This window comes from Dermacentor variabilis, chromosome 5 (assembly GCF_050947875.1).
Source record: "Dermacentor variabilis isolate Ectoservices chromosome 5, ASM5094787v1, whole genome shotgun sequence".
In the NCBI taxonomy this organism is placed as follows: Eukaryota; Metazoa; Arthropoda; class Arachnida; order Ixodida; family Ixodidae; genus Dermacentor; species Dermacentor variabilis.
In genome coordinates, this window is record NC_134572.1 from 75,715,923 (window position 1) to 75,776,870 (window position 60,948).

Consider the following 60,948-nt stretch of genomic DNA (forward strand, 5'->3'; position numbering starts at 1 on the left):
TGACATTGGGAGACAGGAAACATAAACATTCCTGTAACTTCCTGCCGCCCGCTTTGTAGCGTTCTGTAGACGAGGATCTATGCAGCTTGCTGCAGCATATGGTTCAGAGTATGTGGTTACGATTTCCGCTCGCGAGTTAAACAAGACGAGAGCGCGGCGCTAGGTCACAATTTTTTAATCTGTACAATCATTGACAGGTGAGGGCTGAATTTGCGATTACCTTTCCGTTGTTACAACGGGCAGTGGAAGCGAAAGTCAAACAAGAAAATAACTAACTCCCTGCCAGTGCGAGCCAACCCTACAACTTATACGCAAATACATGCGTTGCTCTACTAGTTAAGCTAAAGCAGTGACGGTCCCTCCGTCCACTTTCTAGGCTATATAGATATCAGTACTTATTCGTAACGTAGCCTTGGGGGTGTTAGCCAGTGCCACCCTCAGCATTGGTGGTGGATATGGACGATTCATTAAACCACATGCATAATTTAGTACATGAACTTATAGGAACGGGAAACTTGCCAATAAACACTCGTATGATACCTCAAAGCAGCAAGGTTGGTGGAATCGAGACACTCGCTGTAGAAAAAAACCAGACGAATCCGGTGAACAGTGGACTTCAACCTTCAGAAGCAACCATGTAAAACCAACGTACGATGTGTACATGTTTATTCGCTGTTTTGTTTGCTTGGTGTCAGCGTCGGCTGCAAGCTTTATGTGATTGTTACGTGGCGAAAAGACGTGCACTCTTGGTTTGATTTCATTGCTCCTAATACCCGTTCCTCTGTATAGGTCTACGAGCAGGCCACCCTTTCTTCTAATATGAGCTTTCTGTTCATATTTGAGATATCTTAACATTCAATTAAGTAGCCAATATTTAATTATTAGGAAACAGAATCAACCACCGCATCATATCGAAGCTTCAGGGTAGGAGAAATTGTTCGTCTAAAGCAGAGTTCTTCGGATTTTTCCAACATGGGCATTCTTCCGGTGCGTAATGGGAAACTGCTTTTTCCAATAGCGGTTGTAACTCTCTTTCGATTACTGCTTCCAGCAAACACCGCTCGGGTCCAGCCTATTCAAGGACGTATGAAATGCGCTTTATTCAGCCAGGAAGGTAGCAATATAGAGTTCAGCGAAAATTTTCGTAGATGTACGAAGAAAACCTTCAGTCCCCTGTTATGCGTAGTAGATGAAGTTATTACCCGCCTAGGTTTTTTTTTTATTGAAATGAATATTCGGGGAGGTTGGCGGCTTTGTGGTGGCACCGGCTACTCCTTGTCACTTGGCAAAAGAAACAAATTTGCGTAAAAAGGGAGAATAGCGACACAAAGTACGGCACTCAGTAGAACACTGGATGAATAAAAAATATACAGTCCAACAGTAGATGAGTCCCAAAGTTCTGTGCATTAGTTCAGTCCACGTACACATATATAAAGTCAGATATTTTGAACAGCCAAAACACACAACACATGTAACGCACTGCAAGTACAGGACAGAATTATACATATTGTGTAAAAGTTGCGATCACCAGATAAACCAATTATGAACCACGAACAGCGTCTATGTTACTCATTTAGCGTATTCGGATCATCTGATGCTTAATATTTTCCCAAAATGTAGGTGTCCTCTAAAAACTTTTTCACAGCAAGAAGCGCTCTTTTTTGAAGGCCCGCTGTTGGCCATGGACCAAGTATCTTTTTAGAGTGAATGGTCTTCTGTCTAATATCAACAAATTTGCTTGCAGTACCCTTCTTTGTGGATCGCATTTCGTGCACTCGAGGAGAAGATGATGCACATCTTTTTCTGGATGGCCACGAGAACACTGCAGACTAGTGACACGTTTTATCCTGTACAAGAAGTGTTTCGTAAATGCAGTACCAATACGCAGGCGGCGTACCAATGTTTCAAATTTTCTGTTGTCTCTAAGATTTTCCGGCATTGATAAGTTCATACATGGGTCTATAAAGTATAACTCCGAGTGTTTAGTTTGCTGATCAAACCACGTAGTTTTGCTGAGGCGACACGAAATCTGTCTCAGGAGCAGACGGACTTCACTACGCAATAGAGGAATATTGGTTGTATTGGCATTATCTTGCGCCCGATTCTCAGCTGCGTCCGCTGCAGTATTACCAGGAATATTGAAGTGCCCAGGTATCCACTGGAATGCAATTACGCGGTTCATTGCACTTGCTTTTGTAAGTTCTTTGAGTGACTCATACAATAGTAAAGTGTTCAAAGAATTTTGCTTATGGCTCTGTAGTAATGTGAGAGTGGCTTGCGAATCGCTAAAGATAACCCATTTTTGCGAATGTTTTTCTGGTGTTATGAAACGCAAAGCACACAGGATTGAAAGCAGTTCTGCCATGGTGGAAGATGTCTCTCGGGATAATTTATATGTTTGCTCTAGCGCTAAATCTGGAATGGCGAATGCTGAAGTCGAGGAATTTTTATGATACGAACCATCTGTATAAACGTGGATGTACTGGGGATATCAGGAGTAAATTTGGAAGAGTGCCAGTAGTTGTGCGGCTACTACGAACATGTCTCTCTTAGATATAATCTCGTCAACCGATTATTCTATTTAAGGGCTTGTTAAAATCCAGGGAGGGTAACAAACATCCACTTTGCATAATTCAAATCTTGGTAATAATGCTTTATGTTCTTGAACAATATCGCGAATTTCGCTTTTGTTTCTTTCGGTAAGCGCGAGGTTTCATAGATGCTTCTCGTGTTGGGTTAAGATGCGATAGATATGTCGGCATTTTTCAACCGTTCGTATGACTGGAAATGGTGGGTGACGAGTTTCAGCAATTACTGAAAAACTCGAGGTAGCCTGCGGAACCCCAAGACACACTCGCAGCCTTCTTGCCAGTAAACGTTGAAGACGTTCCTCAGAAGTTTGCGATAAACCATGGAGAATAGGTGCCGGGTAAGAAAATTTTGTTTTATGAGTGCGTTATGAACTTGTAGTAGTGAAGAGACTGATCCCCCCCACGTTGTTCCAGCGAGTCGGCAAAGTACGTTTATTACAGCATTGGTCTGCTTTTCAATTGCGCGGATGTGTGAAGGCCATGTTAGCTAGCGGTCGAGAATAACTCTAAATAATTTATCATCATCATCATCATCATCATCATCATCATCATCATCATCAGCCTGGTTACGCCCACTGCAGGGCAAAAGCCTCTCCCATACTTCAACTACCCCGGTCATGTACTAATTGTGGCCATGTTGTCCCTGCAAGCTTGATCTCATCCGCCCACCTAACTTTCTGTGTGTGTGTGTGTGTGAAGTGATTTTTGGAAAGGAAACGGAAGAGATGAGTGCAGCGCCGTAACTGTCTCTCACAGGAGGACACCTCAACAGCACTGCACGGGGAAGGGGGAATGGGAAGAAAAGGATGAAGGAGAGAAAGACTGGACGAACGTGGGAAGGGGGAAAAAAAGAATGTGAGTGCGGGGCGCACAGCCGCGCTCTCAAGTGCGTCGCATTGCAGTAGTCTAGCAGTGCTGAGAGAGCATGCTTCACGATGGACGAGTGGGCTGCAGGGAATAGCAGCGCGGTCGCCGTATCGTAAGTCAGTCCCAGTCGCCGATAGACTGTACACAAGTCCGTGCGCTCCGCATCGAAGGCAGGGCAGCGAAGTAGCAAGTGGTCGAGCGTCTCCGTATCGGCGCAGTTGCTGCACGCGGGGTCGCCAATTCCCTGCAGCCTGTGCGTTCTAGCAGCCGTCCTGTAGCAGCCGACGCGCAGGCGAAGCAGGAAAGAGCGGTCCGCCCGGGAGAAGCCCACGCGGGGGAGGAGCCGAAGTGACGCACCCGCGGCGACGCGCTGGTCCGGGTGCTGCGCACGGAGCGTTCGCAGAATGGTTGCTTTGGCCACGTCGAAGCCGCTGACCGAGGTAGCGAGGGGGAAGCGCAGGGAGTGAGCCTGCTTTGCGAGAGCGTCCGCGGCTTCGTTCCCTTGCAGGCCGATGTGCGCTGGAACCCATTGCAACGCCAAATCGCAGCCCTGGCTGACGAGATGGCGGAGCTTTGAGCCGACGCGCTGCACCAATGGAGGTCCAAGGTAATCCTTCTCCAGCATACACAGTGCCGCGCGCGAGTCCGAAAGGATCGCGGCAGAAACAACACTGCGCTGTTGAAGCAGGAGATCAGCTGCTAGGTCGATCGCAGCAAGCTCGGCCACCGTCGACGACCACACAGCACGAAGGCGGCACTGCCGTGTAGCGCAAATATCCGGCGCCGTGCACGCTGCAGCACCAGAACCATCACTCGCCACGGAGCCGTCGGTGTAAACGAGCAGCCGGCCCCCTAGGCGCTCGTGTAGCAGTGCGGCCGTTTCCTGCTGCATAGCACAAACAGCTGTTTGACGCTTGGACTTGACGCCTGGCACCGTGGTGTTTACATCGAGTAGCGCGGAGGCGTGCGGCGATACCGGCAGTGGTAGGAGTTGCGGCGTCGACGCGACGAGTGCGCTGAACTCGGTGGCACGCTGGCCCATGCCCGAGCCCTCGAGGGTGTGGAGGCGACAAACGAGGCGTTGTCCCTGTGGCGAACGTTGAAGGCGCTCGATGTGGTTCATCGCTTGCTTCCGTGCGCGAAGTGAGGGCGGCCAGTCTCCCGCTTCGGCGAGAGTTGCTCCTACTTGCGAGTTGCGAGGAAGCCCGTAAAGTTGGCGAATTACGGTGCGGTGCTCCATGTCGATGGCGTTCCAGTTGGTGGCTCTGGCGTTCGTGAGGGGAAGCGCATAGAGTGCTCGCGTTGTTGCGACAGAGTTGTAAACTCGAAGCGCAAGTTGCGGTGTACAGCCACGACCACGGGCGAGCAGGGAGCGTGCGGCGCCAGCCACCTTCTTAGAATTCTTGCAGAGCTGGGAGACGGCGGCGTTAAAGTTGACCCGGCAGTCGATGTCAAGTCCGAGATAGCGCACTTTTCTCTGCCACGGGAGGGGGCTTCCGCGCAGCGTGAGACAAGGCATTTCGAAGCGCGCACGAGCACGGGGGTGTACCAACAACGCCTCAGTTTTTGACGCCGAGAGCTGGAGCCCTATGCTGGCGAGATATTCATCGACGGCATTGATCGCCGACTGCAGAGATTCTCGCACTTGGAAGCCGAGGGACGTGGGCCCGCACGCGAAGAGTGCAATGTCATCGGCGTAGATCGCCACGCGGACTTCGTGGGATGTCATCTTGGGGATGTAGTCAGGTAGTCTTGCCAGAGCCAAGTTAAAAAGAAATGGGCTGATCACGCTGCCCTGGGGAACCCCGGAGGTCACGCTGCGAGGGGCACTGAGCGTGTCACCAACTCGCACTCTGAGCGTGCGGTCACTGAGGAAGGCCGCGATGTAGGCAAAGAGGCGGCCGGTGACACGTAGCTCACGGAGGGCTTGAATGATGGTGGTGTGAGGGAGACCATCAAATGCGCGTTGCACATCGAGCAGCACGAGATATCCGGCTTCTTGGCGACTTGCTGCGTGCTCGAGCGTAGCTACGACGTCCGCGAGCGAGTCAGCTGCTGAGCGCAGTCGCCGGAAACCACTCTGTTCAGGGGCGAAAGCGTCGAGGGCGGAGGCAATCCACTCAAGGCGGCGCAAAGCCATGGCCTCCAGAGTTTTGCCGGCTACCGAAGTAAGCGACACTGGGCGATAGGAGCTGACGCTCGTGGCAGCTTTGCCGCGCTTGAGAATAGGGACGACGATCGCCTCTTTCCAGTCAGCAGGAATAATGCCACTGCGCCAGACGGCATTGAAGGCCTCGAGTAGGGAAGGGAGCTGCGCTGCGTCGACGTTCCTGAGGACCTGATGAGTTAGTCCGTCGGCACCAGGCGCTGAGCGTCGTTTACGCGTGTTCAAAACAATGCGCAACTCACTAAGGGTAAACTCGGCCGAGCAAAGCACCTCAACGTGCCCCAAGATTGCCCTCGTAGGAAAGTAGCGCAGGGGAGCGAGGAGTTCAGCCTTGTTGTGCGGCGGTAGTTCGCAGGATGCACTGACGGGGCGCACAGACGGTGGCGGTGGGGCGAAGGCATCGGCGAAGAGTTCGGCCAGTTGCTCTGTGCTCAAGCCCGTAGCCACCGCGATGGAGAGTGCAGGATGGCGAGGGATCTTGGGACGGAGGAGGGAAGCGAGAATGCGCCAAGGGCGCGACTTGTCGCGAGTGTCCTCCAATGACACGCAGAGACTTTGCCAGCTCTGATTGCGGCGCTGCCTGGCGTGACGGCGACACGCAGCGTCCAGGCGGTTGTATAAAGTCCAAAGCTCCACCTTGTCGCTCTTGATGGCACGGCGTTCGGCGCGACGACGGACAGCGCGCAGATTGAGAAGCTTGATATCGGGGACCGGCGTTCCAGCAGGCACCGCGCACGATTTTGTAGCGGCATCCAAACACCTCGTAAGATGCGTAAGAAAGTTTGTATTTGCCGGAGGGGATATTGCGCAGAGGGACCGAAAATGGGACCAGTCCGTGACACGGTACGTACATGTCCTCGTGCGGTTCAGGCCGAGCGGGTCGAGAGAGATCGGATAGTGATCCGACCCCTGCGTGTCAGGGCTGCGAACCCACTCGTAGTGGCATCGCTCACTCGCGAGCGACAAGTCAATCGCACTCCCGTGTACTCTCCGACGCACAAATGTGGGACTTCCGGTGTTGATGATTAGCAGGCCCGAAGCATGGATGGAACTCAGCAGGTCCCTGCCGTTAGGCTCACTGTGGGCGCTTCCCCACGCCGTGTGGTGGGAGTTGAAATCACCGCACACGACACAGTCACCACCGATGCGCGCGGTGAGGCTCTCGATGAAGGTCGTATCCCACCGTCGTACGGGTTGCACGTACACGCTGGCGACACAAGTGTCGACCCCCCCAACGCGTACAGTCACAGCCACACACTCTACGGAGGTGGGCACAATGTCGGCCACACGAACGACGGCTTGGGCAAGGCGCGCACGGACGTAAATAGACGCGCGGGAGCGACCGGGTTGATGGAGCGGATCACAGCACTGCACGTTGGCGCAAGTCCGTAACTCGCAGGTGGTCGCACTGTGGTAGCCCACAAATCCCGGAAAGTTGCACTCCCCGTCGCGCGTGTATGTCTCTTGCAACGCGAGCACGTCGTACTCGTGCAGAAGTAGGTGTTCGGAAAGTTCGGCGTGTCGTCGGCGCAGCGAGCGCACGTTCCACTGCAGGATGCGCGGCCGCCGTTTTGCTGTGCGACTAGCCATGGTGATTGTGTTGCTGTTGACATGCCACTGCCTGCAGGCAGATGGCCCGGAGCGGATGGTCAGCTGGCAGCAAGGTGCTGACTGCTTGCATGGTGAGCAGCAGGTTTTCTACCAGCTGACCCATAGTAGTTTGGGCGGGTGGAGCAGCAGTATCCTGTGTCTGCTGGCGTTGAGAGGCACGAGGGGCTGGTACCGGATGCCTGGGTGCAGGACTGGGGCCCTTCAGCACGCTCGCATAGGACCGCGCCGAAAATGAGGACTGCTGTGGCTGCTTCTCCTCCCGGACTGCTGCCCTGACAGCACGCCTCGACAATGCCGAGGTGGAGGAAGCCATGATGGTGGCCACCTCCCGTTCTTCCTGCCATTTGGGGCAGGCGGGAGTGTCGGCCCTATGGGGGCCCCCGCAGTTCCGGCAGCGGACTTTCTCGCAGGAGGCGCTCTCCGCGTGGCTTTTGCCGCAGGAGATGCAGTCGGTCGGCCACCTGCAGGACTCCAGCACGTGCCCGAAGCGGCCGCACTGCCGACATTGCACAGGACGGGGCCGGGCAGGTCGCACCCTGAACCCGAGCTTGAAAAGGCGCACGTGTTCAGGGGGGACCGGTCCCGCGAATCGGATGGTGATGGTGCTCTCCTCCCTCGTTGCCGACAGCACGGGAACGCTCGACTCGATGGCTCCCAGCAGGTCTGCGTCCGCGGGTAACCCGACCACCCCGTGCAGGAAGCCGGTGCTCTTGCCGCGCTCGGCTGGCAGTCGGGCAGTCACTGGAATTCCGTGCAGCTCAGTGACTGCCAGCAGCTCTTCCAGGCAATCCCGGGTGGTAGTATCGGCGGCCACGATGTTGCGCTTATGGTTAACGCGAACCACTGCAACACCGGGCCGCGAAGAGAGGGTTGCAGCGAGTGAGAGGCGCGGTGCTCCTCGGAAGGTTCCGCCGGGCGCCGAGGGACGGAAGAGCACCGTACCGACGACCGCGGGGTCAACCGGAAGTGCAGCAGTCGCCAGGGCTCGTGCACGGCGCCGGTCCCTCTTTGACTGCACCAGCGTGAAGTCGGACGTGGTGGACTCGCGGGCGGATGGTGTCACTCTCTGTGCTGCGGCTGTAGGCACACTGGGGGTGACCAGGGTAGCGGGCGGGCGCCGCGAGTCGTCCGTTGCCCCGGGAGACGAACGGGAAACATGGGCAGGCCCCTTCCTCTTCTTCTGCCTCTTCTGCCCCTTTGGCTTCGGCCGCGAAGCAGGCTGGCATGGTGCGTCCTTCAGGAACCGCGCCGCGGGGTGATCAGGGCCCTGATGTGACGAAACAGTGGGTGTTGCGTCCGTCAGCTCCATCTCGTCGGCAGCGCTTTCGTTTGTAGATGGTTCGCTAGCAGACGCTGCAGGGGACGCGCCGCCATCAGGAGCAGACGGCGCGTCGAGGATGGTTCCGGGTGCGCCCTTGCTCTGAGGGGGCGCGGAGGCGGCGGCTGTAGACTCGGCGGGATGTCGAGAGGTGGTGCTCGCCCTTCTTGGAGGGCCTCCGTCTTGGGCGGCAGGCAGAGAGGAGTTAGCGGCTGTTTCGCCCGAGTGTGGGGAAATGGCGCTGCCGTGGTCCGGTTGCTGCACGTGGCAGCTGGCTGCCGTGTGCTGCTCCGGGCTGGGGGGAGAGCTCGACGGCTGCTTACGTCGCCCGGTTGGCTCCTCGTCCTCGCTCTCCGTCTCGCGGGCGCGTTTCCGGGAACTGGACATATCCATGTCCTCGTCGTCGGAGGGGGGGAGCGGGACCGAAGCATGGGGCTCTTGTACTGGGTGGCCGTCGTGGAGAGGCTTCGAAGCGGTAGTAGGCAGGGGGGGATCCACAGGGAGATCGAGGGTGGCGGCCCGTTGACTGAGCCACTGGCCCAGCATGCGAGTGGCACGAAGTTCCAGGTCCTCCCTTGCCCGGAGTTCGTCGAGGGATGCAGGGCCGAGTGTCACCAGGCTCAAACTGGCATGGCGACGGTGGCGAACGCGTGGTGGGCGCTCTCCGGGCGAAGCGAAAACCATCTTGGCCCGAGACTTCAGAGCGACACGCAGCCTATCATATCTTCCGCGAAACGACCCTCGGGCGTTGGATGCGTCGGCTTCGGCTCACAGTGCACGTGAGACGCTTGTTGCTCGTGCGGTATCGAGCGCTGTCGGACTCCTTTCACGCGCCGTGTGCCTGCTGCGCGTGCGACAGGTGTTCTCCCCGGCGGACCGCCGTGGTCTCGAGGGGCGTTAGGCGTAGCAAGGCGCGGGGCGGTCGGCGAAGATGAAGCTCGATATCTTGACCAAAACGCACTCACATGTAATGTAGGTGGTATCCGCCGGTTCCTTGGATCTTGCCGATTCTAACGGTGCAAAATGAAAGGGGTGAGTGGCCTTTCTGTAGAGATGAGCGCAGGACGCAGGAGCCCATGTGAGGCACGTCAGTACTCCACGGCCCCCTGGCGGCGAATGTTTCTAACTTTCTGCCGCCCTCTGCTACGCTTCCCTTTCCTTGGAATCCATTCCGTAACTCTTAATGACCATCGCTTATCCTTCCTAATCATTACGTGTCCTGCCCATGCCCATTTCTTTTTCTTGATTTCAACTAAGATATCATTAACTCGCGTTTGCTCCTTCACCCAATCTGCTCTTTTCTTATCCCTTAACGTTACACCTATCATTCTTCTTTCCATAGCTCGTTGCGTCGTCCTCAATTTAAGTAGAACCCTTTTCGTAAGCCTCCAGGTTTCTGCCCCGTACGTGAGTACTGGTAAGACACAACTGTTATAAACTTTTCTATTGAGGAATAATGGCAACCTGCTCTTCGTGATCTGAGAATGCCTGCCAAACGCACTGCAGCCCATTCTTATTCTTCTGATTATTTCCGTCTCATGATCCGGATCCGCAGTCACTAACAGTCCTAAGTAGATGTATTCTCTTACCACTTCCAGTGCCTCACTACCTATCGTAAACTGCTGTTCTCTTCCGAGACTGTTAAACATTACTTTAGTTTTCTGCAGATTAATTTTTAGACCCACCCTTCGGCTTTGCGTCTCCAGATCAGCGAGCGTGCATTGCAGTTGGTCCGCTGAGTTACTAAGCAAGGCAATATCATCAGCGAATCGCAAGTTACTAAGGTATTCTCCATTAACTCTTATCCCTAATTCTTCCCAATCCAGGTCTCTGAATACCTCCTGTAAACACGCTGTGAATAGCATTGGAGAGATCGTATCTCCCTGCCTGACGCCTTTCTTTATTGGGATTTTGTTGTTTCTTTATGGAGGACTACGGTGGCTGTGGAGCCGCTATAGATATCTTCCAGTATTTTTACATACGGCTCGTCTACACCCTGATTCTGCAATGCCTCCATGACTGCTGAGGTTTCGACCGAATCAAACGCTTTCTCGTAATCAATGAAAGCTATATATAAAGGTTGGTTATATTCCGCACATTTTTCTATCACCTGATTCACAGTGTGAATATGGTCTATTGTTGAGTAGCCTTTACGGAATCCTGCCTGGTCCTTTGGTTGACGGAAGTCTAAGGCGTCCCCTTTCTTATGGATTAGGATTATGTTAGCGTTTTTCCAAGATTCTGGTACGCTCGAAGTCATGAAGCATTGCGTATATAGGGTGGCCAGTTTCTCTAGAACACTCTGCCCACCATCCTTCAACAAATCTGCTGTTACCTGATCCTCCCCAGCTGTCTTCCCCCTTTGCATAGCTCCCAAGGCTTTCTTTACTTCTTCCGGCGTTACCTGTGGGATTTCGAATTCCTCTAGACTATTCTCTCTTCCATTATCGTCGTGGGTGCCACTGGTACTGTATAAATCTCTATAGAACTCCTCCTCAGCCACTTGAACTACCTCATCCATATTAGTAATGATATTGCCGGCTTTGTCTCTTAGCGCATACATCTGATTCTTGCCAATTCCTAGTTTCTTCCTCACTGCTTTTAGGCTTCCTCCGTTCCTGAGAGCATGTTCAATTCTATCCATATTATACTTTCTTATGTCAGCTGTCTTACGCTTGTTGATTAACTTCGAAAGTTCTGCCAGTTCTATTCTAGCTGTAGGGTTAGAGGCTTTCATACATTGGCGTTTCTTGATCAGATCTTTCGTCTCCTGCGATAGCTTACTGGTATCCTGTCTAACGGAGTTACCAGCGACTTCTATTGCACACTCCTTAATGATGCCCACAAGATTGTCGCTCATTGCTTCAACACTAAGGCCCTCTTCCTGAGTTAAAGCCGAATACCTGTTCTGTAGCTTCATCTGGAATTCCTCTATTTTCCCTCTTACCGCTAACTTATTGATCGGCTTTTTATGTACCAGTTTCTTCTGTTCCCTCCTCAGGTCTAGGCTAATTCGAGTTTTTACCATCCTGTGGTCACTGCAGCGCACCTTGCCGAGCACGTCCACATCTTGAATGATGCCAGGGTTAGCGCAGAGTATGAAGTCTATTTCATTTCCAGTCTCGCCGTTCGGGCTCCTCCACGTCCACTTTCGGCTATCCCGCTTGCAGAAGGTATTCATTATCCGCATATTATTCTGTTCCGCAAACTCTACCAATAACTCTCCCCTGCTATTCCTAGTGCCTATGCCATATTCCCCCACTGCCCTGTCTCCAGCCTGCATCTTGCCTACCTTGGCATTAAAGTCGCCCATTAGTATAGTGCATGTTGTTTTCACTCTACCTCTAGCCGATTGCACGTCTTCATAGAAGCTTTCGACTTAATTGCTGGTCATCATGACTGGATGTAGGGGCGTAGACCTGTACAACCTTCATTTTGTACGTCTTATTAAGTTTCACAACAAGACCTACCACCCTCTCGTTAATGCTATAGAGTTCCTGTATGTTACCAGCTATATTCTTATTAATCAGGAATCCGACACCTAGTTCTCGTCTCTCCGCTAAGCCCCGGTAGCACAGGACGTGCCCGCTTTTTAGCACTGTATATGCTTCTTTTGGTGTCCTAACTTCACTGAGCTCTATTATATCCCATTTACTGCCCTCTATTTCCTCCAGTAGCACTGCTAGACTTGCCTCACTAGATAACGTTCTAGCGTTAAACGTTGCCATGTTCATATTCCAATGGCGGCCTGTCCGGAGCCAGGGACACCTCATATGTGAACCTCCTATATGAACCTCCTATATGAATACGAACCTCTATATGAATATGAACCTCCTATATGAATACAAGAAATTTATGCTTTTTCACAAACATCAAAGTTTGTCCATAAGCGTATGTTGGAGATTATTCAGCTGTCGTCTAGTGAAAGGAAGTAGGGCTGTCTTTGCGTATGAAATACTCATGCCTCTTTTTTTTAAAAAAAGGTGTCGATACTATCAAAACCCTCTTGCAGCGCTGTTTGAATGTCTTGTATATGAGATCCAGAGGCCCATGTGCAGATGTCATCTGCGTACAGAGAATACTGTAGACCAGACAGGAGTTTTTGTGGCAAGGCTCCCATGACACAGTTGAATAAAAACGGACTGAGAACACTGTCCTGCGGAACGCCCTACGTGATACTGTGATAACTACTCTCTCCTTCGATTGTTTGCATAAATATTTTTCTATCTTTCAAGGAATTTGATAGCCATCGCAGTGTTCGGGCCAAGCGGGCTACGGGCCAAGCGCTAACATACCAGCAAGGATGTGTATGTGACTTACAGTGTCGAATGCTCTTTGAATATCTAAAAATACTGCTACTGTCACATTTCCGCAACTTCGATTATGTTCGATGCATGTGGCAATGTCTAATACTGAATCTATTGTAGACCGATTTTGTCGAAAACCGGTCATGTAGTTGGAAAACACATTTGTGTGTTCACACCATCATTGCAGTCGATGGTCTTTCATCTTCTCCATTAGTTTGGAAAAACAGTTTGGGAGAATGACGGGTCGGTAGGAGTCAAGACAAAGGGGAGTCTTTCCTGGTTTTAGTACTGGAATTACCCGGGCTAATATCCATGAATCTGCAAGAGTATCTCTTATCCATATATCATTAAGTATCTCCAAAAGAGCCATTCTTCCTACTGAACCTAGGTTTTTAGCATCATATATGTGACACCATCTGGGCCTGCGGTTGTCCTTGTATGGCATGACGAAAGAGCACGTTTCAATTCATTTAAACTAAACTCACAGTCAACTTGAGGATGTTGTGACATAAAGCCCGCAAGAACTTTCTGTTCTGCGAGTGTTGTCGAACTTGTAAATTGCAGGCAAGTAAACGGAATTCCTGGTCTGGATATAAGTTGACAGAATTCGTCAGCAACAGATGTTTCCGGGGTGCTTCGAGCTATGGCAAGGGCTCCGAAGGGATGGCTCTGGGTAACTGGACCACTATAAGATCGGACAACTGACCATATTCTGGGAACTGGAGTAAACGGAGACAACTACGCGCAGTACTCTCGCCACCTTCTCGTACCTAATTTTTGTAAGCGTCTGCGCGAAGTTTACCGAACTTTCTGTGCCATCTTATAGCCATCCAGCATTCCACCGCGGTGGTAAGCCCGTTCTGCGCGTCTTCTAATTGCTCTTAGACATGCATCTTCCCAGTCGACTGCAGCGTATTCATTTGGAACAATGACTTGCTTTGTGCAGATCTTGTAAGACTCACACAATATATTTGCAAAACTTTGAAAGTTCGGATTTTCGCCCAACGAGTTACTTAAAAGGTGACGAAAAACTTTGCCAATTAGTATATTTTGAGTAGCGCCGGGTCCCCTCACTGCGTATGAGGCAATGTTTTACCAGGATCGGAAAATGATCATTACCGTGCGTTTCTATGTCCGTTGACCATTCAACGCCATCATGAAGGTCTTGTGATGAGAGCGTAACATCTATACAGCTTGAGTAACGATACCCCCGCAAGAACGTTGGAGAGCTGTCACTTAACACGATGAGATTACTTTTTTCTGTGGTAGACTCTATAATGCTTCCACGGGGATCATTATATCACTGCCCCAGATGACGTTATGTGCGTTGAAGTCCCCACAAACCAGCACATGTGAGTTTGCGATAGCAAACACATTCACCAAGCTGACTGCTGTTATTTTGCTAGAACAATGTAGATAAAGACTGATCACTGTGACGCTTGTATTTCTAAAAGATATCTTGCATGCTACGAACTCCGGCATATTTAGATAGCTGGACTGTATTAAATAGGACGGCAGGTGCTTTCTCACGCATAACATCGCTCTACTACTTCCAGTAATGCGCGATGATTTATATTTAACATAGTGGCTATGGTGTTGGGCTGCTGAGCACGAGGTCGTGGGATCGAATCCCGGCCTCTGCGGCCGCATATCGATGGGGGCGAAATGCGAAAATATCCGTGTACTTAGATTTAGGTGCACGGTAAAGAACCGCAGGTGATCGAAATTTCCGGAGTCCTCCACTACGGCGTGCCTCAGAATCAGAAAGTGGTTTTGGCTCGTAAAACCCCATAATTAAATTTTTTTTGAGATGAAGTTATTATTCGTAAGGACTTGTTATTATTCATAGTGAATAATAAATAACTACGTCATTCTTATGAATAATAAACATATTAGTAACTTGAATATCGCAGCAGACAAGTGGCCAGTAAACCCCGGTACGCCAATTCGAGGCATCAAAGTGGCCAGGTCATGACCTCCTAAAGTAAACTGCTATTCAGAACTTGTGCTTATAAAAAGACACCAGGCTCACCTTGTTCTCGGGCATTGCATAACAATGGTTTAAACGCTGTTATCCTCGATGCCTCGAGGTTAGAACACGCAAGTTTACTGGCCACAGTCTTGATTCTAAGATAAAGTACTACGTGAAGTCTACGGTTTAATGGATGTCCCTAAAGGTCCCTGGTATGTACCCGGGTTTCGGTACTGCTTTGAAGACACGAACGCATTCGATGGTGAAATTAAAAAAGTTTGTCGCGGAAAAGAAGTCATGCTGATCTGCAGTTACAGGTCAAGCCCATCGGGGGATCGAACACGTCGTCGTCGTCATCGTTGTTGTTCTTGTTGTTGCTGTTGTTGTTGCCTTAAACACAATGCACGTGCCCACGAAGGGTACGTTGCGGCCAAGGTTCGAAACTTCGAGCGCCAGCTAGCGACAACATCTTCTTCGTCGGAAATTGCAACATGTTCCACAGTCGCAACCATGGCTGCGAGGGGCGCGGTCGAGCATTCCCATGCAGGAAGTCTACATGTGCTTGCACGTAGGTTGCTTGCTCTCAGGCTATGCTGTGTATATGTAGATATAAATGACACGGAAAGCGTACGCAAGGACAGCCACGACCTTAGCTGTTTTGGGAAGGCACTGATCTAGCGCGTCACGAGGAGGTTGTGGGTTCGGTAACCACCGGCAGTAGAAGTCATTTCTTTCAATTCGATTCATATTTTCATATATTAGCAATATATAGTGTACCGCGAATTTATATCCGTGTATAAATAATCATAAGCTCAATAAGAACAGCAACAAACACAACAAAAACTAATATTTTTATGTTTCCTTGACTTTGCTATCATTTGCTTTTCCTTGGCTGTCACTAGAGGTCGAGCCCATTGGATTCCTTTCTTCTTCTCACTAAACTTTCTTTAGTTGCTCAATGCGTTTGTGTATTTTAGTAGCTTGTTGTAGTTCTCGATTTCAGCTCTTTAGTAATTTGGTAGTTGTACACAACTTAGATTTAATATCACTGGTTCTTGGTTGCTTACAGCGGAACCGGTAGCAAAATGCCGGCCGTTAGACGAGTTCTGAATGCAAACAATAACTGAAATGAGATCTGCAAATGAAGCCTTTTTAATTTGCTAAGCGCCAAATACAACTCACGAAAGATGAATGGCGTATCCATTGCATGGAATTATTGAGATGAGAGAGGGTTCACCATTTCTGCTGATCTGCCAGATGTGTACACATCTTCAAAATATTCTGCGAGACTTGGTAAATCTTTTATTTGCTTTAAACAAGTGCTTCGAATGGCCTGTGTGGGCGAATCTTTCGGATAGGCGATTGATTACTCCCCATATCCTTGTCATGGGAGTAAATGCCGACAAGCTTTCACAGAAAGCAGTCCATTGGACTCGTTTTACGTTGTTGTGTGACGACGGATGACAGCGTTTATCCTGTTATATTCAGTTTTCGCAGAGGAATTTCCTTTTATTGTCATTAGTTTCTGCTCTGCTCTCCTGCGTGCTGCGCAGAGATTCTTTAGTTTCAAGTCAGAAGCAAAGAAATAACCTAGCAGTTTCAACACAGTAGTAGCAGAGTCCTTCCATTTTTTTTTCTGGTCACGAAACTGCCGCCTCAGTTTCATATAGAGCCAGCGCCCGCCGCTAGAGGCGCAACCGTGCATTAGAGGGCATGCGAACGCCGCTACCACTGTGGTTGTGTGTGGGGCAGCCTCGGTATTCTAGCTTTCTCAACTTCCTCAGCCGTCGCTTTAGTTTCACGTAACTATTTTTAACATTGAATATGCTTAAATTACTGCCTGAGCGCATCTTCTGCCTTGATATGAGCGCCCGGGACGAAAGAAATGCCGCTCATAACATGGAGCTTGCGGCGACCTCAGACAAAAAAAAAAAAAAAAGAATGTCTGGGATTTTAAGAGCCAGAACTGCGATACGATTATGAGGTACGCCGTAGTGGCGGACTCTGGATCAATTTTGACCACCTGGGATCCTTTAAAATGCACCTAAATATAAATAAACGGGTGTTTTGCATTTCGCCTCTGTCGGAATGCGTCCGCTGTACACGGCCGGGCGGTCTCGGTCCAGATTTCTTCATCATCGCCGTTCGCCTCAACACTTCGGTGGGCTTCGCTTTTTAATATTTGCCTGAAATTAAACACCGCTCATTCGCAACAAAGCGCCAGTGGTCCCACATATCACCAGATGCAAACATATGGGCTGTTGCACCCCCACTTATCCGTAAGTAAGCGCCAACTCTCCGTTGCGCATAGCGCCAGATTGTTCGCCGAGCACAGCTGTTCACTTTCTGTTAAACTGTGGCAGAGAAGGACTCTGACTGTGGGCTGTATCTTATAAGGCGATCAAAAGAATGAAATTGTTATTCCAAAGTGCTGCTACCGTAGAATACTTAACGACAAAGAAAAGGAAATTGAGCTGCTCCGTGCGCTTAAGATTTCTCTGGAAAGCGATGCCATTTCTGAATGAGATTTAGGTAGGATTAATGCAAGACAAACTTCGCTACTAAATGTCTTCGGTGCGGCTTATAGCAACGGATTAAGGTGAACGTGAAGTGTTAGGACCTGCACAGTTGGAACTAGCTGTATTGTAATTAGGCAATCGCCTTAGCAAGCAGTCGTTTAGAAGCGTTAGTAAGCCCAGCACTTATTCACGCTGCTCGTGGTTTCGACGCAGAAACGTCGAGACTAGGTATTTTGGTTCTTAATGCGCAACTATTTACAATATGTTGAAATGCTGCAATCACCGGTCCTGATATTCTTATCATGGTCGAAAATAAAAAAAAACTTTATAATTTGATAAAGAAAAGAAACAAAACAAGTTGATTCAAAAACAACATACAGGCACGATCATTTATTTATCATGTAAAATAAGCGGAGCGAAATACAGACAGCACAGAGGCGTCCTGTCACGAATGGTCCACCATTTACAGTGCAAGAAGTTTGTTAAAAGCATGACACTGATATAATAAGCATACAGAAATAACATCAAACGTGAGAGAGATGCATTGGGGTGCAGGAAACAAACACCAGCAAACGAATGGCAATAAATACAGAATGCATAATTGATTGTTTCTATAAAGAAAAAAGTGTAAAGCACAAGCATTTCATAACAACATTGCAAAACAACTCTCAAACGAACACAAGTAGCCACATCACAAATACAGCAATTTTTTAAAATGACTTGTTAGAGATACCACCATTCTACTTCTTCAGCTGTTACTTGCAACACGTGTTCGGCATCGTTGTCCCACCCCCCCACTTAGACTAAACAGCCCAGCACTCGAAAAATAGCGCGGCACATACACAGAACGCACCCGATCACTCGGCTCGCCTCGCACTGCGCACGCGTATCGGTACGCGAACGATGCCCTCTGTGGCACAGTGGCGCCGCGTCGCGGCACCTTTGGGCAGCATATGAACCTCTCCCATAGCGTGACGGCGGAGTTTCGTGACCAGAAAAACATGGAAGGACTCTGTTAGTAGCCATTCTCTTGCTCCGCAACATATCTGCGTACAGCTCACCAGGGGATTCATCCAACGCTTCTCTGTATATATCCCAGCATGTCACATTGCAGAATTGTCGACCAACAGTCTGAAATCCTATTATGTTTGTGAAAATTGGGAAACGGTCGCTGCCCATCCTGGCTGGGGCCGTTGTCGATGATACCAAAAGCACTGCAGAGTGTAACACGACGTCTATGGCACTCCATAAATATGGTGGCCTGGAGAAAGTCGGTTTACCATCGCTCGCCAAACAGAAGTCAGCAACATCCGTGGCAGCGACAAGTTCTTTGCCGCGCAAATCTGCAGTCTTGTCTTCCCAAAGTTAATTGTATGGGTTAAGATCCCCACAGATTATTCTAGGCGAGGGGCAACGAATGCAAACGAGCTTTAGAAAGGCCTCCATGGAGACCTTCCTTCGTGGGCTTACATACACCAATACTACAGAGTTTTCGGTTTCCTTGGCACACTTGCACAGCGGCGACTTAAAAAGAGGTAGAACAAAGCTTTTGCACTGGTAAGGTGAAGCGAAGTATTTCGCGCCTAATTTAAATCATTACACTGGAATTTGCAAATGAACGTATACTCGGTCTCTACATGCACCCTGGGATCGTCCTTCCATTTGGAAGACCAGCCTGCGAGAGTGCTTGGATTGGTGTAGGAATGTCTCGAAGGAATGGACTAAATTCGCACATACGCTGTGGAATACCGGCGCAGTTCCATTGAATTATTAAGGGCACTTTTCAACGGCGGAATGGACCAGGTGGGCGAGAAATTGCCCTTATGCTAGTAAGGGTATGCGGTATTAGTGAATCAAGAGCCAGCAGTGTTTGCAGCATAACCTTCGTTGAGCTCGCAGGCATCTTCGCGAAGTGTGAACGTAGTACGGTGAACAAAGCGCGTATCACATGTTGGAAGTTTTCCTGCGGACTGCTTCCGACTGGTACTTCAGGCCGCTTCACTGCACATGCATAGGTGCGCTTTTCGGACTCTTTTTGAACATGATCTCCAGCTGCGCTGACCAGTTGCGTTGGCTCAATAACTTCTTTTGACGGTTTGAGACGCCGGAAATTAGATGCGTAATCTGTTTCTAAACCACTTAATTGTCGCACTTTTGGCGTCTTCTTCTCGCTCGACGGTGCGCTCGCATGCTTTGGACCCAAAACAAACATCTTATTCCTTTGCTGAACGGCTGTCCTGGCAGGACATCGGCCGTAGCTAGCTGGGTGATCGCCGCCGCAGTTTGCACACATAAAATTGTATTTACTTGTACACGTCTTAAAATCACGAGGTCACCCCAGGGCTTGCATCTCTGCTCCTTACGACAGTACTTCACTACATGTCCGAGCCGTTGGCACTTAAAACAACGTGGTGGTGTCTCCACGTAGCCGACAAGCTAGTGTCTCGTAAAACCGAGGTTAATCTTCTCGGGGCGCTCAGAATTTGGAGCAAATGTAAGAACGACAGTCAGTGCGTTTTGACTCCCATTCAGATGACAAGGTTTGGACCCGATGGATGATTCTTCTCGCATAGAGTACTCCCTGAGGTCTGAGTACCATTTTGGGACTCCCTTAACAATGTACGTGTTTTTCGTGGATGAAAATACGGGACTCTTTTCAGAAGTGCTGACGCTTGTGCGCGCTCTGCCTTCGTAGTTTTCCCTTCGTTGCCACAAAAAGTTGTACGCGAGTATAGAGTTTATAGAGAGTAAAGTTGTATGCGAGTATAGAATCATGAGGCAAGATGCAAAAAAAAAAGAACAGAAAGGGTGCTGGAAGACGTATAGCTTGTAACACACCCTGGCGTAAGGCGTGAAGGTGCCGTAACCGTCGCCTTTTACGAGCCATCTAATCTGGAAAACATATGAACTGGCCGCTCCTTGTATGGAAGGTGTAAACACGTAAAACCAATTTGTTTTGTTCTGACAGCAACTTTCTTCCAGCACTAACGCTATTTCCGCAAGGGACAGAGTGGTTAATATCATAGTCGCAAGATTCTTTTGTACTTAGGACTGTTCACATCCTTTACGTTGTTGCTTGAACTTCCAAGGAACTCATCAGAAACTACGGTTTGTCGCACGTTGGGCAAGCGCTTCTTGCTAAAGCGGAGAGGTGGGCGAAGGCTGAATATTGGTACCACTGTGTAGTCGGGCTTCACTTATTGAGGTAGTTAAGCAGCCATATCACGGAGGGGACAGCAAATGAAGGTTGAAACATGGTTGATCGGAATTTCACGGAAATTGGCCATAAAACAATATTAAACCTGTATTCTGAGAAGCAGTGGTAGATTTATTGCACATTCGCAAAAACAAGTCCATAAATGTGCGCTGTTTTTTATTAATTATGCTTTCACTCGAAAGCCGAACCAATGACAGTGATAGCTACCACGCGATAGGGGTCCAGGTCCGATTCCGTGGCTGTTCACCGTGGGATTCTGCAGTCCGAGCCGCAGCAGGTCCAGAGCCTAGAACGTTACGTCGTTACTTGGTCACGTGGGTTTGGTACTATCGGTTATAAAAAGGGACGCCGGATTTGGCCTTTCATGGGGTATGTAATGTTTTCGCATTAATAATATTACAAATTGACGATACGAATGCGCACCCCCGGTGCGAGATGTGCTTTGGGCCATGCAGGAAAGCGTGGTTTGGGAAATCTGTTAGATCTTACGCCTCAGCTTCCCGACTGTTGACGCATCCCAGTTCTCGCTTCCCGAGAATCCACTGGACGAGCTGACGCCTAACAAACTTTCCTCTATTGCTGCGTGGTATCTTGTCGACAAATGTGACGCCGCCTTCCAAGTGGCAACCCTTTGGTGCGTGAGCTGGACAGGAAAAGAAATAAAGAAATAATAAATCAGAATAAAAACATTCACGTTGTCTAAGATAATACTACGAGTCTCGTGGTTAAACGCTGTCTACTAGTATTCTTTTAACACCGGATTTAGTCGAACGAAGTACACTTTACAGCACAATGTGCTGCTTTCCAGCAAATGACAACGCTCCAAATATATATATATATACCTAAGATACGCGCATGCCGGCATGGCCGTCTTGCCTGAAGACATAGAGTTTCTCACTATAACACCTAGAGGGAAATCTGGCGCCACCGTCTATAGGAGTTTCTTAAGGCGCGCCGTGCCGTCATGGGAATAACGATATATGTGTCTGCGAGGCTTGTGTTGGCTGTTGTTGTAAGACGCTTCGTCTAAAACGTGGATATGGCTGCACAAATAGCGCGTTCTTACAGTAAAATCTTCATAAAATGTTTCCATTCACGCATACTACATTTTTACTCACATACTATGCATGACCAAGCGAAGAAGAGCAAGAACAGACGAGAAACTGTTTCAAAGCGAGCGCGAATCTTCTCGTCTGTCCTCCAACTTTAGTGGCCCGCTGATACTTTTTACGTTTCATATAATTGTACATGCAATAACAAGTTCTTATAGTTGAATAAAACACGTCTTTGTGCAATAATAAAGCTAAAACAGCTTTTTACGTGCTGTTTTAGTAGAAAATTAGTCATTGTGACAGACGGAACGGTGCTTGCCTGGCTCTCCAAGAACGATGCCAATCCGAAGTCACAATATACCGGAATTCACATGCATACCACAGCGCAGCAGCGCCGGATTTCCCTCTATATAGGTAATATAGGGAGAAACTCTATGCCCGAAGACGATGCATTGAAAGCTACAGCAAGGTTTGGTGCTCCACTGAAGATATCTTGGAAAGCTTGCTTGATGGGGAACGCCGTCAGTGGCGTTGCGGGTGTCACACATCGATGGTCCACGAGATGAGACCGAATGAAAACCATCCGCGTTTGTCAGCTCTCGAAGGCCGGATGAGGTAGAAGGAATTAGCTTGACGTTTTGACTCCGTTCTGCTCAAATCAGTGTGCGCACCATGTTTTGGCATAGGCAGACAGCTGCTCAGGAAGGACGCTTATGCCTGGGCAGATAACGCTCGTCCCAGCTGCGACAGCCACAACGCTGACGTTGTTCCAGCAGGGCCGATTGAGTGGAACTTGTTAATTTTCTGTGGAAAACTGCGTCGTGCTTCTGTGGAATGACGGAACAAAGTTTACAAGGACAGAGGTCACCACCTGCTGAAAAACAATGGGTATTGAGCTGACGTCCTGGTGGTGTTTTCTGCCCCTTTCAAGTTAGTTAGCATTGCAAAGCTAACCAACCCCCTAAACAAAAAAACAGTCTGACTTTTGCAGTGTTAAGCACAGGCACAAATTTAAGGAGTGTGCGCGCGGGTGGCTTGTTAAATACCTCTGTCGTGCGGTGCATTTCACGCGGGTCAGAGCGGAAAACGTCTGAACGCGCGCCAACGAGAACACACGAATAATTTCCTCAATGGCAAAGATGGCTTTCTTGCGCAACATTGCAGTTTCCGAAGACGCGCGATTATTGCGTAAACACTGAGGCGACCGCGCTCGCATCATAGTGGAAGCTGCTCCGACGGCACGCAAGCACGGCTTGTTTGTGAGCAAGCCGTCCGTAGCTCTTTCTGGCAAAGAAATAAGCTTTCTGGGACGTGCCCATGCGCGTACCTTGCGATGGTACGACTTCTGCTTTTCTTTTCTCTTAGCTTCATGCCTTGTTGATCACCTGTTTTTCATTCGTCTACTTACTTCCGCGTTCTGGCACAATAAATCTCAGTTGGAAGTTAGCGCCCGTCGTCGTCTGCCACGTTGTGTACTCGTCATTTGCTTAGCATAACTCTCGCTAATTATGACACACCAACAAGCTCAAACCGCGAACGTTTAAAGCTGATGAGGCAGTTACGTTGGCCTGTGAACTTAAGGTAACGCTGCCAAAAACCATCCAGAGAACTTTCTGTATGATGAGGACGTCACGCGTAGTGAACTTAAAGAAAGGAACGAAAGAAAAAGCGATGCTAACCTTCCACGAATTGCGTGACGTGATCAGCGCTCAGTGTTCTTGCTTCTGGCTCGGGCACAACCAGAGCGTGCGCCACTTCTCCAGCTTCGGGATGTGGTATTCCCACAACAGCGCAGTCATGAACCCCAGGGCACTTGAGCAGCACGGCCTCGACTTCGGCCGGCCAGTACTTGCTCCCACGGACGCAGAAGTAGTCGCTCAGTCGCGCAGCTAGGTACAGCCAGCCGTCTTTGTCGTAGTAACACAGGTCGCCTGCGTGCCCCCCGAAGTAAAGCGCGTTAACCGGCTGCTCCCAACCTTGGTGCGATTGTGCAGTCGGAAGCTTTCCGAAGTAGCAATCGCAGGTTTCTGGTGGGCTAGACTAGTCGACGATTTTCGGCCCTGCTCAGGTTACAGCGCGAAAGCAGAACACTCGAAAATATTGGAACCGGCGAGGAAAACGCTTGTCCTCGAAACCTTTAATTACGTACCACATCCTAATTTGCACTGTGAGTCTATTGCCATAAATAGTTACCTGGGGCTCGTGCCCGGGACAACCATTTGCTCGCTATGAAATCAGCCGGTATGTGGACTTCGCCGTGACTTGTGGTTTAGATGAACGGCTGTAATGAAAGCTTGCATTGACCTTATGCTTGAATGCACGTACAGCATTGCTCTCGTCATCGAATTCCCGAATACTGTCCCTTTATTCCTCTTCCCCAAGGTCAATGGGGGCCCAGCGCTGGATGTTTCGGTCAACCTCACAGGTATTCGCTCTTGAGAGTACTTCATCTTATCGCTTTCAATGCACAGTCGTGATCGTCTACACCTGGCTGTGTGCTTTACCAGCTTAATTTGGTAAGCCGAAACAAAGGGGCCTTGCACGGGCATGGGCTAGCACACAGACGCTGCGTCACTAGAGCGAACGCTGTGCAAAAGCTGTTCACGTTAACACAAAATGACTGCTTGTGAAGGCATTCAGTGTCTTCATTCGCACTAAATGTATTCTGGAGAAAAAAGGTTTACAAAAGATTTCGTGATGCTTGCGTTGTTTTGTGGGAAGTCTCATATGGTTCCTGAACAATGCGGTTAAAGATATCTTGGTAAATAAAGCAACGTAGATAGAACGATACATTTGTTTTCCGCGTTTTACGTGTGAAAAAATACCATTTAATTCCTAAGTATAACTACTTATTTCACTGGGCGCGCATTTGAGAAATGCCATTCTCTAAACGGTTTATCAAAGCACGTTGTTCGTGCACGTTCCACATGCACTCCTACCTGTGCTGTACCAGCCTTCTTCGTCGGTGATGGGCTCGTGCAGTCTCCCCCAGTATCCACGCATCAGGTTTGTACTTCGAACCACGAGCTCTCCGTGTTGCCATGGTCCCAGAGGCTCTTTAGTTTCTGTGTCCCTGACCTGCGTGAAAGCCACGACGGAAGCTATCCAAAACGCAACGTAGGGAGTCAAGAATATAATTTATTCGTAAGACGGGTGGAAGGGTTGGACGGACGAGCGGGTTTCTGGTTCTCTACGAGGCGCTAGAAAAGGTCGACAAGAAGAGGTAGCAAAACAAAAGAAGATTAGAGGTGGTAATGCGATACTACTGTGAGCGTCGACATTTCAACCAGTATCCTATATAATATACATAGATTTCGTGTACCTTTAGAACACCTGGACACATGCAGAGGCACGTGGCGAACAGAAACGTTACAATAGGAAGTTGTGCAGCCGAAACATTGGGCTGTTTTTCACTGCGATGGGTGTGGCTCACGTGGGCCTTCCCACTATATAGCTGAGCCTAATCTCAACGTAAATAAGTAAACAAAAGAAAAAACAAAACGCAGAACGTTGTTTAGCCAGGCCAGACAAAGCGCCTGCTATAATAAACTTCGCATTTGTTTACTTTTTTTAACTATAATTATTAAAGCGAAGTAGCCTTTAGTTGGTTGGCATTTCTCGTGCTCAACTCAGAAAAAAAAAGCAGCTGGAAAAGGGGTTTGTGTTTGATTTCCCGCGTAGGAGAATTATGTTTTCTTGTATATTCAGATTACAATTTCATGCTATCATGTGTGCAGCTTGTGTTTAAGTTGGACTTTACAGATTTCCTCTCCATATTTACTTTTAAACATAAGTTTAATTCTATAAGGGAATCGTACTTCGCATAGAGCCTAGAAGGATGAGCATGTATTGTGCACTTGCGCATACATGCGTTCGCGTTTGATGTACGTTGCTTGTGCAGGTGGTGCTTGTGTAACACCGTGTAACGTAGTCACAATCTTCGCTGTACATCCACTTTCGCAGTGTGGTATGGAGGCGAATTTTTTATTTCCACGCGGTCCCATTATTTGGTAAACAACAACAGCAACAAACCATCAATTTGAGCAAGGGCAACTATGGACTTGGTTATGACACTGATTCAATATAGTCCTGTTAAGTCCTACTCAATAACTTAATATTGGGTGTCCTCGTAGTAGTCCCGATGTGACTGTTGCGCAATGCTTTTGTACGCCGCTCTACAGGCAGAATTTTAAAATGTAGTTTGTTGTGGCGTGAGAGAACCAAACATATACCGACGGCAAGAATGAGGTGCCGACTATTCCTGCTGGATGACTCTGTCACGTGCGACTTGCGTTGTTATGAGGAAACAGAAAGATTGCCATTCTTACCACTGCTTCTACGCCAACTGCCAAACAACCGATGGACTTGTAGTTGGTGGGCGCGTTGTAGAGGCCCACTGAGATGAAAGGTATCTCCGTCTGACCGTACTCTGCTCAAACGAAAATACAAGAGCCAAAAGAAAGTTTTGTTGCCTTCCCACTGTCAACCTTCAGAAAAAGTCGGTACTTTCGCGAATCACTTGTAATGCCAGTGTATTACGCCCGCGTAAACCGCGGTGACGATTAGGGATCTAAAGTGCTGGAGATAATCCGTATCATAGACAGCAAAAACGCAGAGGCCGTTTTAGATCAGGTTAAGCACTCTCTTGGTAACGTGGCCATCAATATAACGATAACTGTTTGCGAAAGGAAAATGAATGCTCTTTCTTTTTCAACGAGAGGTCGGTTAAATGTGTTCAGAATTTCAACACATGACACTTACTCTGTGTGAAAGACTTGAGATTAAATTCTTTGACCAGCGCCTTCGCAACGTCTTCTCCTATGTACGCGCTCGACGTAGTGACGTATTGGAGGCTATGGAGGTCATAAGCATTGCGCCGTTTGTTGTCCAACAGGCAGGTCACAGTGTAAGGCGTTGTGCTTAAGGATGTAACCTGTTGAGAACATAAACATTGAACCTACAGTCATCGCTAAGGGACCAAGAATAGCACAGCAGAATATATCATATGCAGGGTGTCCCAAATGTGATACACCAAGATAAGCAAAAAAAGAGCAACTGCGTTACTTGAAAGATACCTAGTGAATATTGTCTCCAGTAGAGTGGAGAAGCAGCCGGTAAATTTTCTGTTACTGAGATTTTATTAAGTAATTGTAATTAGTTACCCAACTCGATAACTACTGTCCTAATTATTGAAGTTACAGTTCGGTATTTCTAGCCACAGCCAGGGAACATCAAACTGTAGTATTTTCACTAGCGTACTTATTGCGTACTAATTTTTTTCGACTGATGATTAGTAAAATGAAATATTTAATATGAAAAATACCACGTGACAGCGCTCCCACCCGCATCATAAAGTAGCACCTTCAGATAAACGATTGAAAGCGACCGCTTTGCCTGTCGAAAACCCGAAGAGACAGCGCATCACCTTGATATAACGGTATGGAAGGAGCACCAATAGCAGGTTTTGCCGCGTCGCAGCGATTCCTTCTTCTCATTTCTACGTGACACCTATTATCCGTCTCTCAAGGCCGACTGATCACATTTATGACAAAAGCCCCTTTATAACGTTGCCAAAGCGCCACTCTTACCCCGGACGAAACACGATAAGCAATGTAAAAGGCATAGAATGTTTTAAATTCCGGCTCTGCTCGCACTTCATCGAAAGAGTGCGCGAACAGCTATATTTCGCCCGAGAAACTTGCTTCGAACCAGAGCTAAATTGAAGTGACGGTTTTAGTTTTCATGAGAGTGTATACGTGCTGCGAAAGCAGGATCGGGGGGGGGGGGGAGGGGGGAAGAATGAAAAGGAACCATTCGCGCATTTCATGTACGTTTAGGCAGCTATCACAGCTTATTTCCAACTAACACCAATCGCGACGTGTTGCTTAGGCCGGGGCGTGACAGATTATGCAGTAGCTCGATCAAGACGTTTTCCTTTATTTCCTTTGCTTCGATCTGGCTAGCTCAGAGGAAGCCTGTTCGAGGGCACCGCTTTATGATTTGGTTGGGAGCGCAGTCACGCCGTATATTTTTATATTTCGCGGAGCTTAGTTATCAGTCGGAAAAATTAGCACACAATTTATGTATTCATTCCTCAAATACCCCACTTGGCGTTTTACATGAGGGGTGGGAATATCTAGGTCATATTTCCAATGAATGCTTTGGACAATAAACGACTGGAGTGGTACACCGGTTCAGCGGGAAGATGAATAAAGTATTTCGCTGTTTGAACGAAGAAAGAGTTAAGATGAACTGCGGTGCGAGCTGGAGGGGGATGAACAGCCTTTGAATAGATATGACGGGAAGAAGTGCCACGCGCAGGCTTGATGTCGGTTTGGTGAAGGAACGAGTGATAGAACTTAAAGAAGAGACACAGTCTTGCTGTTTTGCGGCGGTGCTCGAGAGTTGGAAGGTTCAGAGATGACTTAAGTTTAGTCACGCTAGTGTGGTAAGAGTAGTGGGAGTAAATGAACATTGCTGCACGATTCTGTATGGATTCAAATGCTGTTGCCAGGTTAGATTAGTATAAGCCCCACACTGAGCATGTGTATTCCAGTTTAGGTCGAGCAAGTGTTAAATATGCGAGTGGCTTTAATGAAGAGGGAACAAGGCGTAGATTATGGCGGAGGTAGCATAGAACACGATTGGCATAATTTATAATGGTGCAAATGTGTGAGTGCCAACCGCAGTTATTGGACAAGTTTAATACCGAAGTACTCAAAAGAAGTCACAGCACATATTTCAGAACCAGTGATAAGGTAATTAGCTGAAATGAATGATTGGCGATGGTGGAAAGTAAAAGCGGCGACGTTTTTTGACGTTGAGAGACATTAAACAATTATTGCACAAGGTTTCAATAACGTTTAGGTCGGACTGGAGAGCATGAGAATCAGCGCCGTTAGTAATAGGATGACAGATGACGCAATCATCAGCAAATAAACGAATTTTCCCAGAGCAACCTCTCGCTAAGTCATTAATGTATAATAAGACTAGCGGTCCTAGGACACTGCCTTGCGGCACGCCGGAGACAACGAGTGATAAATTAGGCGAGCGTTGGTTAGCGTAAACGAACTGTCGACGGTTAGTCCTAATGTTGCGTATCCATCGGAGAACACAAGGGTTAAGATTAAGCCGCGATAGTTTTAGGGAGAGCCGTTCATGTGGAACCTTGTCGAAAGCCTTTTGGAAATCTAAGAAGAGGGCATCTATAGGTACGTTTTGATCGAGATGTGAGCTGATGTAATTAACGAAGAGAGCTAGTCGAGTCTCGCAGGACATGCTTTTCTGAAAACCATGCTGATTAGGATTGAAAAAAATTGCAGATATTAGGTACTTTGCAATATGAGAATAAATTATATGCTCCATTAGTTTGGAACAAATACTGGTGAGGAAAATTAGACAGTAATTGTGGTTCGATGACCGTGATTCTTATTTGGTACTGAAATTACCTTACCTATTTTCCAGTATTGCGGCACCACTCCAGATGATAATGATTGTTGAAAGATATGGCAAAAAAAAGTATACACCAGAGATGTGCGCAGTGTGCTTAGGCATTTTGGTATTGATTCTATCGATGCCGGCAGAGGATGGCAATTTGAGGGATTATATTAGTTTGGTGATATTGTATGCCTTAAGTGTTATGTTTGGCATGTTTGGGTGGTTGAGGTAAGGACAGTCAGGGAGGTCAGTGTCAGGTTCAGAAGTGAACACGGAAGAGAAGACAGAGTTTAGGGCTTCAGGTGCTCTATGGTCAGGAACACAGTTATTGTCGCCATCATATAATAATGCAGGTTTGTCGTTATTTGGGTTAATGCATTTCCAGGATTGTTTGCGATTGTTTTGCATCATGCTAGGGAGTGTTGTTGACTAAATGGGTCGTATATCTGTTGCGGCCAAAGAATTAAACGCCTTTTCACTGGCGTGATATTTTTCCCACGCAGGAGTGGTATTGGAATGTTTGGCTTTGCGAAATAATATTTTCTTTTCATTGTTTAGTCGTTTCAATGACTTGTTGAACCATAGGGACGAAGGTCGCGTGGTTAAGGTAATAGTTGGTATGCGTCAATGATTTTATTTTTAAAAAGCGTCCATTTGGTGTCTGTTGTGCGTTTCGAGAAGTCTATGATGCATACCACTTGTAAAACGCGGTTATTGCATTGTTAGTACTGATGTAATCACCTTTATTCTAAAGTCTTATTCTCTTTCTTTGTTTTTTTCGCTCCTAGTGTGTTTCCAGGATAATTCTGCATGTAGTACAGAGTAGTCACTTACTTCTGGTAGATGTGTTACAGAAGAATCTATGTCGGGATGGAATATTCAGATAAGGTAGATGTGTTAGAGCACTGTTCGTTTTTTCACGTTGGGGTAGATACTTGCTGCGTCAAACCAAAGGTGAGGCAGGTGTTAAGAAAATTACTTTCGATGTTAATGTTAGACAGCATTAAGGCTAGTTCGGGCCATGTTATACCAGGAAGTTTAGTCACCGAAGAGGGGTAGTTTCGTATGATTGAATGACGTCGTGATAGATTGCAGTGCCTCGTGAAAGTGAGTAGTGAAGAAAACATGTGCGTCGGGAGGTCAATAGCATACACCGATAATTGGTAGGTATGAAGAATTGTACAAAAACGAATAAACTTTCTAGAGACGAAGTGATATCGACAATAGGGCAACAAAGTCTGCGATGGGCAGCTATCAGGACACCTCCTCCGCATTTGCCTGCACAATCCCGCCTAAAAGTGTCAAAATCAGGGAGGAATGAATTAGGCTCTGTGTCAGCAACGGTTCAATTTAGCCACATTTCTGTTAGTACGAGAAGCTTACAATCTGAAGAATTATTGAGGCTACAGAGTGCTTCATGTTTGGCCAGCAAGCTTCTTAGGTTAGCATAAATAAATGATACCGGGTTTTGTGGTAGTGTGTGATGGTGGCTACGAAGTTAATATAAGTCTTTTTGTGGCGTTATTATACTTGTAAGTTCTGTTCTCTGTGATTAGTTTATCGTATCCAAGTCTAAAAGGTTTCTGTTGGAACTTGCCGAACTCGATTAGTTGGTTAGATGAGTAGTCTTCTGACATGATGTGGTTGGACCGCCTTAGTTGATCAGCATTTGAAAGAATACGTTGTTTTACTTTGAAATGGGCTAATTGACAATTATAGGTCTGTTTATATTAATGCTGTATTTGCCAATTACATGAGCGCGTTCGGTACTAAAAAGGTCTAACTTAATGTTAAGCTTAGAAGTGCAAAGTTCCGCAATCCTGTTCCACGATTCTTGTCGCGTTTATCGTTGAATGTCAGCTACGCCAAAAAAAAAGAAAAAGAAACAGAAGTTTAGAACGACGAGCCCTATCTTCCGAATAATTTACTCGTGATGATGTGTGGGAAATGACCTATGTATTTTTATCGACAACTGCCCTGATACAACTAGTTTCGGTCTTCAGTGCAGTTATGGAGGAAACATCACCTTCAATTTTTGTCAATAGCTTCTTACTGTCGTCAAAAATTTTATCGTTCTGCGATAGTTTGGTTCCACTTGATTCCATTTCGCTTAGAAGAGACGCCTGACCTGAGCTAGCTTATTTCTTCCAATGTTGCAGTTATGTCACAGGATGCCTGCGTAGAAGTGGAATGGGTGTTGGGGCCGGGATTCGATTCCACGTCTCAGATAGTGTGAGAAGTTGTAGGATGACAGACGTGCAGTGGCGAACAATGGTAATGCCGGAGCCTTGGCTTGGCAGCACTAGCAAAGCGGCATAGCGGGAACAACGCAAATATATATATATATATATATATATATATATATATATATATATATATATATATATATATATATATATATATATATATATATATATATATATATATGGTTGTCACCTGTAAGGCGAAAAGCGTCGGGCGTCAGTGAACCGCATTGTCGGAGTGCTGCCAAGCCCACTGGTGAGTGCGAGGGGGTGACGTGTTTTATGCGTGAAGGTTGATGTCTGTGCCGATGTGTCGGCTGAGGCAGGGTAACGTGAAGACGACAAACGCGGTGGATTTCTACTCAAGGGCGGTGCGGCGCAGTAGACAACGGCGCTTGTTTCGATTTCGAGGCATTGGAGGGTAGACGAGGTTGGCCCGTCCGTAGTACTAGGCGCGTTGAGGGTAGGACGAGCCTACACATCGAGAGACGTTAAGGAGCAGGCTGCAGGCGTGAGGCTGTACTTAGCGTTGGCCAGGATTGCTATTTCCTTAATAGTAGGTGCATCCCGCAAGGCAACACACCGTACGCCGGGCGAGCCCGCAGATTTTGTGATACAGACTCCAAGAGAACAGCAGGTGCCAAGGGGAAAACAGAAAACTGTGAGCACCTTTAAGGCCACAAGGCATCGGCGTCGGTGAACCGAATTGTTGGAGTGCTGCTAAGCCCACTGATAACAGCGAGGGGGTGACGTGTTTTATGCGTGAATGTCATTGTCTGTGCCGGTGCGTCGGCTGAGCCAGGTAGCATGGTAAAGATAAATTAGTGCTTCAGTGAAAATACCGCAGTTAGATGTCCTTGGACGGCGCCTACAAATGTTTCGCTGACATTTTGATATTAAGGGGCAGTACTCCTCGAGTAAGATAATTTATTACAATTACCTAATTAAATATCCGTAGCTAGACATTTACTGGCGAATACTCCACTGCACTGGAAACAATGTGTACTAGGTTTTCTTCAAGTACCTCAATTGCTCTTCTTTTTAAAGAAGAGCAATTGAGTGTGATGGTTGGAGCAAAGTTGGTTGTTCCAACTGTTGCATGACAGTTGGGACAACCTGTACAATGGCAACGGGCACGTCTCAGAAATTGGTTGTGTTCGTAATTTGATTAGCTTCTCAAACTCAATCTCCTGGTACCAGTTATATGGCGCCTCGTGGCATGATTCCACGGTCGTTTGCCAAGCGACACTACGTAAATCAGTGGCAATGAGAACCATAAATGAATAGCTCCGCAGCAATTACAACAATTCAGTCACTGTCTCGCTTTCGTGTGGCGCAGCCTTATCCGACGATTGTGGCGTATTTTTGCAGATTTTCAGATTAGGTTGCCATTGTTAGGTTGCCAGTGCCATTATAGTGCGGAGACCCGCCGCGGTAGCTCAGTGGCTATGACGTTGCGCTGTTGAGCGTCGTGAGGCGGTGGGTTCGATACCGGCTGCAGTGACTGCATTCCAATGGGGGTGAATTGCAAGAACGCTCATGTACCGTGCATAGGGTGCACGTTAAACAACCCAGGTGGTCCAAATTAATCCGGAATCCTCCAGTACAGCGTGTCTCATAATGAGATGGTGGTTCTGACACATGCAAGCCTAGTATTTAATCACAATGTCGCTCAATGGCGCCGATGAGCAGCCACTCAAATGCCCCCTATGTCGTGTTCAATTAACCCTTGGCGGTTCTCTGGGCTGCTATAAGATAACGCTTCAGGTTTAAGATAACTGAAGGTCATATATTGAAGGCCTCGCATAGTTTTTGTTCACCTTTCTGGCAAAGAAGTGCTTAAGCCTTTTGAATAGTTGTTTTTGGGGGCCTCTGAATCTGCGTAAGCAAGTAAGGGATACCACCAAAGTTTTCTTGTGTGCACAAAGGAGGAACAGAAAAGAATAAGTGGGAAATAACATGAAGATTAATGTGGCATGTGGTGGCTTTTACGCTAATTAGAGCGACATCTAATTTCCTAGAGAAGGCATTCCGTGTGTGATCCAAGAGGCCATATTATGATCCGAGATTGAAGCCTCGATTGGCTTGAAGATTTTGGCGCTTTTCCGAGAGTTACTGCGTCAGTTTGTCTTTGAATTATATTTGCTTCCTCAATTATTTGTATATTGACCACAAGCGAATAGAGAGCGCAACTGAATTCAAATTTCATGTTACTTAAACAACAATAACTTCTTGAGTATCTCTGCACCAGAAATACGTTTCGAGCATGAGATGTGCGTGATGCAAAACGCAGCAGTGAAAGGGCAACACTGTCATCCACCCATCGGTATAGCCCGAAGTTACGAAGGCAAATCATACAAGTTTGGCTAAAAGAAAGAAAGAAAATATTGATAGGTTTACACTGTAACTTCATGCTACTGTTGAGTAGACGTCAATATTTCCATTTCGTGAAACTTCCTCCGCCTTTAGAATTTCCGCAGTACAGATTTGCCGAAATGCGGCATTGCAGCGATTCAGGGGAAGCATGCCAAACTAAACTATTGGATAACGTATAAACAGCGTGAAAGTGGCACTAAAATAACATAACCACAAAAATAACGCAGATATTCTTGATTTGATTTCAGTAAGTGACATAAAAATCGTTCTTGAAAGTTGTTCTTTCAAACAATGAACATATTTCAGGTGCTTGGGAAGCACCTGAGCACCTGTAATCGAGGGCAAGATACAACTGGCTTCCTATCATCCAAATAATGGAATATCGAAGCCGACTATCAGAGATATATTAAATTTTTGCATTGCCCTTTGTTCAACACGTAATTATACTTAGATTCTGACTAATAGCTTCAATGACGGGGGAAAGATCTTCAGCCTAACATATAACCAGTAATGTACTAAGGTTGTTTTGAAGGTGTTGGCATGACTAACCTGATTTCAGGATTTACGAGAGGAGAGCGATGAATGCCACCTCTTGCATAGTCTATACGTGCACAGAGTCGATTCTTAGGGAAGCATTAGGAACTATGCCAAAAATTAGCAACATGTGCTACACTATGAGACATTACATTTTTGCCAACATGACGAATGTTAGAACAAGCTTTTTGTCAATGAAAAAGCATGGGATTGTATTCAATTCTATCTGAAGAATGGATTATTTCTTTATGTGACTGATCTATCGGACTCATGCCATTCATTGGGGATACATTGATAACAAGTGATAACACGTGAAAACATTAATGTAGATGTTGGCGTAGGAGTTATTCATGCGGACGTTCATAATTTTTTAAATCTACGAGAATATCTTTGGTGAGAGCGAGGTACGACAGGGCAAGGTTAGATAAGATGGAGTCCCGTATAGCCCTATCACTAAAATGATTCATCAACGCTCTAAACTGCGAAAAAAAAAAGAACTGAAATGACGGACTTGTGTTGGCTCTTTTTGAGCATCGATACAAGCAAATTTACCTGTTGGTATCAATTCAGGTGGAGGGGTATGGCCTGTGGGGAATAGTCTTTCCTGTTATATTGATACATATGTGTTATCTCTTGTCTCTATTTGTATTTTTCTGTCTTCCTTGCATTTCTCTCTTACAAAAGTAGCAAACCGAATATTTTTTCCAGTCAAGTTGCCCGCCTTGCCTTTATGCTTTTATTTCTTGCTTGTCCTCCTCTCCCAGGGTTTTGACCTAATTATTGACGCTTACCCTGTGCTTGTGAATTGCCTCGAGTATAGCAATGTTATCGGCGGTCTCCATAAAGGCGGTCGACGCTCCCTGGGCGATAGCCTTGCAAACACCCCAAAGAAGTGCGTACGTGTGGACCAACGACGATGTGGAGAGGGACAAGTCTTCTGGACCTAGACGCATGTGCCCAGGGTGGCTGTAAAGCGGCAAAAACGAAAAGAAAAGATCATTTTTTTTTGTTCGGTGTACAGAACTTCACGACGCAACGAAAGCTATATGGCTAGTGTCAAGTAAGGAGAACGAGCTACGGGTTTCAAAGATGAGTGAACGGTTCGCCCATTGTGTGCCACTGATCTGTACATGACGCTTACACTCAGTCGGTATCACAAAGGGGGCGGTCAGCGGCGGACAATAGAGGAGCCCTTGCTCTGGTTCTCCGTACAGACCGTTTCATTTGGCCGAAGCGACTACGTGACTCATGGCTTTCATTGCAGTGTATGGATTTGGTTGAAATAGAGAGTAGGGATGGATACTGCTTGTTTTTTTAATAAAAGCACGTGGTGGCTTTTATTATAAGGCTTTTGTTCATATAATGGGCATATAATGTATACTCGTATTGTTAATACATTGTGTGTATGATGTTGGCGCCTTTAAGTGGTACCGGGTGCTCATTTTCGCATTGCAATACATTCAATGGACTGCCATACATGAGGAAAAGAGCGCTACGAAGACGTTGACTAAGAGAGGAACATGTACGACGGACAAGGTGCTACTTCCAGCTAAATGTTTTTTTTTTGAAGAGACAAGTTTTTATATAGCTACAACCTAGAATAGCACCACCGTGAGAACACGACCTCGTTATCTCATTAGAAAAGCTATGTCTTTTTCGGCAAGCGTCACTGACGGGCAGCTAATGCACGTGCCCTCGGCGTTTGCAATGTAGAATGCTTCTAATGTCTCCCGTTCTAATCTATCTCTAGAACGTGCCAGAAACCTGGTGTCATGAAGATACGGACGGCAATTGTGATGTTTACAGTGTTCACCCAGATGGCCCCCCTTATTGTCATTTACGGCTCAATTGTGTTCACGCTCCTATGAAGCACGATCTTCATAGGAGCGGGAATAGAAGTCGGTGGTAACGCCGTTAGACAGGAAACCAGTAAGCTATCACAGGAGACGAAAGATCTGATCAAGAAACGCCAATGTATGAAAGCCTCTAACCCTACAGCTAGAATAGAGCTGGCAGAACTTTCTAAGCTAATCAACAAGCGTAAGACTGCGGACATCAGGAACTATAATATGGATAGAATTGAACAGGCTCTCAGGAACGGAGGAAGCCTAAAAACAGTGAAGAAGAAACTAGGAATAGGCAAGAATCAGATGTGTGCGTTAAGAGACAAAGCCGGCAATATCGTTACTAATATGGATGAGATAGTTCAAGTGGCTGAGGAGTTCTATAGAGATTTACACAGTACCAGTGGCACCCACGACGATAGTGGAAGAGAGAATAGCCTAGAGGAATTCGAAATCGCACAGGTAACGCCAGAAGAAGTAAATAAAGCCTTAGGAGCTATGCAAAGGCGGAAGGCAGCTGGGGAGGATCAAGTAACAGCAGATTTGTTGAAGGATGGTGGACAGATTGTTCTAGAGAAACTGGCCACCCTGTATACGAAATGCCTCATAACCTCGAGCGTACCGGAATCTTGGAAGAACGCTAACATAATCCTAATCCTTAAGAAAGGGGACGCCAAAGACTTGAAAAATTATAGACCGATCAGCTTACTGTCAGTTGCCTACAAAGTATTTACTAAGGTAATCGCAAATAGAATCAGGAACACCTTAGACTTCTGTCAACCAAAGGACCAGGCAGGATTCCGTAAAGGCTACTCAACAATAGACCATATTCACACTATCAATCAAGTGATAGAGAAATGTGCAGAATATAACCAACCCTTATATATAGCTTTCATTGATTACGAGAAAGCGTTTGATTCAGTCGAAACCTCAGCAGTCATGGAGGCATTACAGAATCAGGGTGTAGATGAGCCATATGTAAAAATACTGGAAGATATCTATAGCGGCTCCACAGCCACCGTAGTCCTCCACAAGGAAAGCAACAAAATCCCAATAAAGAAAGGCGTCAGACAGGGAGATACAATCTCTCCAATGCTATTCACAGCATGTTTACAGGAAGTATTCAGAGACCTGGAGTGGGAAGAATTGGGGATAAAAGTTGATGGAGAATACCTTAGCAACTTGCGATTCGCTGATGATATTGCCTTGCTTAGTAACTCAGGAGACCAATTGCAATGCATGCTCACTGACCTGGAGAGGCAAAGCAGAAGGGTGGGTCTGAAAATTAATCTGCAGAAAACTAAAGTAATGTTTCACAGTCTCGGAAGAGAACAGCAGTTTACGATAGGTAGCGAGGCACTGGAAGTGGTAAGGGAATACATCTACTTAGGGCAGGTAGTGACCACGGATCCGGATCATGAGACTGAAATAACCAAAAGAATAAGAATGGGCTGGGGTGCGTTTTGCAGGCATTCTCAAATCATCAACAGCAGGTTGCCAGTACCAGTACTCACATATGGGGCAGAAACCTGGAGGCTTACGAAAAGGGTTCTGCTGAAATTGAGGACGACGCAACGAGCTATGGAAAGAAGAATGATGGGTGTAACCTTAAGGGATAAGAAAAGAGCAGATTGGGTGAGACAACAAACGCGGGTAAATGACATCTTAGTTGAAATCAAGAAAAAGAAATGAGCATGGGCCGGTCATGTAATGAGGAGGGAAGATAACCGATGATCATTAAGGATTACGGACTGGATTCCAAGGGAAGTGAAGCATAGCAGGGGGCGGCAGAAAGTTAGATGGGCGGATGACATTAAGACGTTTGCAGGGACAACATGGCCACAATTAGTACATGACCGGGGTAGTTGGAGAAGTATGGGAGAGGCCTTTGCCCTGCAGTGGGCGTAACTAGGCTGATGATGATCGTGATGATGATGATGATGATGACGACGACGACGACGACGACGACGACGACGACGATGATGATGATGATGATGATGATGATGATGATGATGATGTGTTCACGCGCCCTTTCATTGAAACACCGCCCGGTTTGACCGCTATAAACCTGTTGGAAACTTAGCGGTATCTCATGCACGACATTACTTTTGCAAGCCGTGTACTGCACTGCATGTTTCTTAGAGTATGGTTCGGGTTTTTCCTTTCTCAGCATAGGGAATATCTTGGTCAACTTACACGGTGCACTGAAGAGATTAACACTGTGCTTTTGCGCAACCTTCTTGAGGTTGTGGGACCCCCTGTGCCAATAAGGAATCACATGTAATCTCTTCCTATCAACTGTCTTTTTCTGTGTTAATGGCCTCTCTTGCCTGTTTGATCTTTTGAAGAAGCTTATCGCTGACGCTAGGAACCAAATGTGAAGGAAAACCGGTTAGGCGCAGTCTTGAAACCTGGTTATTAAAGCTGGTTTCTACTTTGTGGATGCAAGATTTATTTAGAGCTTCCTTTAGACAAGTCGTTCTTTTTACTAGCTTGGAGTGGACACTGTCGTATGAAATTAGCTGCTTGTTCAACCTCGGCTGGTATTCGAAACAGACATGCGTGTTCATTAGAGTGAGACTGAAGTCCAGAAAACAAATATTGTTATCACAAGGCTTTTCGCGCGTGAAGAATAGAATGCCAATTGAAAAGAAAAATACAGTACCTCATATAAATAATGGAAGAAAGTCAATCTTAAAGTTCAATCACATAGTTACGATGTAGGCAGCTCGAAAGAGGTTTAACATAAAAAAGAAACACCAAAACGTAAGGTCCGGTCTCATAAATGCGACAAATACATGGCACATGGCTAAATATTGAGTAAGAAAACGGAAAGGCTTATGAAGTCAGGCAGAGGATTCAACAAAGGTTTCTGTTTGTCAAATTGTTCTTATATGAATTTAACATGGTGAGCACGGCCTAATTAGGAATAAACAAAACAAAAAGAGACGGTAGAGTATGAGAAATACAACGTCAGTTTGAAAAGAAACGTTGAGAGCAAAATATAGTCCAACTTTGCACTGTCGTGTTCCCGGGTTCAAAGCACATGGCGAGTTGTCGTAGCCAAATACACAATTTAGCTTATTTCTCAGCGATTTGTTTTGCGATCAAAGCTTTAGCAGGCGTGAACGTTTCTTTACAGCAAGGTTCCTCAACGCTCGTCCTCGAAAGCAGCCTCGATTGGCTTGCCTTGTAGGATAAAAATAAGTACGCGCAAATTATAATACAGGGACAGAGGTAGAAGCAAATCAAGTAACGCTCGCTCCAAACAGGTTTGTTTCGAAGCCTTAGCGTTTTCTTTCACACATCCGTCGACCGTAAACAAAACAGTAATGTTTTTATGAGATAATTCACACCCGCTGAATCTATGTCGGACCAATCAGCCCTAGGAAATGAGCTTCATCAACAACCAAATATAGTAACGATGTAAACGAACGAGTAACATTGTCTCGTAGTGGCGCATTTTTCTATTCGGACGTCGTGTCCCGTTTTCTTTAACCTAAACCTATTTCACTTTCTTGTCGTTTCGCGTCTTGCTTTAAAACATTATAATACAGTTTTTATAAGCTACTGCGCACATCTACGTTAGGTTTTCGGTATTATTGCAAACAAGTCATGTTGCAAGTGCTCTGGCCGAGGTTGGATTCTTACCGCCATTAAACTGCGCCGACAACGGAATGGAGGTCCGTGGGCGTTTTGCTTTTCTGCAGGAAGCCGACCTTTTTCTTAGGAGTCGGTGCTCCTTTAACCCCTCCCACAGAAACACTATTTTTTGGGTATACTTGTATCTATACTATAATCGGCCCGAGATTGTTAGCCAGTGCCCCTAATGGTATTGGGGGACATGCACGTGCTTCAAGGTGTTCAGGTTCAACCGAGAAAGAAAGAGAGAGAGAATAACTTTACTGATAATCCAGGATGGTGTCAGAGGAGGGGAAGGTTGGGGAATCCCTTCTTGTTTGGAATGTCGGGAGTGATTGTCGAGCGTGCTGGTGCCTGGTTACCCAAAGACATGTAAGGGCATTTGTTTTATTCGTGTCAAATGGGGTTCTAATCGTCGGATGGAATTTGAGCGCCCTTTCGTGTGGTACAGCTGAGAGCCATATACGTAACAGTTGGAAGGTAAAAGAAAGATAAGCTGCATACAGATAAGCAACTTGCTCTCTTAGCAGGTTTCGCAAAAGTGGACAGTTGTTACCCCTTTGAAAGAACGAATACGGAAGAGCCCATCTCGCGATGACTGGCGTGAGTAATGTGTTTAGCATTGAATCAGTATAGCGAGACAACGTATTGCTACCGTCGAAACGAGTTATGTATGAAGCGTGTACTGCAGTGGGATTCCTTTTTCGCGCTTCTCTAAGAACACTCGGCGCCATCTAGCGTTGCCGCCGCGAAGTCTGCGCGTGGCCTCCAAAATTGATGGCGCGCCCGTATGCGAGAACACTGAGAAACGCGTCTTGCGGCGACCGAGATCCTTTCTCACGCTTTATTCGGAACACCGGGTGCCATGTTGACTCTTACTCTGCACACTCACTCTCTCTTTCTCCCTGCGCCGCATAGCGGAGCACCGAAAAGTCCGCGCATGGTCACCGAGACAAGAATTATGGGTCGCGGTGCCTGCGAGCTCTGAAAATCGTTACCTCACTTGCACATCCAGCGATACCTACTCAATGACCCAAGTTGGCCAGAGTTTCATTGAACAGCGGCACATACCCAGTGCATTCATGGCGCCGTTCGCCAAGGCGTTGGCGTGAGATACGTTCTTAAAAAGCGGCATATCAGTGCATTTGTGGCGCAGCCTACAAACGCGTCGGGTTACTGTCCCTGAGGAACATTTGTGACTGTGACGTTTGTTCTATTCCACTAAGCATCAAAGAAATCTAATACGTCGTTGGCGCCTTCCCTCCGGCACACACCCAATTACCCAAGTTTTTGTCAAAAATGTTAAATGAAGAGCGGCACGCGCCTACTGGCTGGCACCTGCTCAGTGACGCATGCCGGCATCAAGAGGTTTATTGAAGACCAGCACAGACCGAATGGCACATGCCTAGTGCTCCAAGTCGGCGTTAACGTGTTTCTTCGAAAAGTGATACATACGCAGTCCCGCGTCTACAGTGACCAGTGTTAGTTAAAGAGTGACAGATATGTACATAATGCCACATACTCAGTGACCCAAGGTGGCCAAATGGTTGGTTTCGAACTCTGTTCCCTCAGTACAGCAGCGTGACGCGCTACCCATTCGACCATATACTACCCAGTGGCTCAGGTAGGTGTGAAAACGGTTACCTACATACATACATACATACATACATACATACATACATGCATACGTATATGCATACGTACACGCATACATACGTACATGCATGCATACGTACGTACATGCATGCGTACGTACGTACATGCTTACGTACATACATGCATACGTACGTACATACATGCATACGTACGTACATACATGCATACGTACGTACATACATATATACGTACATGCGTACGTGCATATAAGCATACATAGCCCGAGGAAAGTGTGAGGAGTACCGTATAGAATACTAACGCATTAAAAAATTCTAACCTGCTTGACTGAACGACAGCCAGGAGGGACTCGTGACAATGCACTACCAGTTTCGGTTTGCCAGTCGTGCCGCTTGTAGATGTCATGTAACAGATCTGGTTTTCTTGATACTCGGGAGGCGGTGGCATTGGGCCTCCTTCTTCGCGCCCTTTCTTCAGCAGCTCATTCCATGTGATTACGCTGTTCGTTGCGCCGTTCGTTTTATGCACCGGTTCGTCCAGTGCTATAATGTGCTGCAATGCAATCAACAGATGGATCTTGAGAATGTGCTGGTCAGGAAGCTTGGGTAGATAGAATTATGCGTCGTGTAGCGCAAGAATCGTACTGAACATTACAAGCATGTACCTTTCAGCTATAAGGTGGGAAGGAGGGGGGAGGCAAAGAAAGCTTAGCAAGGTCTGAGATGAAAACTTCGTAACCACGCATTAAAGCAGCTTGATACGACAATTTTGTAACAGGACCTACTAAAGACTTTAAACGTCCACTTTTAATATGATGGCTCACAAGCAATGTGAGTTAATACTATTTTGTTTGAGCGTTTTCAAAGACTTTGCTGAAACTTGAGAGTTCTATAACAAACAGGTTGGCTGTAAAGTATTTACATGCTCGTACTTCAAAAATATGTGTGACATCCATTTTGATTGATTGATTGATTGATTGATTGATTGATTGATTGATTGATTGGTTGGTTGGTTGATGAGGCTTAATGTTCAACAGCAGCATCAATTTTGTCCGCTCGCTCTAGGCACCCTAAAGTGCTGACTCCGATAATACACTGGCCCTGTGGCCTCTGACGACGAAATTGTACGTTTGCTCGGAGCCTCGCTGGAAACCCTTGAAGACTTGGTTTAGTACACCTTGATGGAACTGAATATATACATGCTTGGCGGTCTGGCTGTAAAAAACTGTACTTACGCTACCATTAGCGTCAGTAGTATCATTTAACGTAGAGGGAACCCACGCTTGCCAGGAGGCGCTGCGGTATTTTTTTATTGATTTATATATACTGCCATCTCATGCCAGGTCAAAAGCAGGGTGGATATACAAAAGTATACATACAAACATGTAAACACATACAAGTTCATAAGTGCTTTACTCGAATATGCTGACCTCATTCAATGAAGACGAGACGAAAATGGCACGATGTCGTCAACTCTGAGAGGAGTTGACGACATCGGTGGCAGTGGCAACACGCGTTTCGAGAAACGCATGATCTCATGCGTTCAAGCACGCCGGCACTTGAACCCTGTAAAATTACAGATATTTACTTATGGATAAGCGGCCGCTGCCGCTTCCCGGCAACTGCAGCTTATACAACCGTGATCGTTACCGGGAAACGCTTGCCGGCGCGGATGCGTGGAGGCGAGCGCCATCTGATGGTGCTGCAAGGAACCCAGCGGCGCACGGCGCGTGTGCCTTTCGCTGTGATTGGTGGAGTTTCTGGTCGACGGAGACGAAGAAATCCCGGGAACCTAGTCATATACAGTTTGGCTGTGAAAATCGTAAGGCAAGACACAGATAAACGAATAGGAAGGGTGCCGGTTGAAACAGTGCTTGGAAACCGCCTCGGGGTAATACGTGAAGTTCCCGCAGCCATTGCCTTTTACGAGCCGTCTAATGTGAAGGACGTGCCAACTGCGGCTCCTTGCACAAACGTTTAAACAGGCGGCAGCAAAAGCAACTTGTTTTGTGGTTGCAGCAACTTAATTCCAGCGCTAACACTATATTCGCTAGCTACAGAGTGGTTAATGTCGTACTCACAAGATTGTTTCACACTTAAGACGGCTTACACCCTTCGACCTTTTGCATAAACTAGCAACTTATAAGGATCTCACCAGAGACTACGGTTAGTTGCACGCTGGGCAAGTGCTTCTAGGCGAAGCGGAGAGGCAGCCGAGGACTGCGCACCACTGCGTATTGGACGTCCCTCATCGAGGTAATTAAACAGCGATACTACGCCGGTGAAATGAACTAGAAATCGGAGAAAAAATGCTGATCTCTTTCACAAGCATTGTTCATAACACGAAGCTGAAACGTGTATTCTAAGAAGCACGTTCACAGATGCAAGTCCCTAAATGCGCACTGTCTTTTATTACTGCGCCGAAGCCTTAGACGGCTCGTGGGTAGAAAAATCTGACGACCGTCCGGCGCCATGGCACCAGAATTCAAGTGACCAGTGAGCATGCACAAAACATTTCGGCACCATCATCAGACTGCACTGAGATATAGTGCCGAATGCCACGGGCTGCCGTGTTTACGCTCAAGACCAAGATAGTACAGACTATCCGCTCAATAATAAAAACAGATTGATGTGACGTCTTAAACACATTAAATGGCATGATAAATGATTACAGGTGATACTCTTCAATGTAAATTAAGTTTTGTAAGTGTTAACTGTGAATCTGAGGTAACTTATGGGAATTATTAGGTGATTTAAGTGAAGTAATGCAGTGAATGACTTTATAAGTGATTGGAGGTGATACCTTTAAATGTGTATTTAGGGGTGTTAAATATGAATATCAGGTAAATTAATCAAATGGTGACTTAAGTGAAGTAAAGTGAATTAAGGTGAATCGAATGTAAGTTTATGCGAATCTAAGGCGAAAAAGTGAATCAAATGTCAATTATGTGTCTACCATGTCTACCGCGACCTGTCGCATCTCTATGTGTACATTCGGTTAGGCGCGTCATGAAATAACTTCAGAGCCATTCCACTGCGTGAAGGAGGATGATCAGCGGAGCTGTATATATATATGTTGATAATAAATATGTTGCTTGAAAAAAAAAACACGTGGCACAATGAATTTCGTATTCTCACGTTTCTTCTGTTTCATTAGATTGCATACTCAAAGCTGTTCTTTATTTTTAACTTTCTTTTGTTTGCTTTCTTGGAATTATTATTTGGCCACCAAGGTAACCATCGCTTTATGATCGCTATGATATGTGGCCAGTGGCTCTGTGGCGACACTGGAAACGTTGTTGGCCAATGTGAGGTCTATACACGAAAGATTACGCATCGTGGGCACACCGATGTTTATGCAACATTGAATGCCGAACTTTTCTAAGAGAAACGCCACGAACCGCCACTATCCGTCTGGCCGAGACTCGTCTGTGTTGAAATCACCCACAATTACGAGGGGTGTGGAGTCGGTAGGGTTTATCCAACCAAAGGTTCATCCGCTTGCCGTTTGCGGCACGGTCTTCGTCCGTATTACGTGCCACCCGCCGTCGCCGCGCACATTCTCGCTTCTGTTCAGGACAGTGTTCTTCGTAGGCGCGCTGCTCTTCCACAGTCCTCACCGCACGCGGCCTGTAGGCCGCGTGGGGTGAGGTCTTACCCATTGCACGGGTGGAAGGGAATTGGGTGAGAAAAGATTACGTGGTTTGTCTTCTGGAAAGCCCGTGATGTCAAAGTACAATCTATACTAAACAGTGTCTATTCCGGTGTTACTTTTTTTTATTACGATACTTTTTTTTTATTGCAACATGTTTTGATGCTTCTAGCGATTAGACGGAGCTGGGACATACCCGGGTTTACGCTTTTGCTTTATGCTTTAGCTCCTTTAGCTCTGGGGTGGCCGCCATCTTTTTTGCCTACGCACAAAAAACCCGTACAATGACGTGGCGCCTCGTATGAAACGCGGCACGGCGGACGTAGTCCAGTCTGTCTCGTCCTACTGAACGCGCTGTGTCGTTCGATGCAAAGCACGTCCTCGGAGGACCAACTACTTAAACCTACCGCGAAAAAAAAAAGTAACGAGAAAACAAGTAATAGGAAGTAACGTAGCAACCGAATGAGGATGTCAAAGTAACGTAATGAATGTATCGTGAGCGCGCAGGATTTCATCTTTCTGCTCGATCTTTAGCCTGTGCTAGAACGTCTGTTAACTTTTAATTACAGTTTCAAGCAATGGCAGTGATAGTAAGCGCGCGAGGCCTGTGCCGCTGCGCCGCGTAAACAGCACCCTGGAGGCTACCAGGCGCCTTAGGTATATTCTACGGGACGGTAAGTGCCTATGCGGTGAAACTGCGTCTTTAGAGCTCTGGCGGCATCGCGCATGCGCGCGCCCCCAATACGCATCTTCAAAAAATAAGAATATACGCATTAGGCGAGTTCGATTATCGAGTAGCATATCTGGGCTAAGTGCGAGCACGTAAATAAATATAAATAAATGCGCTGAAAGCGAAGCGTCCTTGGCGTAAAGGGCCCCCTCCGCCCTGCCCTATACCAACCACTCCTCCTCATCCTTCCGCGAGCAGTCCCTCCCTTCCCCGTTCATGTCATCCTACCGTTCTTTGACCATCCCCGCTTTCAGCTCCCACCCCATCACAAAGTTGCGCCGTGTCTCGGCAATGCCAGAAAAGTGGCGTGATGATGATTCCGCGACGTACGATATAGAGGCGGATTGTAACTGTAGATGTAAATCGGTAGTGCGTGTTGCTGGGTCAATTGGCTCTAGTGAACGATTTCAGGCAATGAATCCTATGCCAACTAAGCTTTTATGTGGCCACATAGGTGGCTATATGTTTTATGGTCTACCCGCCGCGGTGGCTTAGCGGCTACACATTTGCATTGCTAAGCATGAGGTCGTGGGATCAAACCAGGCCCCGGTGGCCGCATTTCGCTAGAGGCGAAATGCAAAAGCGACCGTGCCCCGTGCATTGGGGGCACGAATGTTTAACTGGTGGTCAGAACCAAGCCGTAGTCCCTCACTATGGCGTGCCTCATTATCAAATCGCTGTTTTCGTGCGTAATACCCCAGAATCAGTTTTACGGTTTTACAGAATACTGTGGGTCGCAATTCTTGCAAATATTTGCCTGTGGCGTATTTTAGTACATTGTTCTTTCAAAATGTATATTTTGTGTCCACAGTGCCCCCCCCCCCTCATTAGCCATTGCCATAATTTTATTCCATACTGGTTTTACCGTTTCGTTGGGCCTCTTTGCAGCCAAGTCACACCTACCTCTCATAATTCATCGCCCCCCTGCAAACTGATAATCACTGGCCTGGTGCTCTTTGACTGTATTTGGCTCTTGTACCACAAAACACTACATTCATCATCATTATTAGAGAATACTGCGATTAGGGGCCATCTTGCATGATTTTTATTGTACGACTCGTTCGTTTTGAGCAACAATAGCACGAGCTTCCCTCATAATTTTTTTAAGCCAACGATCTTATCTGCAAATCCACCTCTAACTTTAAAAGCTTTGAGAGAACATTTGTAAGAGAAAGCACTGAAATATATTTCAAAGAAATGAAACCGGATTAGCAGAGTCTTGTCGACGCCTAATTATCCCCCCGATAAACATAAGCTTCTTTTTCGAACGCCAGGAAATTAGCGTAATGATGATTGCGTGACGTAGGTACACGGGACAGATTTTTCGCTGGAGCTCGACAGAGCACACTTTCATGTTAAAAGATTCCTTTCAGTTCGAAGCTCCTTGCGCACCATAATGACAATACCCTATTAAATTAAATTCAACAAATAACATACGAATAATAATTCAATAAGCATTCTGGGTTAGCATCTGAGCGATGTAATTTCACTTTCTTGCAATGTTTGCACGATTTTGCTTACAACATGGTTTTATGTTGTTAATAAAAAGTTAGGCACTAAAGCAAAAAAAGAAAGAAAATTCATGGTCAAAAGTCGTTGCGGCATAGTTGTTCCCATAACTGTTAAGAAACTGTGTCCTTCGCAAATAATAATTATTTTTTGTTCATCGAGGAAATGCACGCAGAGTTTATAAATAATAATCAATCACAGCGTCTTTTTATTACATTTTGACGTTGTTTTCAAAAGTGTGACCAACCCTTTCCCTCCCCTCTCCTTGTCCATAATGTTGTTTGTTGTTGTAGTGATGACACAACTGCATTTACCTCTCTGCTTCGATGTGGAGCTTTACCTTCTGTACAAAAGTTGTTTGATGGAAGATCCAAGCAGCAATTAAAGACAGAGATGGAAAATATAGTTTAACATTGCCAGTATTTTGGGCGCATACCTTTATAGAAACCAGTCTTCGCTGCAGTTCGAGGGCCTCTTGGACCCGGTCTGGCTCACAGCAGACAGAGGCCAGGGACAGGGTTTGCATTGCGTCAGCCAGGATATCTGCATCGGCGCATAATTACCAGCATAATATGCGCATGCATTTAGGATTTTTAGGAAAGAAAAACCCGCCAGAAACAATCTGTTGTTCGGAAATAAGTTTTATCAGTCGTGGCAGGAAATCATTCTCCTGAGCGATGATTCATACATGTTCAAGCGTGATATACCCAGCAAGAAATTTAAGCAGAAACGTTGTTCATTGGCTTTACCAGAGTTAATCCTTGCCTCCTGTTTTTGAAGCCAAAGCTTCGCAACAGGCAATAGTAGAGCTGTCTTAACGCCACTGCAGGTGATAAAACTTCGGACGGCAAAAGAAGAACACATGAGCGAATAATTTTACCGTTAGTTTCCTTTCACTTGTGCTGCTTGAAACACCAAACCAATTTCTAAAACCTTTGCAAGAAAAACGAAGAACATGTAGAAAGACAACAAGCTTATTAACTTATCAGTAGAAGGAGAATAAGGTTGGATAATCACATGCTCAGTACTTTCGGTAATGAGCGAAGATATATAGAAAAGACATGTTTTTTGCCGCAATTGAACACACACGCATAAGGTCTTCCTTTTGTGTGTGTTCAATTGCGGCAAAAAACATGTCTTTTAGCAAGCACCAACTAGGCCAACAAGCAGTTCTGTTGCAACATATATAGAAAAAATTGCCTGTGGTTTAGCTCTGGTCACGGTGGCTCTGATTAACCCTAGCTGAATTGCGAAAGCAAGAGCTGCATGGCTACGCTTGTGGTGTTAGCTTATGGTTAAGCGTTTGGTTTAGCTCTATTGTATAGACACGACAAGACACACTGTTCAGGTAACGAGTAGGCTAGGTAACGACGAGGTAACGTCTGCGCAGCGTCTCATTCCGACGCTCTCGACAACTCAAAGCGGTCTTTTCCGCAGTTGAAGAGTCACTCCGGGACGTGGCACGACTTCTTCTTGCCGCACCTTCGTTACGACGCTTCTCGAGTCATGCGGCGCGTTCTTCTGGCGTCTCTTGACCGCTTTGTCTCTTCCTCGCTTCGTTCTGTCGTTGTTACGTCTATTTCGCGCTCCCCATAACGACTATAAAGGCCACAATACATGGAGCGAACTTTCACGACGAAGTTCGGGCGGCAGAAAATCTGCCGCGGCGCGACGCCGTATGTTCGTCGGGCTGCGCTACATGGAGCGAAGACACGGCGGCCGCCGCCGGCGAGTCGCTGCGTTGTTATCAGTGTGGCTAGACGAGGCAAATGCGCTGTCGTGAAACACTTGACAAAAAAAAACTTTAACGACAATTATTATCGCTTTTGAATTACCGAACACTCTAAAAACGCGTAAAATTTTGTTTAGAAATGATTTCTAGTCTTTTTTATGTGTTTGAGACATTCGTGTGCCGATGTAGTTCAAAGAAAGCGGCGATGCTATGCGTTGTGGCAACAATGGGCGGGTAAACAACTTTCGGCTCCTCCAACTCCGCGGCTCTGTTCTGTGGCTCAACGCGCGCGCGGCCGAAGCAAGCAGACCCGAAAGTAGCGCACGTGAGCTTGTCTAACCATGGCTGTTATTAACTTGTTAAATTCCAGCCGCGCCGCTTTGGATGCCATGAATACGAAAAGCGGGAGACCGGCGTGAACGATAGAACGGGATCGGGATACACGGACAAGCGGGGAAGCCTAGCCGGAAGTCGGGGCGGATAGTGAGACCTGGTTGGCTTGCTTTGGGGCGCCGCTCGTTTGCCGCTTCCGGTATCGTCGCCGCCCGACGAACTTTTCTGCGCCAGCTGGATCGGCGGCGAACGACGTTTTCTCCGCCGCCGCGCGTCGCGCGTATGCCGCCGGGCGTCGAACGCCGACTTTTCGTCGTATATTCGCTCCATGTATTCTGGCCTTAAATACACTGAGGCGACCGCGAGGCGACACCTCCTCTCCATCTACCCCAGCGAAGCGAGCGACGACGACGGCGGCGCCATCTGTTGGAGCGCGGCTCCGGCGTTGCTAGGCAACAGCGGCTCAAGTTCGTTCTTCGACCACGGCATACGGCACACAGCGCGACGAGCCGAAATGTCTCGCTGGCTGGCGTAGTAAAGCTTTCGCTTTAAAATATTAACTCTTTAAGGTCTACGTTTACGAGCTTTGCGCCAGATTAGTGCCGATACTACACGCCTTGGAGAAGTTTGTTTGCTGCGACGAGCCACTGTGGAGCCATCTTGGATACACTCAGTGACGGCGGCTACCTCCGACATTTCGGTGCTCACCTTTGCGTCCTTTTTAACTTCTTTTTTATCCTTATATGAATACCACGCAATGTGTGACTCAGACAATGTGACACGATAAAGTGGAAGCAACAAGTATAATTTATGATCGCTAGTAAACTTATGGGCGTTCTTTTAGGCATATATGGCACCCAAGAGCCTTCAGACAAGAAGCTTCGCGAACCAGGGCCGAAACTGTGTAAACATTACTAGCACAATTTAACACGCAAGGGGAGCATTCTACTACGATGTATCTCACAGCTCGTAAGTAGCTTTTGGGCTGGTAAAGTTAACCAGCTTTCAGTACATTCACTATTATCGACACCGACTAGGGGGGTGGGGATGGCTTTGGGGCCTGAACCCTCTCAGAAGTTTGCCGGTGGGGGTAAGGCAAAGCCACCCCCCCCCCCCCCAACTTCGAGGGTGTGATTACCAGAGTTCTGTTACCCACATTATTTGAGGTTTCTGCCTTGGCCTTTTTTACATAAAATTTTATTTTCGCTAGAAGCTTACTGCGTCATTGTCGGTGCGACATGTACAGCTTTTAATTCATACTTTCGCTTTATTTCTGCAAATTCTGACAATAAGAAGTCACGCACGTTAGAAGCATCAGCGGCGGCTGTCACACCCGTATTTTCTCGCTTCAACATTCTTTAAAATTTGCACTGTGAACACCATGCACAAACATTATATATCTACATATATACGTAGAACAAGATGTGTTATATTTTTTTTTTACAAAGAAGGAGGTAGCCAACTAAATTATTTCTAATGGTGTCGACAGCATACGCCTAGAGAATGGATATGTTGCTGTATGTGCACCTCGCTTCAAATTACTTTGCGGGCTTTCTTGATCCTGAAAAGGAAGCCTGCAGACTTCATTCAGTCACCACTTCTGCAGTCTTTCATCAACGGCGTGTGAAATGCACGTGAATGATGTGTCTCAGCATTGCTTCGGTCCGGTAGGCAGTACATGTTACCGACTAACGAAAAAAAAACTCTTCTAACAATTTGCAACGCTTACTCGGGATGGAAACATCGCCACTTGCATGTAGAGGTCACACACACACACACACACACACACACACACACACACACACACACACACACACACACACACACACACACACATATATATATATATATATATATATATATATATATATATATATATATATATATATATATATATATATATATATATATATAATTCACCGATCAACCGAAATGAGTCCAAGCCAGATTTACTCGAAATCAGAATCAATAGCAGTCATGCACAGCAGCGCTCATCTCGGAGGACTCACAGTCGAAGCAATATTAGTGAGAGTGAAGTATAAGACAATTACACGAAGGAAAATTCTTACCATATGAATCCGCTGAGAGAGCCGAATCCCCAACTTGACAGCCAACATTAAAAGGAAGTCTGACCGAGAACCAATCGCATTGGGTGCGCTGATTCGGATCACGCTCAACAGGTAATTTTCCGGCGCAGCGCACTTTCGCGCGTCGCTACTAAATGGCGTGAGGAGGCGATCGCGGAGGTTTACGGCGGATTCCGTACACGTAGCAGAATAAATTAGGTCAAATGGCCCTGTGTCATGTAAGGCTCGTCAAAATTTCGACAGGAAAGTGCGGCCCTTACAGGACTTTATACGTTAGTTATATTGGCCATATAGATTGTAATAAATGTGCACTTGCTAACTAAAATAACAAGCACACTGTAATGCACGGACCACGTAAACCTGCAAACCTTCATCATCTGGTACTCACTGTAATATTGGCTCTGTCAGCAATCTCCCGTTAGCACTCTCTCTGAACTTAGACTATGCTATCTGGAACACTAGGGGCACGAAAAGACAGCCCGGGAAGGAAGACAGCACGCACGAATTTAGCAGCCATCCCTTCTCGGCCTGGATCATTGCACCCACCAATGATTACCAAGAACTAGATACGTCCCGTATGCCGCGTAGGCATCAGCCGCGCTCAGTCATTCGCAGCTACGGCCGAAATAGAGGTGAAGAAGCACCCTTTGCTTCCCAAGCGTGCGTTTGAACACGTGATCTCAAACTAACCTGAATACTGAGCGCGTGGGAAGATCATTCCCATCAAACCTCCATCCATTTATGCTCACTGTTGCGTGCTTTTTCTCGCAGCCACGATGTTATGAATCGCTCTTTCATATGGCATTTGGATTTTATGTGTAATATCATGGCGACGACGAGAAATAAAACTAGAAATGGAAAACAAGCGTAGATCGCTCGAAGGCTTCTACCGTGGCTACGGGCGTCGCAATCGGCACCGGTTACAAACACAGCATGAGCACCCACGACAAATCCGACAGTGGGCATCTCGCTTCTCGGTACTCCGCCAGAACACGTCTGATGCTCAGGAAGAAACGTATTTTTCCATCATTTAAGCACCGGCGGAATTATAGTACTAGGCGCGCAGGGAGACAGCGCATGCGAAGGGACCAGCCATCTAGGATTGCAGGCATGAAGCCGGCGCTGATTACCTTCGAAATAAAGCGTGCTACACGCGTATGTACAACTCTCCAGGCTCACGGACAGCCAAGCGCAGTCACATACAAACTTGGACAATCCTGGCGCTTAACGGTGTGATTCGGCGTTACTGTGTGAATGTGACTCCACGAAACTGACTGATCCGAAAAATTGTTCGGTCTCGTTCTAATGGAGGATTGCACTTTCGCGAACCGCGCCTGGCGATAAGTCTTGATGGCAGAAAGAATTTGGGAGCTATGGGGGAGGGGGGGGGGCATAACTCTGACCCGTTTTGTACCATGGCGCCAGTTTTGCAGAGAGTGGTCATTCTACAGTAAGGCGCACATGAGGTATTCAGTAGGCTAGAATTATCACGTGCTAATGCGAGGCCAAGAGGCAGTGAGGGAAGCTTCAGGGAAGTGAGGCTAGCTTAAAGCAAACCACCCGGCTTAGAAAGCAACGCAAAAAGTTATACAAAGCAACGAAAATGGCCTACATAGCAGTGCAATCAGGGCGAGGTCTTTTGGTTACGCAGACGCGTTTGGTTGCGCTACTTTATAAAACTCCCTAGTCAATGCTCCGCATTTTCCTTATTTATTTTGTTTTATCCTATGCTGTGTCAGCTGCTCAATAACCCAATTCACGCTGGCCCTACTTGCTGTCGTGTCCTTCCACACTTTTGAACTATCGTTGTCTTATTACTTATTCATTTATTTGTTAATATGGTTGTTTATTTGTGCGCTCATTTATTACCCTATAATCCTTTACTCCGCCGCCGGGAAATAAATGAAACCAATGGCGAAAGGCATGCTTTGAGGTGTAATTGAACTATTGCGCGTTATGGTGTCACATTGCCTCATGCTAATAATTCTAGTCAGAAGTCGTGTCCAGAAATTGTATTAATATGCAATTTTTTATATAAGTTATGTGTTATCTTCTTAAGTAAGCTTTCGTCAGGAAAATATTTCTTTATTGCATCTATGAGCTTTAAAACTTTCAGGTGGCCTAGATAACCTTTATCATTGATGTGTATTTGTGCGACCAAATACGCACAAAACGCATTTGTCTTCCCTAACATGTGTCGCTGTATCCGCTTGTGGTGTGGTTCATCCGAGAGACTTACCAGTACTGACTGTATGGGCGTGTTGGTTCTCCACACTCGAGGAAGAATGGCGCGAACGAACGGGGACGAGAGTGAAAACACGGACAAGTTTGCGCCATGCCTCTCTCAGAGTCCGAGTCTCTCGGTGGTGCGAGGGGACTCGGGCTGTGAAACTGAAGTATGTCCTATTATGAGGCCTTGTAACCACTGTTATAAGGCCGTCACTTCAGTGAACTATTCTTCGACGTCACACGAAGTTTCTTCACGTGGAAGCAATATGTATATATATATATATATATATATATATATAGGTGTTAATTTCATCGGACTAGGAGCAGCGCAGCGGTGACAGTCTAGGCGGGGTACGCACTCCAAGCGCGAGCGGCATTCACGAGCAAAAGTGTGGAAGAGGACGGCACACTATAACGCTCGAATTCTTCTCTGCAGTTACCCCCGGGAATGAAAAGGGAGCCACCCGGCGACCTAAGAGCTTGCTATTATGAGTGGGTCATAGTAGGTCTTCAGGCGGTCGACGTTAACAATGTCTCGTCCAGGACGGCACTTGTCCGAAGACGGTTCAATGGTTTGAATCGCGTAGTTTACGGGAAATGTGCGTTCAATGACGCGGTAGGGGCATTCATACTTGGGCAGTAGTTTCGGCGAGAAACCAGGTTCAGTGGAAGGGACACACAAGCGCTCCGGGGAGGAACGTCGGCGCAGATGCGATGTCATCGCGAACACTTGTCTGGCTCTCTTGGAAGTAACGGCCCGCGCGAGCTCCCGGCACTCTTCGACGTGTCTGACTGTGGCAGAAATAGGCACACATTCAGATGCATCCAGCTTGTGCGGAAGCATTGTGTCGATTGTGTGCGATGGGTGCTGGTGGTACAATAAGAAAAAGGCTGAAAAGCCAGTGGTGCCCTGAGTAGTGGCATTGTATGCGTAGGTCGTATAGGGCAGAAAGGCATCCCTAAGTTGTGTGGTTGGAGGCTACGTACATTGCAAGCATGTCGCGAGCGTACGGTTAAAGCTTTCTGTGAGGGCATTGGTCTTCGGGTGGTAAGGAGAAGTTGTGCGGTGCACAACGTGGCACTCTTTCAGGATGGCTTCGACGGCTTCCGACAAGAAGACACGTGCGCGATCGCTGAGCAACTCCTGTGGGGGACCATGACGCAGGGTCGCAGTTTCAGCGTATCGCGTCGGGTGGTCAACAGAAACGATTACCTAGAATTTACCAGCATATGTCAGTGGAAGTGCCTCGTAGAAGTCGATGGCGACATGCCCGAACGGCCGGGTAGAGCCAGATAAAGATTGCAGACCGGCCGGCGAAAGGTGCGGTGAAGATTTCTGGCGCTGACAGTCAGGGCACTAGCGAACGAATTTCCGAACGTATATACATTTTGCGCCAATATTAGCACTGTCGAATAAGCTGGTCAGTTTTGAATATACCCTAGTGTGCACTCTGTTGTTCAGAGTGGAAAGACGTGCATATTTCAGGATTCAGACTGCGGGGTACTACCAGAAACCACTGGCGGTCATCGGCGGTGTACTCGCGTCGGTGGAGTAGGCCATCACGAATGGCGAAACGGTGGGCTTGACGGCGTAACGTGCGACTGGTTGGGTGTGCCGATGGATCAGCGAGCAAGTTTATCAGCGAGGCGATCTAGTGGTCCTGGCGCTATTCGGAAGCGATGGTGCTAAGGTCGATGGAAGAAACGGCAAGCTGGGATACGGAGCAGCGAGCGTTGTCGTCGGGCAAGGGATAGCGAGAAAGGGCGTCAGTGTGAGAGTACTGGGGGCCGCTACGGTAGAGCACGCGAATATCGTAGTCCTGCCAGCGAAGTGCTCAACGGGCAAGGCGGCCTGAGGTGTCCTTCAGTGACGACACCGACAAAGTGCGTGGTGGTCAGTGACGACGTCAAATGGGCAGCCATGCAAACATGGCCGAAACTTATTGAGGGCCCAGATGATCACCAAACAACCTTTTTCCGTCACGGTGTAGTTACTTTCAACTTTCTTAACTGTGCGACGTCATAAGCCACAACGTATTCCGAAAACCCGTCTTTGCGCTGCGCAAGGACTGTGCGGAGGCCAACACTGCTGACACCAGTGTACAGCTCTGTAGGGGCGGTCGGGTCGTAGTGACGCAAAAATGGAGGTGACATGAGCAAACAGCGCAGGATTGCAACCTCCTCGTTGCACTCTGACGACCACGAAGTGAGGGGCCCAATCCTTCTAAAGAGCTTCGTCCGGGGTGATACGATGGTGGCGAAGTTTCGGATGACGCGTCTAAAGTAGGAACACAGACCTACATAACTGCGCAGGTCTTTGACGGATGTAGGTTCAGGGAATTCGGCAATGGCCAGAAGCTTGGCTGGATCGGGGATAATTCCATCCTTTTAGACAACGCAACATAGTATGGTCAGCTGCCGCGCTGCAAATAGGCACTTCTCTAAATTTAGTTGTAGGCCGGCGTTTATCAAGCACGTCATAACAGGCCGGAGGCGTTGAAGGTGCGTGGGAATGTCCGTAGCGAGAAAATGGCGTCGTCAAAGCAGCACAAGCATGTATGCCATTTCAAGTTTCACAGAACGGTATCCATCATGCGCTCAAAAATTGTGGACGCATTACAAAGTCCAAACGGCATTACGTTAAATTCGTACAAGCCGTCGGGCGTGATAAAAGCTGTCTTCGGTTGATCGTCGTCTGCCACGGGTACCAGCCTGAGCGCAGATTGAGAATGAAAAGATATCTGCTCCTTGAAGGCTGTCAATTCGCGATAGCGGGTAAACGTCCTTGCGAGTCATCTTGATGAGGCACCGAAAGTCCACACAGAACTGCACAGAACCGTCTTTTTTCGAAAAAAGGGCGAGTCACTTCGCGTCGAAGCATGCCGTCGACTTTTTCGTCAATTACACGACGTTCTGCATGCGACACGAGATATGGGCGTTGTAGCAGTGGCGGTTGGGAGCCATGGTCGATGCACTGCGCAACAGTGGACGTATGGCCCAGGGAAGATTGCCCGACATCGAAAGAAGTACAGAATTTTTTTAACAGGCACAGGAGCTGTGACCGCTGGGCTGGCTTAAGATTATCGGCAATGGAGGAACCAAATATACCACAAGGGGACGGAGCCGACATATACATAGCACTGAGCGTACTGTAAGTGGCGCAGTGCGTGTCATGGGGCATATCCATAACTTGCGTGGCTTCAATGGAATCCACGCTGCTGGGACATTACCCTCGCAGCAGCATCACAATGTATGGGGACGGGTTGCTAACAAAGATAGCACTGGATACCTGAGTGATTTCTACTGTCGCAAAAAGGTAGCAGAAGACCTTTTAGGGTGCGAAAGCAGTCGGATGAAGAAAGTAATGCAGCTGTGTCGGAGAGGCTGCTGCAATAGACCGACACAACCGTTTACATATTTGGGGGACTCTGGTGTTGTCTTTAACGAGTAGCTTGTTCGAAGCCGAAGGACTGTCGGCCAGCGTCAAGTCTGACAACGGCAAGAGTTCTATTTCGGTGCGTCCGCAAGCTTCTAGCGCAATAAAAGAAGGTGGACAGAGACAGAGGGCACAAGATAGGCAACAATACACGTGTCAAGAATTCCCGTTTACCTTGGTCCCCATGGTAATTATATTTTTGCGTTGTAAAAATCTTACTGCATGCAACAGCACTTTCGTCGTTCTCAGTCGCGGCGGCAAAACTTCAATAGGCAATTTTTTCGCAAACATTGCTATAGGGCTGATGATTATGGTGCCACTTCAGGCAGGGTTAGTGGCAACATAGGATGCTAATTATTGCACCCTAGCATCTCCTTCCTGGACATAAAGATGTCCTGTCACTTCTCCATGAATTCAGTGTCTCGCAGAAGAACCAACTAGCAGGGCGCTTTAAGAATGTTTCGACACTTGTCATCAGAGGGTTAGTTGTGGCAGGGCGCCGAGTTCTACCAGTTTATGCAAAGTATGCTTCTTTCACCGATGTGTGAGCGTCCGTCAAGGTCAAGGAGGGGACGGTTGTCCAATCTGTCGAGGGCTAAGGTCAATGCCTATTTCTCATCAGTCATCGGTAAGCTGGACAATGCAGCATAGATGGATAATGTGGACTACGTTTCGCATGACAAAATAGTGCATAAAGATGGTCCGCTTTCTTAACAGAATTCTGGGTTGTTCGTTTTGGCAAATGCTTGCACATCAGACTTTTAAAGGCCTGCTCCGATGTTTAGTTAAACCTGCCGTGGTTGCTTTGTGGCTATAGTGACGGGCTGCTAATTACGAAAAAGAGGGATCAAATAACGGCCACGCTGCCGCATCTCAACGGGGGAGAAATACGAAAACACCCGTGCACTTAGATTTTTTTTCACGTTAAAGTAGGCCAAGGTGGTTCAAATGATTCCAAAGTCGCCCCCTACGGCATGCCTCATAATGAGATCCTGGCTTTGGCACGCAAAACCCCCTACTTCATTATTATGTTTACGGAAAAGTGACTTACGTGACCGACTCTGGCCGCGTGCCACTGTGACTCCCTTCTTCTCTTACCTTTTCATTCTCATAACTCCTTTCCTACACATATAGGGTAAATCAAACTAAATGTGATCCCTCATTAAGCTCTGCATTTTTCATTTCACTCTTCTGTGGTCAACCTCCCTGCCATTGCTTCTCTCTTTTTCTACGTTTTGTATTTACTTATTGCGCGACACAATCTGACAACTCTTCTGCTATTACATTGCCTTCGCTGAGTCGTTTTTGCGTCTATTGGCCATGATTTGTTGTAAGGTTGGATCTTCCGTATCTCTTCGACCGTCTACGCTCGGATGGTGAAGAATGTTGTTTGCATACTCACCGACACTGAAGCCCGGGCTTTCACAGACGGATGCGACGTTGGCGCACGCTGCACCCAGAAACATCGGCAGCGATTGCGTCCGATTTGCGCTTAGGAGCAGGATCTTGTCTCCAGCTTTATGGCCCAGTCGCCATAGCGCTGTCCTCACGGCGTCCACCTGCTCTGCTACTTCGCTGTAGGTGTAGGCTTCGTCGGTTGTACCGTTGATCTGATTAGCGAAGAATATGAGGGGACAGAAAACTTATTCAGACACTGGAGAATGATATTTTGTTTGCTTCTAAAGACCGAAGTTTTGGCAAAGTAATCCTTCCTGAAAAGGCATTTCAAGGGAACCAGCGCTAGCTTGCATTGAATAAAAATGCACTATGTATAAACAAGGATATGTGATGATTCGAGTGCGTTGCATTCAGTGGATTCAGCACTGCATGATGACTGCATAGCGGAGTTAAGCTTGAATGAATCACGGCATAAAGTGTTAAGGCCTGATGATGCACTCGCCTTAATCCATTGCTATCTTTATTTGGTGGTCTTACTGCGGCATGTGCAGTAAAGCAGCAGACAACGAACTGCAAATAAAAGCATTTGATGCTGCGCTGCACAGATGCTGCAACAACGACATCGCGAATTAGTTGTTCATGAACGAACCTGCGCGCATGTTCTCTAGAACAAGGTGCACTCCTAGAATTATTATTATTATTATTATTATTATTATTATTATTATTATTATTATTATTATTATTATTATTATTATTATTATTATTATTATTATTGGTATGATTATTATTGTTTGAATTTCTCAGTGGCTCACTGGCTACGGTGTTGTGCTCCATTCTCGCGCGATCGTTGCATCATATCTGAGATAACTTCTCAGTGTTGCTGACTGGTTGGAACAATCCAGCCCGAGGTCGGTAGTGATAACTAGGCTACAATTGGAAAAGTCCGAAGTAGCACGCTCCTTTCAACGCCATGTAACTTTTAGAAAAAACATGAGTTTGCTTGACCAAGAAATGAGCACCATATATCTGCTGAGTGGTTTTGATACTTGAAAATTCTTATTTAGGCAGCGGGATCTTAGCGCTTATAACTATTTTGATACGGTGGACAGTTCATATCCCAGTCGTGGATAACTAAGCAAACCAATTACGTGTAGTCAATTGCTGCACTACTAATTATGTTATAGGAAACATAACTTTTAATTGTTTTTCTACCAACGGTCTCTCCACGTCTGATATGACAGTGAACAAATTATATTTTCTTTTTCATCTGAAACTGGTATGTGAGCATTACAGGGTTGAAGATTCTGCTCGACGACAGTGATTTATCCAGTCGGAGAGTCAACGCACTTATGTTTTTCATTGACCTGAATGAACGCGTATATACGTAGAATGAATTTCCTTCAAATAGCTGCAACATTTGCGTAATAAGAGCAATGTGTTTCGTGCATTTACATTTGACTGGTTGAAACGGAGTTGGTTCCAAGCTAACGCTTACGTTTAAGCGAAGTTACTCTTTGGCGAAAGCAAACACAGGCACGTTGTAATAACGTATCAAATTCACACAGACGTACAATTTATTCTTCGTATGGGTTGACACTCTACATAAAACGCGATTCAATTTTTGTTACAATACCATGGAGAAGCCCCTTTTCCGCAGTTACTGTAAGAGCGACTAATGAAGATTTCTATTAGACACGACTAATAGTGTTCAGGTTGGTCTGTAAGTAACGTAATAATAGCTATGTTCTTGAGGTACAGTGCATGTGCCACGGAATGTTCGATAGGCTTTTGATAGCAAGTTTAAATGGTAGCAACGCTTGCACAAGCATGTGTGAACCAATGTAAAGAATGGAAACGCGAACGCAATGATAAAAGTATAGACCACCCCTGACAAGATAAAGCACGAGAGAATGACTATGCACGGCTACTTGTCCAGAAGAGAAAGATGATGCAAGATATATACTAAGCCTATAGACAAAATCGTGCCGGAAGGGCCCGAACTGGCGATAGTTAAGACAAAATGACGCGTTCTAGTTAGATCTAACTTCTTAGAATTTCATTAGCTTGCAAAGCACAATTACGTATGTCAACTGAGGGGCGTTCTGAACTGTTCTAAAGAATTTGTCTTCTAGGTGAATATAGTAGTAACGAGGTAAAATCGGCAAAGGGCTTTTACACATGTAAACGTTGGCCATTTGTTTTCTCACCAGTTTCGAGCCTGCGTGGCGCCTGAGATGCTGAACCATGTACTCCCCGAAGTTCCTTCGCGTGTCGAGCGGGTGTTCGGCCGGATCAATGCAGCTCTTGAGTGGGGAGGCCATCTTTGGAAGTATCTTGAGTTAAGGATGCGCCGTGAGCAGTAGTTGACAAGTGTACGCGCGCAACGCAACGGCGCGTTTGCGTCGATTGACAAAACCCACACACACTGACACACACCTCCCTTACTGCAGGTCACCTCCCTGCGTTTTGATCTGGACGACTAGGCATATTATTCATGGCGCAAGCACAAACGAGTAATACCTTAGTTGCCAT

At 46.9% G+C, this 60,948-nt stretch overlaps 1 protein-coding gene across 1 annotated transcript; it reads right to left on the minus strand.

The window, feature by feature from the left end:
* Positions 1 to 20,680: 20,680 nt before the first annotated feature.
* Positions 20,681 to 60,737, minus strand: LOC142583574 (uncharacterized). The gene is made up of 10 exons (XM_075694062.1): positions 60,624 to 60,737; positions 58,421 to 58,628; positions 47,638 to 47,744; positions 41,631 to 41,863; positions 35,003 to 35,177; positions 26,383 to 26,554; positions 25,950 to 26,050; positions 24,561 to 24,699; positions 23,301 to 23,552; positions 20,681 to 21,212 (listed from the first exon to the last, which is right to left on the minus strand). The coding sequence occupies exons 1-10, from the start codon at positions 60,735 to 60,737 to the stop codon at positions 21,055 to 21,057; spliced, it is 1,659 nt and encodes a 552-aa protein (XP_075550177.1). The 3' UTR covers positions 20,681 to 21,054.
* Positions 60,738 to 60,948: the final 211 nt, after the last annotated feature.

What these genes read in the sequence shown, in the direction of transcription:
- LOC142583574 (XM_075694062.1), bottom strand. Translation starts at nt 60,737, where the DNA reads ATGGCCTCCCCACTCAAGAGCTGCATTGATCCGGCCGAACACCCGCTC. An exon ending in GCCACGCAGGCTCGAAACTG is followed by an intron (nt 58,629 to 60,623) that starts GTGAGAAAACAA and finishes TTCGCTAATCAG; the next exon opens with ATCAACGGTACAACCGACGA. An exon ending in AGGCAATTCACAAGCACAGG is followed by an intron (nt 26,555 to 35,002) that starts GTAAGCGTCAAT and finishes TGTTCTCAACAG; the next exon opens with GTTACATCCTTAAGCACAAC.